This window comes from Equus caballus, chromosome 3 (genome assembly GCF_041296265.1).
Source record: "Equus caballus isolate H_3958 breed thoroughbred chromosome 3, TB-T2T, whole genome shotgun sequence".
In the NCBI taxonomy this organism is placed as follows: Eukaryota; Metazoa; Chordata; class Mammalia; order Perissodactyla; family Equidae; genus Equus; species Equus caballus.
In genome coordinates this window covers 41181273-41252052 of record NC_091686.1, presented here as the reverse complement: position 1 = coordinate 41252052, position 70780 = coordinate 41181273, and the positions used below count along the sequence as shown (strand labels likewise).

Here is a 70780-nt window from a genome sequence, read left to right as displayed (position 1 = left end):
AACCACTTGCCAGACATACCACAAACACCTGCCAGACACACCGGAACCACCTATTGGATATGCCAGAAGCAGTTGCTGGACATGGTGGAATCTGGTGCCCTAAGGCCAGAACCACCTGCTGGACACACCCGAAACACTTGCCAGACTTGCGTGTACCACCAGCCGGACATACCGGAATCACCTGCCAGATACGCTAGAAAAAGGTGTCGCACATGACGAAACCAGGTGCTGGACACGACTGAACCACCTGCCAGACACCATGGAGCCACCTACTGGATACGCCAGAAACAGGTGTCACACATGCTGGAACCAGGTCTTGGACACGACTGAACCAAGTGACAGAAAAGCCTGAACCACCTGATGAATTCATCGTAACCACTTTTAGGAAGCGCCAGAACCATCTGGTGGACATGCTGGAAGCATCTGCCAAACACACTGGAGCCAGGTGCCAGACACACTGGAACCGCCTGCTGGACACACCAGAACCCCAGGCCAGACATACTCCAAGGACATGCCGGCCATGCCAAACCACTTCCTGGATACACCCAGACCACCTGCTGGACAACCCCAAAGCACCTCCCGGAGAGGATTGAATCACATGCCAGACACTCCCAAACCATCATTCAGACACGTCAGAACCACGTTTCAGAAATGCCTGGACCATGGGACGGCCATGCCTGGACCATCTGCTGGATGCACCTTGACCAGCTGACAGACACGCCTGACCCACCGGCCGTACACGCCAGAACCACCTGCTTGACTCACCAGAACCACCTGCCCGACACGACAGAACCACCTTCTGGACACACTGCAACCACCCCGGGATATGCTGCAACCCACCACCCGACATGACTGATCCACCTGCTGGACAGCACTGATCCACCTGTGAAACACGGCAGAATCACCAGCCTGACACCCCAGAACCAACTGCCAGACATGCCGGAATCACCTCTCACATATGGCAGAATCTGGTACCGGATACCCTGAAACCACCTGCCGAATATGCCAGAACCAGTTGCCAGACATGGTGGAAACACTTGGTGGCCACGTCCAAATCACCTGCTGGAATACACCAAAACCATCTGCCGGACACAGCCGAGCCACCTCTTGGACTCGCCGGAACCATCTGCTGGTTACGCCAGAAACAGGTCCAGGGCAGGCCAGAACCAGGTGCTGGACAAGCTGAAGCAGCTGCCATACCAGCCTGGACAACCTGCTGGACCAGCGAGGACCACTTTATGGACATTCCAGAACCACATGCCAGACGTGCTGGAACCAGGTGCCCGACACACCGGAACCACCTGATGGACATGCCTGGACCACCAGCCAGGCTTGAGGGAAACACCTGCCAGACATGCCAGAACCACCTGCCGGATATGCCAGAAACAGGTGTTGCACACACAGAAACAAGGTGCCGGACACGACTGAACCAGCTGCTGGATATGCCAGAAACAGGTGTTGCACATACCAGAAGCAGGTGCTGGACATGACTGAAGCACCTCCCAAACAAGACTGAACCAGCTGCTGGACATGATTGAACCAACTGCCTGATGTTCCGTAACCACCTTCAGAATGCGCCAGAACCATCTGGTGGACATGCCGGAACCATCTGCCGAACATGCCGGAGCCAGGTGCCAGACACACCTGGACCACCTGCCGGGACCTGATTTTGGTGTCTCCAGCAGGCGTTTGCAGATTGTCCAGGTAGTGGTTCCGATTTTTACAGCGGTTGGTTCCAGAGTGTCTGGGAGGTGGTTCAGGCGTTTCTGGTGGATGCTGGGCGTATGTCCGGCGGGTAGTTCCAGAGTGTCCAGCAGCTTGTTCAGGCATGTTGGGCAACTGGTTCTGGATTGTCCGTAAAGTGGTTCAGGCTGGTTTAGCAGGTGGTTCATGCGTGTCCACCACTTGGTTCTGGCCTGTGCTGGACCTGTTACTGGTGTATCCCTCACATGGTTCCATCATGTCTGGCACATGGTTCTGGCATATTCGGCAGGTGGCTTCAGCGTACTGGGTGCCTGGTTCCAGCGTATCTGACAGTTGGTTCCATGGTGTCTGGCAGGTAGTTCCTGTGTGTCTGGCAGGTGGTTCTGGTACATTCTTAAGGTGGTACCGGCGTGTCCGGCAGGTTGCTGCTGTGTGTACGGGACCCGATGCCATTGTGTCGGGTTGGTGCTTTCAGAGTGTCCGGGTGTTGGTTCTGGTGTGTCTGGCAGTTGGTTCCCACATGTCCGGTGGGTGATTCCGTCGTGTCCGGCAGGTGTTTCCCACGTTTTATGGAAATTGGTTCTGGCATATCCAGGACGTGGTTCCCGTGTATCTGGCAGGTGATTTTGGTGTGTGCGGCAGATTGTTCCGACATGTTAGGCTGGTGGTTCCGGCTTGTGTGGCAGGTGTTTGTGGGGTGTCTGGCACCTGGTTCTGGCATCTTCGGCAGGAGGTTTCAGTGTATCTGGCACCTTTTTGCGTCATATCCAACAGGTGGTTCCGAAGTGTCTGGCAGGTGGTTCCTTGTGTCTGGCATGTGGTTCTGGTACGTTAGGAAGATGGTCCCAGCATGTCCGTTGGGTGCTTCTGGCATGTGCAAGAGTTGGTTCTGGAGTGTCAGAGTCATGGTTCCAGTGTGTCCAGCGGGTGGTTCCAGGTGGATCTGGCGTGTCCAGTGGGTGCTTCAGGTGTGTCTGGAGTGTCATTCAGGCATGTCTGTGTGGTGGTTCGAGAGTGTCCGGCGTGTAGTTCCCACGTGTCTGTCAGGTTTCTCCGGCGTCTAAGGGGCCTGGTTCCAGTGTATCCGGCAGGTGATTTTGTCATGTCCGGCAGGTGGTTCCAGCGAGTCAAGCACGTGGATTTGGCATGTTTGGCAGGTGGTTCAGGCATGTCCAGCAGGTGGTTCAGGTCTGTCCGGGAGGTGGTTCCGGCGTGTCCGGCACATGGTTCTGGCATATGTGAGAGGTGGTTCCGGCATGCCCTGCGTGTGATTCCAGAGTGTCCATCAAGTGGTTCTGGCATATCTGGCAGGTGATTTCGGCGTGAGTCAGGTGGTTCTGGCATGTCCTGCAGGTGCTTCTGGTGCGTTCTGGACCTGATTCTCACATCTGTGGTGGGTGGTTCCAGAGTGTCCAGATGATGGTTCCGATGTGTCCAAAAGTTGGTTCCAGCCTGTCAGTCAGGTGGTTCTGCTGTGTCTGGAATGCCATTCCCTGTTGTCCTGCATTTCGTTCTGATATGTATGATGATTTGTTCTGGAGTGTCCAGAATTTGGTTACATCGTGTCCGGCTTGTGGTTCCGGCATTTCAGTCACATGGTTCCGTCATGTCTGGAGCATGATTCTGTCTTGTCTGACCTGTGGTTCCAGCATGTCCGTTGACTGGATCAGGGTTGTCTGTCGGCTTCTTACTTCCTGTTCAACAGGTGTTTCTGGCATGCCCATGAACTGGTTCCTGTGTGTCTGGCAGGTGGTTGTAGTTTGTCCACCACATTGTTCCAGCACGTTTGGATGGTGGTTGTAGGGGGTCCGGCAGATGGCTCAGGTCTCTCCAGCAGGTGGTTCAGGTTGCCTGGCAGGTGGTTGAGTCGTGTCCAGTGTCCAGCACCTCGTTCTGGCTTATCTGGCAGATAGTGCTGGCGTGCCCGGCAGGTGGTTCTGGACTGTCCACCAAGTGATTCAGGCGTATCGGGCAAGTGCTTCATTCTTCTCTGACAGGTGGTTCAGGCCTGTCCAGAAGGTGGTTCTGGCGTGTCCAGCACCCAGTTCTGGCATATCTGACTGGTGGTTCCGGCGTGCCCAGCATGTAGTTCCAGAGTGTCTGTCAAATGTTTCAGGCATATCCGGCAGGTGGTTCTGTCTTGTCTGGGAGGTGGTTCAGTTTTGTCTGGCAGGTGGCTCCGGCATGTCTGGCCAATGGTACTGATGTGTCATTCATGGGGTTCCAGTGAGTCCAGTAGGGGGTTCCTGTGTGTCTGGCATGAGTTGCCGGTATGTCTGTAAGGTGGTTCTGACGTGTGCAGTGGGTGCTTCCGGGGTGTCTGGCAGTTAGTTCCTGCATGTCTGGTGGGTGATTTGGCGTGTCCAGGAGCTGATTCTGTCATGTCTGGTTGGTGGTATCAATGTTTCCGATGGTGATTCTGGTATGTCTGGCAGGTTTTTCTGGCCTGTCTGGAAGATGATTCTGGCGCATTCTAGACTTGATACCAGCATGACCAGCAGGTGATTCACACAAGTCTGGCAGGTTGTTCAGGCTTGTCCAGCACGTGATTCTGGTGTTTCCGGCACCTGGGCCTGGCATATCCAACGTGTGGTTCCAAGGTGTCCGGTGTTTGCTTCTGGGGTGTCTGGCAGTGGATTCCTACATTTCCAGTGGGTGATTCTGGCATGTCCGGCAAGTGGCTACAGCGTGTCTGAGACCTGATTGCATCGGGATGGGTTGGTAGTTTCGGCATGTCCAGGTGGTGGTTCCAGCATTTCTGGCAGGTATTTCCAGTCTGTCCGGAATTTGGTTATGGCATATCTGGGACCTGGTCTTGGCACATCTGGCCGGTGATTTCAGTGTGTCCAGCAGGCTGCTGCGGCATGTCTGGCAGGTGGTTCTCGCTTTTCTGGCAGGTGGATCTACTGTGTCCGGCACCTGGTTCTGGCATATCCAACAGGTGGTTCCAGAGATTCCGGCATGTGGATCCAGGGTGTCAGGCAGGTGATTCCGGTGTGTCCAGCTGCTGGTTCAGCCGTGTTTGGTGGGTGGATCAGTGCTATCCAGCAGGTGGATCAGTCGTGTCCGGCGGTTGGTTTCTGCATATCCGGGGGTTGTTCCAGCCTGTCAGTCAGTTGGTTCCGGTGTGTCCAGAAGATGGTTCCATTGTGTCCGGTGGGTGATTTTCCACTTCCTGTATGTAATTCCAGCGTGTCCAGAAGGTGCTTCCGGCCTGTCCGAGACCTGATTCTGGAGTCTCCAATGTCTGGTTCCAGAGTGTCTGGGTGGTGGTTCCAACATGTCTGGCATTTGGTTCTAGCGTGTCAGGCAGATGGTTCACTGCCGGGAGCCATCAGCCTACAAGTTAAGCCTCTGCCTTGTGACACGGTCCAGGAGAGAGATGAGGGGACTCACAGCGACCCTCAAGGGAATCTACCAGGCTGCCCTTGCAACAAGTCTCCCTGGTACTTTTGACTTTCCTGCTTCTGCTTACTCTGTTCTACACCTGGTGGTGTTTCAGGGGAATTCAGCCTGGCCCTGGGAATGAGAATGATACAATACAATATTCTAGGGAAAGTTCTGGGGAAAAACATCTTCTAGGGAAAGAACATTCTGACCCGTCCTTCGGTCAGGTGAAGCAATGGGAGTGGAGAGGGAACAAAGAAATCTGTGGCCCCCACAGATCTCTCTGGGAGGACGGTGGTTGCCATGGCCCATTGAGTCAGCAGGCCGCTGGGGGTAGCCTCCTTGAAGTACAGAATTACAGAAGCTTGACTCCCCCCGGGCCTGCACACAATCCATTGCTCTTAAGACTATTGTCTACCTTACAATCAATTACTCTTAGGACTATTGTCTACCTTGCAAAAACCCGCTTACGTGAGCCAAAGATATGTCCTGGGACTGTTTCATGAAATCATCCTTGCATACCCTGAGCCCTATATAAATCATACATACACAAACTAAAGTTAGACTTGGACACTAAACTCCTTGTCTCACTGCCTGCTCCCTCGCCGATGCCGTCCATCCCTCAGGAGACCCTGTTCGGCTGGGGCTGGACCCTGGCAGTTCACGTGTTTCTGTTGGATGGTTCCGGTGTGTCCAGTGGGTAGTTCTGGCATGTCCAGCAGGTTGTTCAGGCATGTCTGTCAGCTGGTCCAGGTGCATCAAGCACATGGTCAAGGAATGGCCCTTCTGAGGTCCACATATTTCTGAAACGTGGTTCTCATGTGTCCGAAAGGTGCGTTGGGCACGTCTGGCAGGTGATTCAGGCCTCTCTGGGCAGGGCATTCGGGTGTCAGGCAGGTGGTCCAGGTTGGTCTGGCATGTGGTTCCTGCATGTCTGGCATGTCGTTCCAGTATGTCTGGCCTGTGGTTCCAGTGTGTCCAGCAGGTGGTTCTGGAGTGTCCGGTACCTGGCTCTGGCGTGCTGTGCAGGTGATTCCGGCATGTCCAACTGATGGTTCCAGTGCATGCTGAATTAGATTATGGTACATCAGGCAGTTGGTCCTGTCGTGCCCACCAGGTGGTTCAGGCTGGTCAGGCAGGTGGTTCAGTCGTGCTCAACACCTGGTTCTGGCATGTCTGACACCTGTATTTGGCATATCAGACAGGTGGTCCCAGCGTGTCTGGCAGGTGGTTCATGCAAGGCTGTCAGGGGGTTCACGCTTTTCCAGCATGTGTTTCAGTAGTGTCCAGCACCTGGTTCTGGCATGCACGACACATGTTTCTGGTGTATAAGGCAGGTGGCTCCATCGTGTCTGGCAGGTCTTCAGTCATGTCCGGCACCTGGGTTCAGCATGTGCAAAAACTGTTTCAGGCATATCCAGCATGTGGCTCCAGCATATCCAGCAGGTGGTCACACTAGGATGTGAGGTGGTTCAGGTGTGTCCAGCAGGTGGTAGTTGTGTGTCAGGCATCTGGTTCCAGCATGCCTGGAATGTCGATCTGGAATGTCGGAATCACCACACACACATGCCAGAACCACCCATCACACTTGCCAGAAACAACTGCTGGGCACGCAAGAAGCACCCACTGGAAATGACGGAACCACCTTCTGAACGTACCAGAATCACATGCCAGACACACATTAGCCAACTGCCAGGCACGCCAGAACCACCTGTTGGATAAGCTTGAACCAGGTGCCGGATACACTGAAACCACCTGATGAATATGCCAGAACCAGGTGTTGGATACAGTGGAACCTGGTGTCCTAAGGCCAGACCACCTGCTGGACAGGCCGGAACCACCTGCCAGACTTGTGTGAACCACCTGCCGGACACACCAGAATCACCTGCCAGATAGGCTAGAAAATGTGTCTCACATGCAGAAACCAGGTGCTGGACATGAGTGAACCACCTGCCGGACATGCTGGAGCCATCTAACCGATATGCCAGAAACAGTTGTCGCACACACTGGAACAATGTGCTGCACATGACCGAACAAAGTGATGGACAAGCCTGAACCACCTGCTGGACATGACTGAACTACCTACCGGACATGCCAGAACCACCTGCTGGATATGCCAGAAACAGGTGTTGAACATGCCAGAAGCAGGTGCTGGACACGACTGAACCACCTGCTGAGCAAGACTGAACCAGCTGCTGGACATGATTGAACCACCTGCCAGATATTCCATAACCACCTTCAGGATGCACCAGAAACATCTGGTGAACATCACCCAACCACCTGCTGAACACGCCGGAGCCAGGTGCCACGCACACCTGGACCACCTGCCAGACACCCCAAAGCACCTCCTGGAAACGCCTGAACCACCTGCCTGACATGCTGGGACCAATTGCCAGACACATCAGAACCACCACAAGGACACTCTGGAACCACCCACTGGAGACAGTAGAATAAGGTCCTGGCACGCCGCAAGCACCTGCCAGACATGGTGGAACCAGATGCGGGACCGCCAATATTGGGTTGGTGGTTTCAGCGTGTCCGTCTGGTGGGTCCAGCGTGTCCGGCAGGTTTTTACAGGACCTGGTTCTGGCATATGCGGCAGGTCATTTGGGCACGTCCAGCAGATTGCTCCAGCGTGTCAGGCAGGTGGTTCTGGCTTGTCCGGCAGGTGGTTCTGGCATGTCTGAGAGGTGGTTCTGGCGTGTCCGGCATGTGATTCCAAAGTGTCCGTCAATTGGCTCTGGCATATCCAGCAGGTGATTTTGGCATGTGAGTCAGGTGGTTCTGGCGTGTCCTGCAGGTGCTTCTGGCACTTTCTAGACCTGATTCTCGCATCTGCGTTGGGTGGTCCAGAGTGTCCAGATGATGGTTACAACGTGTCCGCCAGTTGGTTCCAGCGTGTCAGGCAGGTGGGTCACACATGTCCGGCGGCTGGTTCCGGCGTGTGCCACAGACGGTTCCGGCGCATCCGGAAGGTGGTTTTGGCATGTCTGGCAGATGGTTCAGTCTTGTATCGCAGGTGGATCAGTCGTGTGGGGCATCTGGTTCCGGTGTGTGCTGCGCCTGTTTCTGGTGTATCTGCCAGGTGGCTCTGGTGCATCAGGCAGGTGGTTCCGTTATGTCTGGCACCTGGTTCCGGGGTATCATCCAGGTGATTTTGACGTTTCCTGTGGGTTGTCCAGGCATGTCAGGCAGGTAGTTTCAGGGAATCAGGCACCTGGTTCTGGCGTATCCATTAGGTGGTCCCGGTATGTCTGGTAGGTGATTCTGGCGTGTGCAGCACATGGTTCTGGCGTATCCAGCAGGGGATTTCAAAGTGTCCAGCAGGTGGTTCCAGTGTGTCCAGCACCTGGTTCTGGCATGTCTTGCAGGTGATTCAGTCGTGTCCAGCACCTGGTTTTGGTGTGTGCAATACTGTTTCTGGTGTATCCATCAGGTGCTTCTCACTAGAATGGCAGGGGGTTCAGGCATGTCCAGCAGTTGGTTCTGGCGTGTCGGGCACATGGTTCCAGTGTGCAGGGCATGTGGTTCCAGATTGTCCGTCAAGTGTTTCAAGCTGTTCTAGCAGGTGGTTCAAGTGTGTCCGGCAGCTGTTTCAGGTGTGTCCGGCACCTGGTTCTGGCCTGTGCTGGACCTGTTCCTGGTGTGTCCATCACACAGTTCTGGGGTGTCTGGCACATGGATCTGGCATATTCAGCATGTGGCTTAAGGGTACCGGGCACCTGGTTCTGGTGTTTCTGACAGTTGGTTCCTGTGTGTCTGGCATGTGGTTCCACTATGTTCTGAAGGTGATTCCTGCACGTTCTGAAGGTGGTTCCCGCGTGTCCGGCAGCTGGCTACCGTGTGTCCGGGACCTGATTCCGTCGTGTGCTGTTGGTACTTTCAGAGTGTCCAGGTGTTTGTTCCGGCGTGTCTGGTAGTTGGTTCCCACATATGTCCGGCAGGTTATGCCAGCCTTTTCCGGAAATTGGTTGTGGCATATCCAGGACCTGGTTCTGCTGTATCCGGCAGCTGATTTTGGAGTGTCCGGCAGGTTGTTCTAGTGTGTTAGGCTAGTGGTTCCGGCTTGTGTGGCAGGTGATTGTGGCTTGTCTGGCACCTGGTTCTGGTGTATTTGGCAGGTGGTTTCAGGGTATTTGGCACGTGGTTGTGGCATATCCAATAGGTGGTTCCGAAGTGTCTGGCATGTGGTTCTGGTATGTTTGGAAGATGGTTCTGGTGTGTGCTTTTGGTGCTTCTGGCATTTCCGGGAGTTGGTTCTGGTGTGTCAGAGTCATGGTTCCAGTGTCTCCAGCTGGTTGTTCCAGGTGGTTCTGGCGTGTCCAGTGGGTGTTTCCAGTGTGTCTGGCAGGTTGTTCTGGCGTGTCTGTGTGGTGGTTCCAGAGTGTCCAGCAAGTGGTTCTGGTATGTCTGTCACTTTTTTCTGGTGTATAATGGGCCTGGTTCCAGGGTATCTGGCAGGTGATTTTGGTGTGTCTGGCAGGTGATTCTGGCCAGTCAAGTAGGTGGTTCCAGTATGTTCAGCAGGTGGTTGAGGAGTGTCCAGCAGGTGGTTCATGTCTTTCGGGGAGGTGGTTCCAGCATGTCTGGCACGTGATGCTGTCATATCTGAGAGGTGGTTCTGTCATTCCCAGCATGTGATTCCGGAGTGTCCGTCAAGTGGTTCTGGCGTATCCGGCAGGTGATTTCGGCATGTGAAGCAGGTGGTTCTGGTGTGTCCTGCAGGTGCTTCCTGTGAGTTTTGGACCTGATTCTCACGTCTGAGGTGGGTGGTTCCTGAGTATTCAGATGATGGTTCCAACGTGTCTGACAGTTGGTTCCAGCATCTCAGGTGGGGGGGTCACACAAGTTCAGCAGGTGGTTCCGGCGTGTGCCACAGGTTCCTGCACACCCAAAAGGTGGTTTCGGCGTGTCTGGCAGATGGTTCAGTCTCGTCCGGCAGGTGGATCAGTCGTGTGGGGCACCTGGTTCAGGCGTGTGCTGTGCCTGTTTCTGGCATATATGGCAGGTGGTTCCCTTATGTCTGGCACATGGTTACAGGGTATCATGCTGATGACTTACCCGCGTCTTGTGGTTTTTCCAGGTTTTGGTATGTCTGGCAGGTACTTTCAGCGAATCAGGCAGCTGATTCCAGTATAGTAAAAAGGTGATCTCGGCGTGTCTGGTAGGTGATTCCGGCATGTGTAGCACATGGTTCCAGCATATCCGGCAGGTGATTTCGAATTGTCCGGCAGGTGGTTCCAGTGTGTGCGGCAGCTGGTTCTGGCGTGTCTTGCAGGTGGTTCAGTCATGTCCGGCACCTGGTTTTGGTGTGTGCGACACCTGTTTCTGGTGTATCTGGCAGGTGATTCTCACTAGACAGGCAGGTAGTTCAGGCATGTCCAGCAGGTGGTTCTGGCATGTTGGGCACCTGGTTCTGGTGTGCCTGGCATGTGGTTCAGGCTGGTCTAGCAGGTGGTTCTTGTGTGTCCAGCAGCTGTTTCAGGCATGTCCGGCACCTGGTTCTGACCTGTGCTGGACCTGTTTCTGGTGTATCCATGACATGGTTCCGGCGTGTCCGGCACATGGTTCTGGCATATTTGGCATGTGGCTCTAGGGTACCAGGCGCCTGGTTCCGGCATATCTGACAGTTGGTTCCCTGGTGTCTGGCAGGTGGTTCCTGTGTGTCTGGCATGTGGTTCTGGTAGGTTTGGAAGATGCTTATGGCATGTCTGTTGGGTGCTTCTGGCATGTCCAGGAGCTGGTTCTGGCATGTCAGAGTCATGGTTCCAGTGTGTCTGGTGGGTGGTTCCAGGTGGTTCTGGTGTGTCCGGTGGGTGGTTCCAGCATGTCTGTCAGGCTTTTCCAGCGTCTAAGGGGTCTGGTCCCAGCATATCTGGCAGGTGGTACAGGCATGTCCAGCAGGTGGTTCAGGTGTGTCTGGGAGGTGGTTTGGCATGTCCAGCACATGGCTCTGGCATATCTGAGAGGTGGTTCAGGCATGCCTGGCATGTGCTTCCGGAGTGTCCGTCAAGTGGTTCTGGCATATCTGGCAGGTGATTTTGGCATGTGAGTCAGGAGGTTCTGGCATGTCTTGAAGTTGCTTCTGGCGCATTCTGGACTTGATTCTCATGTCTGTGGTGGGTGGTTCTAGAGTGCCCAGATGATGGTCCTTATGTGTCTGACAGCTGGTTCCAGCTTGTCAGGCAGGTGCATCACACATGTCCGGTGGGTGGTTCCAGCGTGTGCCACAGATGGTTCAGGCACATCCAGAAGGTGGTTTCAGCATGTCCGGCAGATGGTTCAGACTTGTCTGGCAGGTGGATCAGTCATCTGGGGCACCTGGTTCCTGCATGTGCTGTGCCTGTTTCTGGCATATCCAGCAGGTGGCTCTGGTGTGTCCAGCTGGTGGTTCCATTATGTCTGGCACATGGTTCCGGGGTATCATGCAGGTGATTTTAACGTGTCATGTGGGTTGTCCAAGCATGTCTGACACCTGGTTCTGGCATGTCCGGCAGGTAGTTTCAACGAATCAGGCACCTGATTCTGGCATATCTAACAGGTGGTCCTGGCATGTCTGGTAGGTGATTCTGGCATGTGCGGCACATGGCTTCCCTGTATCCAGCAGGGGATTTTGACGTGTCCTGCAGGTGGTTTCAGCATGTCTGCCATCTGGTTCTCTTATGTCTTTCAGGTGGTTCAGTCATGTTCAGCACCTCGTTTTGGCATGTGCAACACCTGTTTCTGGTGTATCCAGCAGGTGGTTCTCACAAGACTGAGTGGTGGTTCAGGAGTGTCGAGCAGGTGGTTCTGGCATGTTGGACAACTTGTTCTGGTGTGCCCGGCATGTGGTTCTAGATTGTCCATCACGTGGTTCAGGCTGGTCTAGAAGGTGGTTCAGGTGTGTCCGGCACCTGGTTCTGGACTGTGCTGGCCCTGTTTCTGGTGTACCCATCACATGGATCCAACGTGTCTGGCACATAGTTCTGGTGTATTCAGCAGGTGGCTTCAGCGTACCGGGCCCCTGGTTCCGGCATATTTGACAGTTGTTTCCATGGTGTCTGGCAGGTAGTTCCTGTATGTCTCGCATGTGGTTCTGGTACATTCTTAAGGTGGTTCTGGTGTGTCCGGCTGTGCCTGTTTCTGGCATTTCCAGCAGGTGGCTCCACCTGCTAGACATGCCGGAAGCCCCTGCTGCGCTCGTAGGAGCCAGGTACCAGAGACACTGTAACCACCTGCTGGACACGCCAGAAACACAGGCAAGACATAATTGAAGGACATGCCAGACATGCCAAACCACTTCCTGGAAACACCCAGACCACCTGCCGGACACCCCCAAAACATCTCCTGAAGAGGAATGTATCAGATGCCAGACAGGCAAAACCACATTTCAGACACATCAAAACCACGTTTCAGAAATGCCTGGAACATGGGACGGCCATGCCAGGACCAAGTGCCAGATGCAACTGGACCAGCTGACAGACATGCTTGAACAACCTGCCAGACACACCTGAACTACCCGCTGGACATACTGAAACAATCCACTGGAAAAACCTGAACTACCTGCCTGACATGCTGGAACCAACAGCTGGGCACCTCGGAACCACCACCCAGACAGTCTGGAACCATGCACTGGAGATGCCAGAATCAGGTCCTGGAGACGCTGGAATCATGTGCAGGAACCGGCAGAATCACCCATTGCACACAGTGGACCCACTTTCTGGAAATGCCAGAACCACCTGCTGGACACAATGGAACCACCTTCTTGACATGCTGGAACCACCCCTGGATATGCTGCCACCAACCACCTGCTGGACAGCACTGATCCACCTGCCAAACATAGCTGAACCATGAGCCGGACACACCAGAACCACCTGCCTGACATCCCAGAAACACCTGCCTGACACACTGGAGCCACCTGTCGGACATGGCAGAACCAGGTGCCGGACACTGTAAAACCACATGCAGGATACGCCAAAAGCAGATGCCAAACACATCACAACCACCTGCCGGGCATGCCGGAACCACCCGCCAGACACGCCAGACAACAGGCAGGACAAGCTGAAATCACCTGCTGGATATGCCATAACCAGGTCCTGAATACACCAGAACCAACTTCAATGTCAAAATCAACTGATGGACATGCCAGAACCACCACCCAGACATGCTAAACCACCACCTGACATGACGAAATCAGGTCCCGGACACACCATAGCCACCTGCCAGACACGCTGGCATCACCTGCCAGACATGTGGGAATCAACTGCCAGACACCCCAGACGCACCAGCCAGGCACTTCAGAACCACCACACAGGCACGCCAGAAGCACCAGCCACACACGTCTGAACCAACTGCTGGACACCCTGGAGGCACCCACTGGAAATGCTGGGAACACCTTACCAATGTAACAGAACCACTTGCCAGACACACCGCAAACACCTACCAGACATGCCGGAAACACCTGTTGGATATGCCAGAACCAGTTGCCGGACACGGCGGAATCTGGTGCCCTAAGGCCAGAAAAACCTGCTGGACATGCCCAAAACACTTGCCAGACATGCAAGTACCACCTGCCAGACATGCCAGAATCACCTGCCAGATGTGCTAGAAAAAGGTGTCGCACACACCGAAATGAGGTGCCAGACAAAACTGAACCACCTGCAGGACACCCTGGAGCCACCTACTGGATACACCAGAAAGAGGTGTTGCACATCCTGGAACCAGGTCCTGGACACGACTGAACCAAGTGATGGACAAGCCTGAACCACCTGATGAACTCGTCGTAACCACCTTTAGGATGAGCTGGAACCATCTGGTGGACATGCTGGAAGCCGAACACGCTACATCCAGGTGCAAGACACGCTGGAGCCACCTGTGGGATATGCCAGAACCCCAGGCTAGACATTCTCAAAGGACACACCAGCTATGCCGAACCACTTCCTGGATACACCCGGACCACCTGCCGGACAACCCCAAAGCACCTCCCGGAGAGGACTGAATCACATGCAGGACATGCCCAAACATCATTCGGACACGTCAGAACCACGTTTCAGAAATGCCTGGGTCAGGGGACAGCCATGCCTGGACCATCTGGCAGAGGCACCTCGACCAGCTGACAGACATGCCTGACCCACCTGCCATACACGCTGGAACCACCTGCTTGACTCGCCAGAACCACATGCTGGACACGACGGAACGACCTTCTGGACACACTGCAACGACTCCTAGATATGCTGCAACCCACCACCAGACACAACTGATCCACGTGCTGGACAGCACTGATCCACCCGTGAAACACGGCGGAAGCACGAGCCTGACATCCCGGAACCAACTGTCAGACATGCCAGAATCACCTCTCACATATGGCAGAATCAGGTACCGGATACTGTAACCACATTCTGGGCACACTGGAACCAGGTTATGGATTTTCTGTCAAGTGGTTCAGGGTGGTCTAGAAGGTGATTCAAGGGTGTCTGGCAGCTGTTTCAGGCGTGTCCGGCACCTGGATCTGGCCTGTGCTGGACCTGTTCCTGGCGTATCCATAACATGGTTCCTGCGTGTGTGGCACATGGTTCTGGCGTATTCAGCAGGTGGCTTCAGCGTACCGGGCGCCTGGTTCCGTATCTGACAGTTGGTTCCATGGTGTCTGACAGGTGTTTCCTGTGTCTCTGGCACGTGGTTCCGGTATGTTCTGAAGGTGGTTCCAGCGTGTCTGGCAGGTGGCTACTGTGTGTCCAGGACCCGATTCAGTTGTGTGTGGTTGGTGCACTCACAATGTCCAGGTGTTGATTCCGGCATGTCTGGCATTCGGTTCCCGCATGTACGGTGGGGGATTCTAGTCTGTCTGGTAGGTTGTTCCAGCCTTTTCCAGAAATTGGTTCTGGTGTATCCAGGAGCTGGTTCTGGTGTATCTGGCAGGTGATTTTGTTGTGTCTGGCAGGTTTTCCCAGCATGTTAGGATGGTGGTTCTGGCTTGTCTGACAGGTTTTTGTGGCATGTCCGGCACCTGGTTCTGGCATATTCGCCATTGGTTTCAGTGTATCTGGCACGTGGTCTCAGCATATCCAACAGGTGTTTGCGAAGTGTCTGGCAGGTGGTTCCTGTGTGTCTGGCATGTGGTTCTGGTACGTTTGGAAGATGGTTCTGATGTGTCCGTTAGGTGCTTCTGGCATGTATGGGAGTTGGTTCTGGTGTGTCAGAGTCATGTTTCCGGTGTGTCCGGCAGGTGTTTCCAGGTGTGTCTGGTGGGTGCTTCTGGTGTGTCTGGCAGGTCATTCTGGCATGTCTGTGTGGTGGTTAAAGAGTGTGCAGAGGCTGGTTCCAGCGTGGCTGTCGGGTTTTTCCAGCGTCTAAGGGGCCTGGTTCTAGTGTATCCGGCAGGTGATTTTGGCATGTCTCGCAGGTGGTTCTGGTGAGTCAAGCAGGTGGTTCTGGTGTGTTCGGCAGGTGGTTCAGGTCTGTCCAGAAAGTGGTTCCATCATGTCTGGCACGTGTTTCTGGCATATCTGAGAGGTGGTTCTGGCATGCCCTGCATGTGACTCCCAAGTGTCCGTCAAGTGGTTCTGGCATATTCGGCAGGTGATTTCGGCGTGTGAGTCAGGTGGTTCTGGCCTCTCCTGCAGGTGCTTCCGGCGCGTTCTGGACCTGATTCTCACGACTGTGGTGTGTGGTTACAGAGTGTCCAGATGATGGTTCCAACATGTCCAACAGTTGGTTCCAGCATGTCAGGCACATGGGTCACACTTGTGAGGCAGGTGGTTCAGGCGTGTGCCACAGATTGTTCCAGTGCACCCAGAAGGTTGTTTCAGCATGTCCGGCAGGTGAATCAGTCGTGTGGGGCACCTGGTTCCGGCATGTACTGCGCCTGTTTCTGGTGTATCTGGCAGGTGGTTCCGTTATGTCTAGCACATGGTTCCAGGGTATCATGCAGGTGATTTTGACGTGTCCTGTGGGTTGTCCAGGCATGTCTGACACCTGGTTCTGGTGTGTCTGGCAGGTACTTTCAGTGAATCAGGCACCTGGTTCCAGCATATCCAACAGGTGGTCCCGGCATGTCTGGTAGATGATTCCGATGTTTGTGTCACAAGGTTCCGTCATATCCAGCAGGGGATTTTGAGTGTCTGGCAGGTGGTTCCAGTGTGTCTGGCACCTGGTTCTGGCATGTCTTGCAGGTGGTCAGTCATGTCCATCACCAGGTTTCGGTGTGTGTGACACCTGTATCTGCTGTATCCGGCAGGTGGTTCTCACAAGACTTGTAGGTGGTTCAGACGTGTCCAGAAGGTGGTTCTGGCGTGTGGGGCACCTGGTTCCGGTGTGCCTGGCATGTGGTTCAGGATTCTCCATCTAGTGGTTCAGGCTGGTCTAACAGCTGGTTCAGGTGTGTCCGGCAGCTGTTTCAGGTGTTTCTGGAACCTGGTTCTGGCCTGTGCTGGACCTGTTTCTGGTGTATCCATCATATGGATCTGGTATGTCCAGCACAGCTTTTGGGCGTGTTCAGCAGGTGGCTTCAGCGTACTGGGTGCCTGGTTCCATCGTATCTGACCATTGGTTCCGTGGTGTCTGGCAGGTAGTTCCTGTGTGTCTGGCATATGGTTCCAGTATGTTCTGAAGGTGGTTCTGGCATGTCCGGCTGGTGGCTACCGTGTGTCCGGACCCTGATTCCTTCGTGTGCGGTTGGTGCGTTCAGTGTGTCCAGGTGTTGATTCCGGCGTGTTTGACAGTTGGTTCCCGCATGCCTGGCAGGGGATTCCAGGCTGCCTGGCAGGTTGTTCTGGCCTTTTCTGGAAATTAGTTCTGGCGTATCCAGGACCTGGTTCCAGTTTATCTGGCAGGTGATTTTGGCATGTCCGGCAGGTTGTGCTGGCGTGTTAGGCTGGTGGTTCTGGCTTGTCTGGCAGGTGTTTGTGGCATGGCCAGCACCTGGTTCTGGTGTATTCGGGAGGTGGTTTCAGTGTATCTGGCACGTGGTCTCGGCATATCCAACAGGTGGTTGCAAAGTGTCTGGCAGGTGGTTCCTGTGTGTCTGGCATGTGGTTCTGGTATGTTCGGAAGATGGTTCCAGCATGTCCTTTGGGTGCTTCTGGCATGTCTGCAAGGTTGTTCTGGCGTGTCAGTGTCATGGTTCCAGTGTGTCCGGCGGGTGATTCCAGGTGGTTCTGGCATGTCTGGTGGGTGCTTCTGGTGTGTATGGCGGGTCATTCAGGCATGTCTGTATCGTGGTTTCAGAGCGTGCGGCAGGTGCTTCTGGCATGTCTGTTGGCTTTTTCCGGCTTCTAAGGGGCCTGGTTCCAGTGTATCCAGCAGGTGATTTTGGCTTGTCCAGAAGGTGGTTCTGGCGAGTGAAGCAGATGGTTCAGGCGTGTCCAGCAGGTGGTTCATGTCTGTCAGTGATGTGGTTCCGGCGTTTCCAGCACATGGTTCTGGCACTCTGAGAGATGGTTCTTTCATGCCCGTCATGTGATTCTGGAGTGTCCATCAAGTGGTTCTTGTGTATCCGGCAGGTGATTTTGGCGTTTGAGTCAGGTGGTTCTGGTGTGTCCTGCAGGTGCTCTGGCACATTTTGGACCTGATTCTCACATCTGTGGTGGGTGGTTCCACCATTTCCAGATGATGCTTCTGAAGTGTCCAGCAGTTGGTTCCAGCATTTAAGGCAGGTGGGCCACACAAGACCCGCCCAAATCATTCGGCTGAGGCATGAATGATTGTCCTTCCACATGCTTAGGAGGAGAGAGACAATAGGATTTTAACCAACCACTCTTTGGAAGTTAAGAAAAAATTCGCTTTCCACAGTGCTCTTACAGCATACCGGCAACCTCTCATGCCGCCCTTGTGCATGGGTGGAGAGAGTGTTCAGAAAGCAGCTATGGAAGAAAGGCCAAGTTTGCTCAGCAGAGTCCTACATTGCCCTAAAACTGCAAGGCACAAAACACTGCCTCCAACCCTCAAGGGGAGATGAGCAATAATCCATCTTGCTTCCAGCTCTTTAGGAAGCTGAGAAAGAACTCACTTTCCACACTGTTCTTATAGTGTATCTTGAACATCTCATACAAAGGCACCTGAAATGCTGTTTATTTGGAGCCCTTAACTCATTGCTTTAGAACTTCTGCTTTTGGGGCATTTCCATCTTGCCAACCCGGCTCAGACAAAATGCCTACATCTTCTCCTTAAGCAAGGAGGCTGAGGCTTCCACATGCTTCCATGCAAGGAGATTGTGCTTCCACATGCTTAGGAGGAGAGAGAGAATAGGCTTTTAACCAACCGCCCTTGTGCACTGGAGGAGAGAGTGTCAGAAAGCACCTATGGAAGAAAAACCCCTTTGCTCTCAGCCGTGCCCTACATTGCTCTAGAGGTGGAAGGCACAAAGCACTGCCTCCATCCCTCAAGGGGAGACAAGACACGAACCATCTTGCTTCCAGCTCTTTAGGAAGCTGAGAAAGAAGTCGCTTTCCACAGTGCTCTTACAGCATACTGGGAACCTCTCATACACAGGCAGTTGAACGCCATTTCCTCCCAGCCCTTAACTCGCTACTTTAGAACTTCTGCTTCTGCCACATTTCCCTCTTGCCAACCCGGCTCAGGGGTAATGGCTACATCTTCCCCTTAAGCAATGGGGCCAAGGCCCATATGATTGTGATTCCACAAGCTTAGGAGGATAGAGACAAGAGGCTTTTAACCAACCGCCCTTGTGCACTCGTGGAGAGAGTGTCAGAAAGACCCTATGTCAGAAAGGCCCATTTGCTCTCAACCATGCCCTATATTGCTCGAGAGGTGGATGGCACAAAGCACTGCCTCCATCCCTCAAGGGGAGACAAGCCACAAACTGTCTTGCTTCCAGCTCTTTAGGAAGCTGAGAAAGAACTCACCTGCTGGATATGCTCGAACCAGACACCTTAGATGCTGGAAAAACCCGACAGGCATGCCAAAAGCACCCGCCAAGCACTCTGGAACCACCACACAGACATCCCATAATGACCCACCAGACTCACCGTAAGCACCCACCGGACACACTGGAAACATGAGTCTGACACGCCAGAACCAACTTCCAGACATGCTGGAAGCACCTAACGGACAGGCCGGAACCATCTTCTGAACCTACCAGAACCACATGCCAGACACACAGGAACCACCTGCCACACACTTCGGAACCACCTGTTGGATATCCCAGAACCAAGTACCAGATACACTGAAACCACCTCCCAAATATGCCAGAACCAGGTGCCGGACATGCCACAAACACCTGCCACACAAGCTGGAACCACCATCCTAACAAGCCAGAACAACCTGCCGGACACACCAAAATCACCTGCCGGATACACCAGAACTAGGTCCTGGATACGCCGGTACCAATTTCTGGAAAAGGCTGGAAAATCTGCCAGACACGCCAGAATAACCCACCGGACATGCGGGAACTAATTGCAAGACATGCCGGAAACAAAGCCAGGACACTCTGAAAGCATCAACCGGACAGGATGGAATCAGGTCCCAGACACACTGTTGCAACCTGCTGGACATGCCAGAACCACCTTTCGAATGTACCAGAACCATATGCCAGACACACAGGAACCACCTGCCAGACACCATGGAACCAACTGTCAGATACACCGGAACCGGGCTCCAGTTTCCTGCATTTATCAGTTCTAATAGGTGTGTAGAAGTATCTCATTGAGGTTTTATATGAAATTCCCGAATGACCTGTGGTGGTGGTCATCTGTCCTCAGGCTCGTTTGCCATCTGTATGTCTTCTTTGGTGAGGGATATATTCAGGTCTTTTGCCCATTTTTCAATAAGGTTGTTTATTTTTTTGTTATGGTTGACTTTTAAGAATTCTTTACATATATCTTGGACATAGTTTCTTTATCATATATCTGTTTTGCGAATATCGTCTGCCAGTCTGTAATTTGTCTTTTGACTCATCGATTTTGCCTTCCACAAAGCAGGAGTTTTTAATTTAATAAAGTCTAACTTGGGGCCGGCCCGCTGGCACAGTGGTGAAGTTCACGCACTCCACTTCGGCAGCCTGGGGTTCACAGGTTCGGATCCTGGGTGTAGACCTACACACAGCTTGTCAAGCCATGCCGTGACAGCATCCCACAGGCCAAATAGAGGAAAATCGGCACAGATGTTAGCTCAGGGTCAACCTTCCTTACGAAAATAATAAATAAAGTCTAACATCAGGTTTTTTTTCCTAGATTATATTTTCAGTTTGTATCTTAATAACATAATTCCAGATTCGAGTCCACTTAGAGTTTGTTGCATAATCTTTTTAGAAGTTGCATTGTTTTGCATTACATTTAGGTCTCTGTTCCATTTACTAAAAGTTTGTGAAAGTGTAAATTCTATATCTAGGTTCATTTTTGTAAGAGCTTTAATGAGGTGCAATTGATAGAGAAAGAACCTGACATATCTAATATGTACTATCTGATGACTTTCCCCACATACCAACTGACATATATGTATAAATTTCTCCTTTAGCCTATGACAGGGTGGATCACATTGATTTAATTTTGGAATGCTGATACAACCTTGCATACCTGAAAAAATTTCCTCTTTGTCCTTGTGTATGATTGTTTTACATTGTTGGCTTCAGTTATCTAATATTTCGTAGAAAACGGTAACTGCTCATTTCTGAGACTTGTTGTTCTCAAGTTTTCCCTAGTTTTAAACTCTAGTTTTGCTTTTAGGGTACTGCTGGCCTCATAAGATGAGTTGGAAAGTGTTGTCTCTGGTGATATTTTCTGGAACAGATTGTTGGGAGCACTAGGTTTCTGGAGGGAGACCTGGCTGAGGCCCTAAAAGCTGCATCCCACAGCTTTCCCCTTGGATAGACAACAAGCAGGAAATGGTATTCAGAGTCAGGGACCAGAAGCCCAGGGGGATCCAGTCTAGGTCAGAGGTGAACAGGGAGCCCCTAGTGGGCCTGAGAAGGCAGAGTCCTGCCTGCCCAAGGTCCATGTCCACAGGACCTTCCTCTGGCCTCGTCCTCTCTATGTGCACATTTTGAGCTTTTGACGGTATTTTCCCCACTTAGAGCTGAAGCCATTCCGGAGACTGAATCAGAAAACAAGGTCCTAATCTGTGTGCAAGAGAAACCGGGAAAATGTTCCCTCTTCCGGCAGAGTGTCGAAAGGCAGCCACTGTCCTGGGCAGGACGTGTGCTAGGGACAGGCACGTGCTAGTTTGACAGACACGCCCAGCTTAGTGGTTGTGGCTCTGGCTGAGAAAACGCCTCCAACCGCTTAGTCCCAAGAGGTCGGATGGGCCATCTCTGCTCCTGGACAGGGTGAACCACACTGCAATTATCCTGTCCTCGGCGGGAGGGGGACTTGGGCATGTCCTTCAGTCGCCAGGGAGAGGACTGGCACTTCTCCCTTCTCCACATAAACTGAGATGCTCACTCTGGGAGATTTCTAAATTCGAGGAGGAATGTGAGTTTCTGGATCTGGTTTCCATGAGTGCTGCGAGCGAAAGACTCACACCTCCACTCCCAGGATTAGAAAGAAGCAACAATTTAATATAATACTCAAACGGAGCATTTACCATTGACAACAAAATATGGCCCCGCCAAATAGGGAAATAGGTTCTGGGCAAAAGGGGGGAGGGAGAAGAGGGGTTGGTGCCTTCCCTCGTGGCCAACAGGGGACCCCCAGAAACGGATCACAAAGTTCTCCTCATCAGAATCAGGGGAGGTGGCCCTGTGCACCCTGAGTGTCAATGCTGTGTCCCCGCTGTAGCTCAGCTGGTCTCAGGAGGGTCATCGACCACCACCACTGGGCCCTTGGTTGGGGGTCTGGTGTCTGGAGAAAGAGAGGCGTTTCCTGAGTGGCCTGCCCTGGAACCACAGTGCACACCCCATCCCGGCCCCCACTGCGCTCTGTGCTCCAGCCCTGTGCTCAGTGCTCAGTCAGCCAACAGCACCCCATCTGTCCCTGACACAGGGGCTGATATTTAGCGTCACCCATTTCACAGAGGAGGAAACCAATCCCAGGAACGTGAGTGCAACTGCCCAGGACAGGACTGCTCAGCAGTGGAGCTGGAACCCAGGGCCAGCTGTCTGCCTCCCCAGGCCCACACTCAGCCTGAATGTTTCCTGAGCCCGTGGATTCAGCCACTGCCGGTCTAGACACTCACTCTGCCCTGAGCGGTTCTTCTTGTGTTTGAAGAAGAGTTGAATCTTTCTGACCCAGTGGTATCGGGGCTCCAGCTGGCAGGACAGGCTGTAGCTACAGGACAGAGCAGAGCTGGGAGCTCTCAGGAGCCACACATCACATGTGCATCCTGGAGCCTGCCAGCAGCTGGAGTCGAAGGGCCCCAGGGGTCGCCATGCAACCAGATCTGAGGTTGACCATGGAGCCATGGCCATGGGCTCTGGAGCTGGTCAGCAGAGAGAGTCTGCCCTGCCCTCCCCCAACTCCTGACCCGACTCACCTCTCCTCCTCGCTCAGGGGCTCCACGGCCTGGAACCAGGCCCCAAAGTGCTTGTCGGGCTGCACGGTGTACAGATTTGCAGCCTCCTGGAGCAGCTCGATCTCCTCCATCAGTTTGAATTGCTAGGACAGAGCAAGCACAGGATGCCTACAGGGCCTGAGTGGGGGACCCTGCAGGGCTCGTGGAGGGGGTGAGGAAGGGGGCAAGGGGCCAGTCTGGGGCCTTTGCCCACTTGGGAACCCTCCCTCCCTGCGATTCCAGTCAGGACTTGCCTGCTCTCACACTTGGCTCAAAATAGCTCCTCCTCCAGGAAGGAGTCTTTGATGCCAGCCCTTCCCCCACCCACCAATGCCATAGGATCCCTAGCTCTGTATATCGAACTGTGCAAATAAATGTTCCACCCTGGGGATTGGGCCAGAGGGGGTCCTGCCCACTGCTGGGGGGTCTCTGATTTCCAACCCCCACCCTCCCCACCGGGAGGCCGCAGCTGCTTACTTCATTCCATTTCCGACAGTTGAGCACATTGCCCTGGAAAGCAGACAGACGCAGTCCATCAGAAACAGCCCCCTTGGCCAGCACTAGCCCCCGTCCACACCTCTTGAAATGCTGCACTACTGCCAGTGGGCAGGCCCATCCAGAGCCCAGACTTGGACCTGGGCCAGTCTCTGGGCTCCAGAGCAGGGGGCACAAAGCAACTGAGGCAAGAGACCTTGTAACCCAACCCTCTCTGATGACACGTGGGGAGACTCAGGCCTCAGGCAGGAAGGGACAGCTCAGCCACTGATGTGCTTCCTGACTGGGAGGGGCCCGACTTCTCTTCCCTCACTGGCAGGGCCAGAGGGAGAGGCTGAGTCCAGCTCAGACACCACCTCCTGCGGCCACACAGTCAGGCAGCTCTGAGCCTCAGCAGCCCAGGGAACCTGGACGGTGGCTTATGCAGAGCCTGCATCACCCACTGGGGAGATGGGCCTGACACCCCAACTCCCACACGAGGCTGGAGGCCCTGCTGAGAGGACCTTTGCCAAATGCAGAGAGCTCAGGGCTCGGGACAGGACTCTCTCCTCCCCACCCTTAGGAGCCTGAGCCCCTGGACCCACCTCCGGGCTCACTCACCTCCACATAATCCTCCATCGTACCGTCCAGCAGCTCCAGGGAACGGAAGAACGTCACCAGGGAGGGGACGACACCCTGTGCCGCCATCAGGATGGGCATGGTGATGAGCTCCCGCTCTCAGGTGCCCCCATGAACTTTCCCCTGAAACCCTTCAGCCCAGCCTCCTGCCCACCCCACGCCCCCACACAGAGCAGCCTAGGATCCTCGGTACACCCCAACACACACAATTCCCTCCCCCGCTCCCCTCCAGGAACACCAAACTCCATCAGTCAAGTCACAAGGATGGCTGTTGGCGCCTCCCAGGGGCAGTGGCCCCTGCCCTTCCCCACCCCAAATCTGCCCTGCTGCCAGCCCTTCCAGGCCTCCTCCTGCTCACTGCCACTGCAGGCCCGTCATGCTTGGCAGCCACAGCAGATTCGTCTGAGGAGGAAGGCCCCTCTCCTGAGGGAGGCCTCCAGCTGGGAGGAGGCGCCCCCTCTCCTCTGACTCCTACGCCCCTCCCCCACAGTCACCCTCACCTGCTGCCACTGCCTCTCCTGGGCTCCCTGGCGTGCCCTCTCTGCAGTCTTTAACACGGAGGTCGCCTCCTGTTGGGGCCGAAGACAGGGTCCGTGTGCCCATACTCCCCTCCACATGTCCCCCCAAGGCCCCTGATCTCAGACCCTGGCCATCGGCTCCAGTCCCCTGCTGCCTCTGCTGATCCAAACTGCAGGGTGCTCTGATTCTAGACCAGTCCCAGCTCCAGGACTCAGTCCTGTGTGACCTTGGGCCTGCCCAGGCCTCCCTGGCCCTCTTTCCTCAGCTGAAAAGTGTGAGGAGAATGTCACCTGCTTCCAGGAGTCTCCTGAGGACTCAGAGTCATCTGCGTGTCATCACTGCTCTCCCCTCACCTCTCGAGGAGGAGCCGGCACAAATCTCCTCCCGTTCCTGTCCTCCCTTGGATGGTAGCACCCCCCTGGGAGGCCTGCACCGCTGATCATTTCCCTCCACTTCCCAGAGGAGGAGATGGAGGCCCCCAGAGGGGCAGTGACTGGCTCAAGGACCCACTGGGAGAGGCTGCTCCCCATGCCAACTACAGGCCCTGTCCCCGCTACCTTCACCCCACCCCTGGCTCCAAATCTGACCAAGGCCCCGACCTCTGGACTCCAGGGGTGCGTCCAGACCCCAGCTGAACAGACAGGGAGGGGGAGGGCAGGGTGTCTTGGGGGACCTGGCCTAGTGGCCCCGGCCTGCCCCATCCTCACAGGGCTCTCTGACCCCCAGCCTGGGCTGAGCCTTGCCATAGCCTCACCTCCTAGGATCCCCTCAGGATGTTCCCCTCCCCTCTCCTTCTGGCCTCCTTCCAGATCTCCAGCCTCCAGTTTGCCTGCACTAGCAGCTCCCTGCTCATGCGTTTCTCTCTCCTGACCCACTTCTTCCAGGTTTAAGAACTCTCCCTGCGGGGTGGGGAAAGAAAGAAAGAAAGAAAAACTGTGGGATGCTTGAAGGCAAGTCCCATTTGTTTGAGAACCCAGTAGATCCAAACTGCCTGGGGCCTGGATGAGGGATTTCGCTGGGGTGCTCTGAGCTCTAAGGTCCCCATGGGACTGTGGAGGGGCCTCTCCTCTTGTTCCTTGGGGCCTCCATTCCCAGATGTCCCAAACAGATCTCCTTGGAACAGTGTTGGTTTCAGCTGCATAGAGGCTTCTGTTGCTGCAAAGGAAACACCTGACAATCTCCACCTGGGCTCAAGCCAGGATCTGGTCTGGAAGGAAATGAATCCCTGGGATGGAACTGCTGGCCTAAGGGCACTGAGAGACTTAGAGACCCAGCACCCAGGTCAGTCCCGGTGCCCGGTGTTTGCTGTCTCCCAGGTGGTCTCAGCTGACTTTGGGGGACATGCCGGCCCAAATGAGGTTGCCTGGGCCACCTCACCCTCATGGTTCTTGGCTGGAGAGCAGTCTACCCACTACCCACCTGGAAACTTGTCCCCAGGTGTCTTGGAGACAGGCAATGGCAGGGCTCTGCAGGGCAGAAAGGATTGTGTGGAGGGAACAGAAGTTCCCGAGTCCTCGGCACTCCTGGGGAAGCGAAGAGATGGAGCCGTGAGGTGGAGCTGAAGCTCTGCTGCCTCTGGTTTCTGTCACCTCACGGACTTCTCCTGTCCTGGAGGACACACATGCCCAGGGAAGCCAGGGAGGGCACACCTGCCACCCGATGAGTAACACTGCCAGGCACAAGGATTTGTAGCTCAACACAAGGGAGGAAGTGAGTTTGTCCCCACTGGGACCTCAAGTCAAGGTCAACGTGGCCCTGGCATGAGGGTCAAGGGACAGTCCAGGGACTAAGACCCCAGACTTCAATCCTGAGAGCTGAGAAACAAGAGGCAATTCCCATGCATCCAGACAGGGCGTGCCAAGGCTTACCTCAGCCACCCTGATCCACAGCTCAACCACCCTGGCCCTGTCCTGTGCTGTCATGCTCGCGTCCCCAAGGCAGGTGACGAGGATGCAATTGGCCATGGTGTTGTCGTGCATCACAGTGTCACGGACGGTGGGTGCCAGGGACTCGCGTTCCCTGTTGTCACGCTCAGACCAGATGGAGCCGAGGCAGTGGGCGGGCACCAACGTCTTGAACAGCTCCTGCAGAAGATGCGGAGTGTCACCCGGTCCTGCCACACCCCAGCTCAGCGTCCACAGTCCCCCATAGGCCCAGGCAGGGTGAGATCAGAACTGGAGCTCAGGAAGCAGAGCATCTGGCCTGAGGCTTATGGGAGTCCCTGGGTTTTGTGTGTGTCCACTGAATGCACCCAGTCCAGGATGACCCCGGACTCAGGACTGTGGAGAAGGGAGGGGACATTTGCTCCCAGCCCTGTCTCACTTCCTCCAAGCTCCAGAAGGCAGCCCACACATGCCCACCAGAAGGGCCATCATCCACCCATCCCAGTGCCCCTCGAGTCCCACTCCCCATTCCCATGCACATTCCCCCCGAGGCAGGGACAACCCCCAGCTTTGTTTGACTGTCTCCACTGGACTCAATACACATCACCTTCCTGATAAGTGCTGAGGCTGTCCGGGACACCTGCGCAGATGGGGGATCCACCCAAGGACCTGGCAGCACTTCAGTGAGTGCCCATCCCCCACCAAAGTGCCAGACTCTGCCCACCTTCCACTCTCTCCCACCTCATTCATCGGCACAGCCACCCTATACAGCAGGTGCTGAGTGTCTGTCTCTACTGTCCCCTGTTCGCTAGGGGACAGCGAAGGCTTGGGGAGAAAGAAATCTGCCCAGGTCACAGTGTTGATAAGGAAGGGAGCAGGGATTTGGACCCAGATCATCGGAATCCTGAGCAGGGAATGGCAGGTGTGGGGTGGCTCATGGCACCGGGAAGGCAGGGGCCACCCGCCCCGCGAGCTCCTCTGCTCACCGCAGCCATCCTCATCATCTGCTCTGCCACCAGCTGGGGTGGGAAGTCCAAGATGTTCGGCTTCTCCTCCCTCAGCTGGTCCTCGGTGGTCACGGCCCGGGGGCAGCTGGACTCTGGGGCTGCCTCTAATGGTGGCCCTTGCTCTGGTCCTGGAGTGGCCGACTCAGGGGCTGCTGGCTCCAGCTCTACCACACGTGGTGAGACTGGAGGTGCAGCTGGCTCCAGCCCGGGGGCTGGCACTGGCTCTGGCTCTGGAAGTGGCAGGAGCTTTGGAGCTGGCTCTGGAGCAGGATAAAGAGAAAGTTTCACACACACACCTGACAGTTTCTGTGCCTTTCCAAAGATAGAAAGGACTCCACTGCCTCTAAGGGAACGCAAGCCCATGAACCTCAACACAGACAGTCTTCCCAGACTCCAGTCCCCTCACCTTTCCATTCGGCCTCAATGGCCTTTAGATGCTCCAGGTGGCCTGGCAGAAGGTAGGCATGGCCCTCCACGTGGGAGCCACCAAAGCTGACGTGCAGAGTGGCCAGCTGCAGGGTCCAACAGGGAAACCGCAGGGGCTCCCTGCAATCCTGCCCTTGGCCCAGCCATGCTCCCAGCAGGAAATAGATAGCACTGCAGGGAGGCTGATGGGCCAGAGAGTCAGTGGCCTGGACTTTCCTTAAACACCGCCCTCCCAAGGCACTCTTGTTAGCATCTGCGCCCCTGTGCCAGACCCTCCCCCTCCAGAGGAGGGCCCCATCCCAGCCCTGAGCCCTGGCTGCCTGACCTGGCTGTGGCAGGCCTGCTCATCCAGCAGGCTGAACACAGAGTCTGTGAGAGTCTCTTGTTCCCACCGATACTCTCCTCCCCAAGGGTCTGGACACAGCCCACTCAAGCCCTCCATGTATGTGGGCCACTGGAATGAAGACTCCAGCAGATTTGGGAGCAGCTTGCTCACACACCTCCTACTATGGACCTGGCGGTGGTGCTCACAAGGTGTGGATGTGGAGAAAGGGAGGCAGGAGGAGCTGGGACTCTGCTGGGAGTGGGTCTCTAGGGGACAACGCAGCCCAGCCTCCCTTCCAATTCTCAAGGGGCCTGGGACCCATGCACAGCTCTCTTTGAGTCCAGTCCTGCTGGAGTGGAAGCCACCAGAACTGAGCCCTCCCATGGGAATCAGAAGATGGGTGAGATGCAGGGTTCTCCCAGGCCTGATGCGGCCACAGCCTCCATCCTCGCCCCGCACCCTGTTTGCTAGAGACAGGAGGCCCTTCTTCTCGACCCAAAGACCACTCACTTTGGGAGGTGGTCCTGTCCTCCAGCATCCCGCACACAATGGGCCAAACTGTGTCCATGTGTCCCAAAGGGGATGAGGGCATCACCCGGGATGGCGGGTAGATGGGACCTGTGAATGATGTCAAGTGTGACAGTCTGACTCTCAAAATAGAGGGGAGGACCAGGGAGGCTGTCTGCTTCATTCACTGAGTGACCCTTAGTGTGTCCAGAAGTCCTGCTCAGAGTAGGTCCTTCATAGACATTGTTGAATGACCTCCAACCAGAACCATCCCAGGTGTCTGAGTGGGCCTGTGGCCCCTCTGTGACCCTAGAGATCCCTAAGTGGCTACACCAAGGACAAGCACCAGGACCAGCTGGATGGCATCTCAAACTCTTTGACAGGGTGCTCTCCAGGTGCTTTTCCAAACTCAAAAAGCCACAAGCCAGTGAAGGGAGAGGTGAAGTCAAGACTACTTTCCATGGGGGACAGAGAAATAATCACCACCAGCAACCACAGCATGGCCCACCACCCTCTCTGCAGAGCCGGGCACCAGGGAAGCACCTGGATGGCTGATCCCATTCATCCCTGGGAGAAGCCTAGCAAGTTCATCCTCTCTCACCCCACATTTCAGAGGAGCCAACTCAGGCTCAGAGAGATGTGGTGACATTCCCAAGGCAAGACACACAGCTGGCAGTGGGCAGAGTCACCACTGTGCTGAGGAGGAGGCAGGCAGTCACCTGGGAAACAGCTGGTCCAGGACCTGGTGGGAAGTGCTGGAGCCTGAGTAGCTGTAGAGGGAGTTGATGACACTGCAGAGGACTCTGCTGGGGAAGGCTGGCAGCACAGACTCTGAGAACCTCTGCATCATGCCCGCCTGGAGGGCACGCATCCTGCAGGCCTCAGTTACAGAGTGGACTCATCTTCACTCTTGGTGGGATGAGGAGGACACAGGGTCAGGGCCACCACTGTGAACCACCAACATTATAGAGGTCTGCAGCTGACCCAGGAACTCCTAGCCCCTCCCAGACATGTGCGACAGGAGACTCAGGAGCTCCCACACTCAGCAAGGTTCTGGGCTCTCACAGTACAATCTGACTTTGGGCGTGCGAAGGATTCCACATTGATCTCCCTCGAGGCCATTTGCTCGCTGAGGGACAACAGACCTCCCTCTGTGAAGAGCACCAGCCCAGTGAGTCCTCAACAGACACCCCCTCTCTATAGAGGAGAACAGAGGCTTAGGTATGCCAGGTGGCTTCTCTAGGTCCTGTGGGTCAGAACTGAGAGCTGCCCAAAGTGAGGGCTGAGGGCCAGCCCCTCTAACTGCCTGAGGCTTCATTGGGCCCCAACCTGGAGGGAAATGTTATGTGGCCACCCCACACCGCCCCAGTCTGGAAACAGTGTACAAGGCAGTGACACACTCTGAGAATCCCTTTGACTTCCAAAACACGCTGATGGTTATTTCTCTTACATTAAAGGGAGTTTGGAGACCCTCGTTATCGAGGTTGCATGTTCCAAAAAAGGCAAAATTCAAAGATACTCAGGGCCTAGTGGGAAGTGACAACGTTTTCTCTAATCTTCCTAGGAAAATGCAAAGAGTGCCCTCCTATCCTCCTATGCAGCTGGTGGGGAGGAGCAGAAGTCCAGATTCCTTTGGGACTGTGGGACACTCAGGGTGGACAGCCCTGTTAGGCTCCCAGGAGATGGGCAGTTTGAGGCTGGATTCTGGGCCTACCCTGGTCATCTCAGGGGCCTGGGTGGGAAGACCCCTCCGTGCCCACTCTCACTTCAGAGCAGCCCTGGTTATTGATGATGGTGTGGTGCAGTTGGCCCCTGTCCAGGGAGATGGAGTACCCGAAGCCATTTGCCAGCTCTTTGACCACCTCCTGCGTGCAGCTCTGCAAAGACAGTGCCCGAGAGCCGGGCCGGGATGTCTCAGGCACCTGCCTCGACTTGGCCACAGGAGGAAACCCCAGCAGGGATCACGTACCCGGCAGTGTCTGTGTAGAACTCCAGCCAGGGAGGGAATGAGATGACACCCGGATGGCTCGGGACTAACCTATGGGTAGAGGAGCTTGGTCCCCAGCACCCACTCTCCCATCCTGCTAGCCAACACCTAGGCTGGGAACACGACGCACTGCCAGGCTTCCAACACCCAGCAAAGGGCTCCTGCCTAGGATGAGTGCCCCCTCAGCCCCGCCGTCCCTCACTCCACTCCCCCGGGACACACAAGGAGGCTCAGAGGGGTGTGGGGTTGGGATCCCATTGTGGCCTAAGGCGGTTGGCCTGCCCTGTGTTACCTGAGGGATCCTCCTGCCAAATGGCCAGAGGTGGTGCAGGTGAGGGCCAAGCCAATGTGTGTAGCAACTGAAAAGTCTCTGTTTCTTGGCTTTCCTGAAGCCACAGCCTCGACAAGTCGGGAGACAACAGCAGAGCATCCTGCTCTCTTCAGTGTCTCTACTCAAGTGAGCTCAATAGGAGGCTATGTCTAGAATGTGGGCGCCTGGAGACCAGTGTGCTAAGTTCTGTTAGGGTCTGTCACCAAGGAAGTGAGGTCACTTCCTCAAGCTTCCATTACCCGGGCCTCTTCTTTCAATCACACCAACCCAAAACCCCTCTGGGATCTTGGCTACTCACCCTCCTTGCCCATGTCATCACCAGAACTGTACACAAATAGCCAGCACAGAGCCCCACACAGGACCTTGAGATGGAACCAGGCTTCCAGCTTGAGGAAGCTGAGTTCAGCTGAGTTCACGCCTCTCTTTCCCTAGAAGCTCTGTGTCCTGGAAACACCATTGTGCCTCGCAAGGCCTCCTCAATCCTTCAACCTGCACGATAGGGACGAGGCCAGAAATAGCTCCCTCAGGATGTCCTCAGCTGCAGAAGAGACAGTAGTGACAACACCTGGTGTCTGGTTTCACTTGTGTCTGATGCACACACTTAGAGATGAAAGAATGACAAGAAGGGGTGGGCTATCGTGTGGAGTACCCCTTAAAACAGGCCTGTGTCACAGCTCTTGGGCCTTGAGCAAGTCCCTGCCCCTCTGGGCCTCATTTACACATCTGCAGCTTTAACGGGTTGAAATTAGAGGAAATTCAGAGATTGCCAGTCACTGGCATGAATGATTCCACGGTCTCCTGTTTCCCTTAGAGTCAGAACCAAGTGCCTCATGTTGGCCTATGTGGAGGGCAGCCTCCACCACTGCTCCCGGTGCTCACTGCCTGCTGCTGTGCACATCCTTGTGGAACCGCACAGTCATTAGGAAGTGACTTCTGAATAGAATGCAGCCAAGGTGTTGGGATGGTACACAACCCGGGGTTAAGAACAAAAAGCCTGGCCCTTCCTTCTTACTCATTGTCTTTAGCCCCCTCCCTCTTTCCCTCCTCCTGTTTCCATATCTCTCTCTCTCTCTGCCTCTTATATCTCTGGAACTGGGGGAGCAAGTGCACATGTGTTCAATTTCCCTATGTAGAGGCTCCATAGGAGAGAATGGAGGAAATGATCGGCCAACAGACAGGCAGGAACTCAGGCTTTCCGTCCAAACAAACCCTGTCAACATGCATGTGAGTGAACTTGGGAGCACATGCTCCCCGGGTCGAGCCGCAATAGAGATGCAGCCCAAGCTTCACAGAGACCTTGAGGCAGAGGCACCCAGCTAAGCCGTGCCCCATTCCTGGCACACACACTTTGTGAGAGCTTAAGGATTTGTACTTTCTAGGGGCACGGTCTTAGAGCAACGTCGCCAGAGAGTGACAGGAAAAAGCAGTCTGCCAGTCCTGCCACCCGTCCCTGCCGTACCCCCATCTCCCCTCCTCTCTCTTCTCAGGATCCTTCCAGCCACACCGCCACCTTTCTGACCTTCTCTGCTCAGACTCCTTTCTTCCTGTGAGTCTCTGCACCAGCAGTGGCTTCTCCCTGACACTCAAACTGTTCCCAGACACAGGCAGGCATGCCTCACATCTGTCACTCTGCTCACAGCAAATGTTACTCCTCTGAGGCCTTTCAGGGCCTCCCAGGCACAGTCTCCAACGTCACAGATCTCACATCTGCATGGTCATCTCATGATTTTCTCCTTCTTGGTCTCTTTTGGGTAAAGTGAGTCCATGAAGCAGGGCATTCTGCTTGGCAGACGCAGAGGCAGCTTCTCCCGGTGCCCTCAGGAACATGACTGTCTCCTCTGGGTTGAATGTTTCCCCTCACAAGTCCATTCTGAATGGAAACTGTCATTTCACCTCTTTCCTGGGTCTGGTTTCTTCTAAGAACACAGGGAGCCATCCCTTCTCCCTGGAATGCGGCACCAGCCCCTACACCCACAGCCAGAAAATTAGCGCCCAGCTTCAAACACCACCAATCCTGAAGTCAGTTCCTGCTGAGGCCTCCCATCCATTCTGTAATTCCATGGTAACGGCTGAGTTCACCTTTCCCCTGAGACTCAGCTCCCAGCCTTCCGTTGGCTTCTTAGAGGAACAGTGGGATTTCCCAGAAGCACTCCCAGCCTGGGCAAGAAATGTTTTGAAATGTTCTCTATGTATTTTCCAGGACATGGGACATGAGGAGAAGTCATTTTGGTGTGTATGTGCAACAGTTTTGATGCAAAAAGTATCTTTTTCAGACACAGATCAAAGAATGGGGCTACTGGGTGTAACAAGAAAATGGATATGCTGAGCCATCGTCTTCATGGTGTGAAGTCTTAGAGAGCAAAGAACATGCGTAAGAGCAGAGCATATGAAGACAATATCTTATGTTCAAATTCCAGCTCAATCACTTCCTAGATACGGTAGCGGGCAAGTTACTCACCTCATCAGTGCCTCAGTTTCCTCATCTGGTGTTGGCAAGAATGATAAGTGTACCTAATTTGTAAGGACATGGAGAGTATTAAAGGAGTTAATGTTTGAAAACTGCTTGCAACACCTAGCACCTTACAAGCACTGTACCTATCCATTATAAATGAAATGGCAACATTCTTCTGATGCTATCTTTTTACTCCAGAAGGGAGACTAGTGCCTGGATGGATGTAGACAGAACTCCCTGAGACAGGATGAATCGAAGAATGAACAACACTGTTGAAGGCATTTCCAATGGCACATCTGCCTCCTTATGGACATTCTCTAGCAGAATCACACCCAAGCATCCCTCCTCTCTCCTGCATCATATTCTGGGATTCTATCCAGAAATCATGGGGGCTTCTTGCACCCCGGCACCCACACCCACTACAGGTTCTCTTCTCTCTAGCAGCAAACCTTAGGGCTTGTCCTGATGGCTGCAGCCCACAGGCTCTGCACTCTGATCCTTTTCTTCACTTGAGGGAGAACTGCCATCCCCAGAACTGGGCACACACAGTGTGAGCCTTGGAGTGAATGTCTCCCTGGCCGGTTGTAGGTGGAAGAGCACCGTGACAGAATGGGACTTAGGGAGAGTCTTCCAGGTGTGTTCAGAAGGGGCCCAGCCAGGGCATTGGTCAGCAAGGTCTGGTCTGGTTGGTGGACCTTGGTGGCAAATGAGTGGCAGGGGCAGCATGTTTTAGAGGTCCTGGCAGGAGACAATTCATAGGATGGTCATGAAGTCAGAATCAGCCTAATAAGCTCCAACTTAATCCACTGTCATCTGTTCCCTGACTGGCTGACTAATCCAGGAGTGATTTAGAACAGTGATATTCGTGTTCTATCATCTTTTCATTGGTTGGCTACAGCTATTATTCTTTACATAACTTGTATATGTCTACAAAGGAAAGGAAAGGTTCGTTTTTTTACAACCCTTCTAGCAAAATTCTCCCTAACATATTGAATCACTAACAGAATCCACCGCTGGGAACCTCATATAAGATGCTGACATTTACTCTCTGGTTTCATATCTTCCTGTTTGGTAAATTCTCTTGACTTCTGGCTTCTTTCCTGAGGTTCGTCCACTCAGGACAATGTAGGAGTGCAATCTCTTGCTACTTCAGAAGTAGTGGGGCAACTCTATGATGATGTTGCTTTTGTTTTGTGACTGTGTGTGTGTGTGTGTGTGTGTGTGATGAGACTGTTTTCTGCATCTTGCCGCGTGGGTTGGATTGACTCCTTTCCTTGGAAAAATTGTCCCTTACCACTTTCTCTGGGCTTTATTTTCATGGCTTGAACAGTGCTGTGCAACAGTAGAATTGACACTCTATCTTATGGAATTTAAACTTCTTTTAGTAGCCACATTTCAGAAAGTAAAAATAAACATGTGAAACTAATTCTAATAGTATATTTAAACCCATTACAACCAACATATTATCATCTGGCCAGGCAATCTATATAAAAATTATGATAGAGATAGTTGAATTTTTTTATGATTGGGATCTAAAAATCCATTTACAGCACAGTCTTCATTTGCAAATTGAAATTTTCTACATATTCAGTTTCTGTGTGCCCCAAATCAGAACCTGGGCTGACTTGTTAGAGAGGAAATAAAGCAGAACAGGCATAAGTAACGATCACTGTCAATCCAGCTCAGCATGAACACTCACCACTGACAAAAAGGCTGTCCCTGAGCAGGGAGTAGAGGCCCCTCGGGGTGACACGGTGAGTCAGCTGGTTAAGCTCCCAGGAATGCTGCTGTCACCTGGTGTCTCTGTCATACTCTCCATCACGAGCCATGGGGTCAGGGTGGTAGGTGCAGACAGCTTCCACGCTGGTGGCTGCCCCATCGTCCGCAGGCCTGGGGAGAGAGGAATGTGGGGACTCTAGAGAGATGTCCTGAATCCTCTGATAATGGGGGCCAGAGGGAGGGAGGAGCAAATTGGGAGTCAGTGGGAAGAGTGAAAACTGGGGTGGTCTCTGAAAGCGTTTGTGACTCTCAATGCTCAGAAAAGGGACTTCCCTGAGGGAGATCACTCTGCAACCCAAGGACAAGGGGCCTAGGCTGCTCTTCTTGAACAAGGATCCAAGCAGGGGAGGAGGCAGGAGGAGGAGGAGCTGGAGAGACAGCAGGTGGGGTGCGGCTGGCTGGGACTCATCCTACCAGGAGCTGCGGGCACCAGGGTCTCATCCAGTGTTGCAGGACTCTCTCAGTGGAGTTAAATGTCGCTGAGCACTTGCTCACGTCTGTTGAATATTGGAGGTTGGAGATGCTGAACTTCAGTGTGAGGGCCTTCAGCTCGTGCACCATAGCTTGCAAGAAGAGATGGGGAGAGATGGCCATCACTGACAGCTGGCCTGAGACCAGATCAGAGTCCTGAATTCATTATCATCTGTTGCCTTTGCTCCCAGTGGAACCACCACCCACCGCTGTGCTCATCCAAGTTGAAGCCAGTATATCACTCATGTCTTCCTTCCTCCCCTGCCAGTAACACCCACTGCACTTGAGGATTGCTCCTCAAAACACACCCTATTTCCCTATATAATGCCTACTCCTTCTTAAAGACCCCACCTGGGCAAAACTTCCTCCACAAAGCTCTTCCCACCCAAATAATGCCAGTGCTTCTCCTCAAAACATCCCACCTTCGATTAGAATGTTCTGTGAATTTCATAAGACCAGGGGCTCTCTGAGAGCTGCATCAGAATCGATTATTGGTATAATCTTTGTGATAGGCATGATTGCCCGAAAACCAGAATTGCACACCTCGGCTTTCCAGCTCCCAAGTGATAATTTGGCAGTGTAGGTGTGGGGCTGCAGAGCTACTCTGGGGAAGGAAGAGGGGTCCCCTAGGTCTGTGGTGGCTTCTGGTTGCTCAAGTGATGAGGAAGTAGGCTGGAACTTGCTTCCTGGCTCAGGAGCTGTGGAAAGGGCTCTTGTTAGGGTGGGATAGAGCCCCCATATAGTGGGTGAAGCCCCACAGGCTCATCTGCACTCAGTAGTGGCTGTCCCAGGACAACCACTCACAGGTGAGCCATAAATGTGAGTGACAGAAGGAGGGATTGTGTGAGTAGAGGTAAGAGCAAGCTTATGAAGGAGATGAACCCAAAAGAGTGAGTGTGGTTGAAGAGAGAGACGGAACAAAGAGAGAGGTAGAGGCACAGACAGAGGGGATACCTGGATGGACAGAGGATGAGTGGACAAATGGAGGGTCAAAAGGAAAGCAGGAAGAATACACACAAGGAAGAGAAGTTGGAGAGATGGGAAGAAAGAGGATGGAAGGAGAGAAGAAGGAAAAACAGGCAAACAGGCAGGAGGACAGTTGGACAGATTGATATCTGGACAGATGCTTGGATGGATAGATGGAAGGAAGGAAGGAATAGAGGGAGGGAGTGTGGAAGGAAGGATAGAAGGAAAAAAGGAAGGAAGGAGGGAGCCTGAGAGGAGGGAGAACTGGGAAAATCACCTGCTCAAGTTCACAGGGTGTTTTAAAGGGAGGTTAAGGCTGAGAATACAGGACCCCTAACTCCCAGGCTTGTGTCCACCTGTCCCAATGCTGCCTGTTATTACTCGTAGAGATGAGCATGTGGACGTAAAAGAAACCTTGAGCTCTACCCTCACAATACACAAAACTCAATTCCTGGACACTTTGACCTAAAGGAGAAAGGTAAAATAATGAAACTTCTAGAAGACAACATAAGAAAACATCTTCAGGATGACAGGGTAGCAAAAACTTCTTAAAGAAGACACACAAATGCACACATACACACACTCTCCATAAAAGAAAAGATTGGTAAACTTGGATTCATTAAAATTTAGACTTTCAGTTCATCATGAGACATATTACAAGAGGGAATTGGCAAGTCACAGGATGCGAAGAGATTGTTCCAATTCGAATATTCAACAAAGGATTCTCATGCAGAATACAGAAAATCTTCAGCATCACAGTAAGAAAGGAGCCAAACAAACCAATTGCTTAAAACTGGTCAAAAGACTTCAACAGGCACTCCACAACACAGAGTGTCCCAGCGGCCAACAAGCACATGCAAATGTGCTAAAATCAGCAGGGACAAGGGAAATGACAATTCAACCACACTGAGATCTTCTATACAACCAGAAAATGGTTAAAAACAGTTTTGAAATGCTGAGCTGAGGGCAGCAAGTGGAGGGGAGGCTGCAGAGCAACTGGAAGGCTCACACACTGCAGGTAGGAGTAGGAATTCATGCAGCCACTTGGGAAAGCTTTTTGGCAGGATCTATCTGTTAAAGCTGGAGACACACATACAACATGACCATCAATTCTACTCTTAGATGTGTCCTCAACTGAAATCTAAACATTTCAACCAAGAGGAAGGAGCAAGAATGATTAGAGCATCATTCTCCTTATTCCTCCAAAGTAGAAAGTACTCAAATATCCATCTACAGTAGAATGGATAAATCAATTCCACTATCTAGTTCATGGTGGTTTTAAAAATTGGCCACAAATTCTTTGAGACACATCCCATGAATATGTGAGGTTCAGGTTCCCTCCCCTTGAATCTAGGCAGGCGTGAACCTACTTCAATCAACAGAGTAGAAGCGTTGCTCTGTGGAAGTGGTGTGATGTGACTTCCAAGGACATGCCACTCTCAGGAAGCTTGCTCAGTGAAGCCAGCCAACAAGCTGTGAAGAGCTAAGGCCTCATGGAGAATCTCCTCATGGAGAATCTGCAACCAGGGCACAGCCACCTTCATTGCAACTGCTATGCTGGCGATCAGGTGATAAAACTTCGTTCCTAAACAGAAGATGAACCATATGCACTGAAGAAAATAGACCACCAACACAAGCCCTGACGCACACCATGTCCATTTATACTTGGTATCTCAAGACCAGGGGCCAAGATGAGGAGGCAGGAGTTCATCCCCAAATTCTTGAGATTTTATCCAATACCAGACAGACTGTGCTCACCAAGCATTTCCTAAACCTCCTCCCTTCCTCAAAGGAATCTCTGCATCTGGATACCGACATTAAGTTTCCTCTGGTCATATATGATCACCAGCCCCAGTACAGCCTTTGTATCAGCAATAGGTGAACACTATCTGAACAGGTCACCTGGGTCCCAAAAGTGGAAAAGAAGTAGAGCAACTTTCAAGTAGAAGTTTCCATCTCCATTGAAATTGTATTTTAGATATACCATTGGAAAAATAAAACTGCCACTTTTCAAAACAGGAAATGTAGGTGCCCTTGTGAACGATCCCAGAGGATTTTGGTCTTCAAGACATCCCAGCCAAGGTACCATCCATGTGAGTGAAAGAGCCTCTAAATGGTTCTAGACCCCAACCATCAGAGAGCATGGCAATTTCTCCCTACCAAATTCCTAACCCACAGAATCTGACTAATACAATGGTTGTTGTTTCACTCCACTAAGTTTGGATAGGCATGTTACGCAGCTATCAATAACCAAAACTAATGCATTATGCAATAATAATCAGATCTAAAGAGCTTTATAAAAACCAAACAATTACCTGTAACAACATGAATGAATCTCAGACAGGATGTTTAATAAAAGGAGCCTGGTAGAAAGGAGTACATAGAGTATAATTCCATCTACCTGAGCTCAAAAACTGGCAAAACTAAGCTACAGCGATAGAAGTCAGAGTAGTGGTTACCTTGGGTGGGAGCAAATTCTGCAAAGGGTCACGATAGAGGCTTCTGGAGAGCCAGAATAGTGAATGTCTTGATTTGGGGGGTTGTTATGATAGTGTGTTTAGATTGTTAAAAAAAAAAATCATTGAGGTAGATACTCAAGACTCGTGTACTTTTCCCACTAAGTATGCTACAATTTAAAATGATATTTTGTCAGTAAAACGTGGCTCACCCAATAGATGTGAGAGTGTGAAGGACAAATAAAAGATGACTCCAAGTTTTCAGGCATGATAGACTAGGTAGTGCCATTAACTGAAGAGTTGAACCATGGAGCAAATTAAAACAGGAGCAGAGGCAGGGACCATGTCCTGCTCATTATGTATTCAGGTGTCTACCATAATCCTGAATACACAGTCAGTCCAGCTTCCAGGATACTCCTCTCCTTTTCACCATAAACTATGGCTCACCCCTTCTTGGTGTCTTCTATTGCCTCCTTTGTCCCAGCTGCTTTTTTTTTTAAAGTTTTTATTGAGTTTATGATAGTTTACAATCTTGTGAAATTTCAGTTGGACATTATTGTTTGTCAGTCATGTTGTAGGTGCACCCCTTTACCCTTTGTACCCCCAAGCCCCCTTTCCCCTGGTAGCCACTAATCTGTTCTCTTTGTCCACGTTTAAATTCCTCATATGAGTGGAGTCATACAGAGATTGTCCTTCTCTATCTGGCTTATTTCACTTAACATAATTCCCTCAAGGTCCATCCACGCTGTTTTGAATGGAACAACTTTATCCTTCCTTAAGGCTGAGTAGTACTCCACTATATATATACACATACATACATACACACACACACACACACACATATATATATACACACACACATAGAGTGTATACATACATATATATACACCATATCTTCTTTATCTAATCATCAGTTGATGGGCACTTAGGTTACTTCCATGTCTTGGCTATTGTAAATAATGCTGCAATGAACATAGGGGTGCATGGGACTTTTGGAATTGCTGACTTCAATCTCTTTGGATAGATACCCAGTAGTGGGATGGCTGGGTCATACTGTATTTCTATTTTTAATTTTTTGAGGAATCTCCATACTGTTTTCCATAGTGGCTGCACCAGTTTGCATTCCCTCCAGCAGTGTAGGAGGGGTCCTTTTTCTCCACAACCTCTCCAACATTTGGTACTTTTTGTTTTGGTTATGTTTGCCATTCTAATGGGTGTAACGTGATATCTTAGTGCAGTTTTGATTTGCATTTCCCTGATGATCAGTGATGATGAACATCTTTTCATGGTGCCTATTGGCCATCGGTATATCTCCTTGGAGAAATGTCTGTTCATGTCTCCAGTCCATTTTTTGATTGGGTTTTTTTGTTGTTGTTGAGTTGTGTGAGTTCTTTATATATTATGGAGATTAATCATTTGTTGGATATATGACTTGCAAATATTTTTTTCCCAATTAGTGGCTTGTTTTTTTGTTTCAATCCTGTTTTCTCTTGCCTTGAAGAAGCTCTTTAGTCTGATGAAGTCCCATTTCTTTATTCTTTCTATAGTTTCCCTTGTCGAGAAGACATGGTGTCCGAAAAGATCCTTTTAATACTGACGTCAAAGAGTATACTGCCTACATTTTGTTCTAGAAGTCTTATGGCTTCAGGTCTTACCTTTGGGTCTTTGATCCATTTACAGTTTATTTTTGTGAATGATGAAAAAGAATGGTCAATTTTTATTCTTTTACATGTGACTTGCCATTTTACCCAACACCATTTGTTGAAAAGACTTTCTTTTCTCCATTGTATGCCCTCAGATCCTGTGTCAAAGATTAGCTGTCCATAAATGTGTGGTTTTATTTCTGGGCTTTCAACACTGTTCCATTAATCTGTGCACCTGTTTTTCTACCACTACCATGCCGGTTTGATTCCTGTAGCTTTGTAGCATGTTTTGAAGTCAGGGATTGTGATGCCTCCCGTTTTGTTCTTTTTTCTCAGGATTGCTTTAGCAACTTGGGGTCTTTTGTTGCCTCATGTGTATTTTAGGATTCTTCATCCTATTTCTGTAAAGAATGTCATTGAGATTCTGATTGGGATGGTGTTGAATCTGTAGATTGCTTTAGGTAGAATAGACATTTTAACTATGTTTATTCTTCCAATCCATGTACATGGAATGTCTTTCCACCTCCTTATGTCGTCATCCAATTCTCTCAGAAAGGTCTTGTAATTTTCATTGTATAGGTCTTTCACTTCCTTGGTTAAATTCACTCTGAGCTATTTTATTCTTTTTGCAGCAATTGTGGATGGTACTGTGTTCTTGAGTTCCTTTTCTATTAATTGATTATTAGAATATAGAAATGCTATTGATTTATGCAAATTGATTTTATACGCAGCAACTTTGCTGTAGTTGTTCATTACTTCTAAGAGTTTTCCAATGGGTTCTTTGGGGTTTTCTATATATAAGATCATGTCGTCTGCAAACAGCGAGACTTTCACTTCTTCCCTCCCTATTTGGATTCCTTTTATTCCATTTTCTTGCCTGATTGCTCTGGCCAGGACCTCCAGTACTATGATAAATAAGAGTGGTGATAGAGGGCATCCTTGTCACATTCCTAATTTTAGGGGCTGGCGTTCAGTTTTTGCCCATTGAGTATGATGTTGGCTGTAGGTTTATCATAGATGGCCTTCATTATGTCGAGGTCATTCCCTTCTATGCCCATTTTGTTCAGAGTTTTTATCATAAGTGGCTGTTGGATCTTGTCAAATGCTTTCTCTGCATCTATTGAGATGATCATGTGGTTTTTATTCCTCAGTTTGTTGATGTGGTGTATGACGTTGATTGATTTGCAGATGTTGAACCATCCCTGTGTCCCTGGTATGAATCCCACTTGCTCATGATGTATGATCCTTTTGATGAATTGCTAAATTCTGCTTGCCAAAATTTTGTTGAGAATTTTTGCATCTTTGTTCATCAGCGATATTGGCCTGTAGTTCTCTTTTTTCGTGATGTCCTTGTCTGGCTTTGGTTTCAGTGTGAGGTTGGCCTTGTAGAATGCGTAAGGAAGTGTTCCATCCTCCCTAACTCTTTGAAATAGCTTGAAAAGGATAAGTATTAAATCCTCTCTGAAAGTTTGGTAGAATTCCCCAGGAAAGCCATCTGGTCCTGGGGTTTTATTCTTTGGGATGATTTTGATTGCTGTTTCAATCTCTTTCCTAGTGATTGGTGTGTTCAAATTGTCTGCTTCTTCTTGACTGAGCTTTGGGATATTGTAGGAGTCCAAGAATTTATCCATTTTCTCTAGGTTATCCATTTTGTTGGCATATACTTTTTTGTAGTATTCTCTTATAATCCATTGTACTTCTGCGGAGTCTGTTGTTATATCTCCTCTTTCATTTCTAATTTTGTTTATTGGAGCTTTCTCCCTTTTTTTCTTTGTAAGTCTGGCTATGGGTTTGCCAATTTTATTTATCTTCTCAAAGAACAAGCTCTTTGTTTCATTGATCCTTTCTACTGCCTTTTTCATTTCAATAGCATTTATTTCTGCTCTGATTTTTATTATTTCTGTCCTGCTGACTTTGGGCTTTGTTGGTTCTTCTTTCTCTAATTCGGTTAGGTGTAGTTTAAGATTGCTTATTTGGGATTTTTCTTGTTTGTTAAGATGTGCCTGTATGGTGATGAATTTTCCTCTTAATACAGCTTTTGGTGTATCCCATGTGAGCTGGTATGGCATGTTATCATTTTCATTTGTTTCCAGGTATTTTTTTAATTTCTTCTTTAATTTCTTCAATGATCCATTGCTTGTTCAGTAGCGTATTGTTTAGTCTCCACATTCTTGTGCCTTTCTCAGCTTTTTTCTTGTAATTAATTTCTAGCCTTATAGCATTATTATTGGAGAAGTTGCTTCTTAGTATTTCAATTTTTTAAAATTTATACAGGCTTGCCTTGTTTCACAGTATATAGTCTATCCTTCAAAATGTTCTGTGTGCACTTGAGAAGAATGTATATTCTGCTGTTTTTGGATGGAGTGTTCTATATAGGTCTATTAAGTCCAACTGTTTTAGCTTTTTGTTTAATTCCACCATTTCCTTGTTGATTTTCTGTCTGGATGATCTGTCCAGGGTTGTGAGTGGGGTGTTGAGGTCCCCTACTATTATGGTGTTATTTTTGATATCCTATTTTAGGTTTGTTAATAGTTGCTTTACGAACTTTGGTGCTCCTCTGTTGGGTGCATAGATATTTATAAGCGTTATTTCTTCTTGATGAAGTGTCCCTTTGATCATTATATATTGTCCCTCTGCGTCTCTCTTTTCCTGCATTATTTTGAAATCCATTTTGCCTGATATAAGTATTGCAACACCTGCTTTCTTTTGCTTGCTATTAGCTTGAAGTATTGTCTTCCACCCCTTCACTCTGAGCCTGTGTTTGTCTTTGGGGCTGAGGTGTGTTTCCTGGAGGCAACAAATTGTTGGAGGTTATTCTTTAATCCATCTTGCCACTCTGTATCTTTTTATTGGAGAGTTCAATCCGGTTACATTGAGGGTGATTATTGATGCATGCGGGCTTAATGCTCTCATTCTCTCACTCATTATCTGGCTTTCCTGCATTACCTTTGTTTCTCGTCCTGTTTGTTTTAGCCTACCAATTGACTTCTGCAATTTCCTATGCTGGGTTTCTTAGATTTTTCCTTATTTACGTTTTGTGGCTCTGTTCTGTTTGTTTTAGTGGCTACCCTGAAATTTGTATTTAGAAGCTCATGTATAATACAGTCTATTCTCTGGTGGTCCCTTACTTACTTGGCCTAGACTGATTTAGTCCATTTGCTCTTCCCCTCCTAAATTATTATTTTCACCTCTTATTCCAACTCGTGTTATGAATTTGTAATTAGAGTGATAAGATCGTCTTTGCTTTGGTTGTTTCCTTACCTTTATCCTAATGCTATAGTTGAATATTTGCTATCCTATTTTGGTTCTATCTATCTGTCTCCCTACTCTATGGTTTGTGACCCCTTTCCCCCTTTTTCTTTTTTCAGGTATGAGAGCCTTCTTGAGGATTTCTTGTAGTGGAGGACTTTTGGTTACAAATTCCCTTAACTTTGGTTTGTCTGGAAAAGATTTAATTTCTCCCTCATATCTGAAGGATATTCTTGCTGCATAGAGTATTCTTTGCTGAAGATTTTTATCTTTTAAAGCTTTGAATACATCTCTCCATTCTCTCCTAGCTTGTAAGGTCTCTGTAGAGAAATCTGCTGAAAGTCTGATAGGAGTTCCTTTGTAGGTTATTTTCTTCTGTCTTGGTGCCCTGAGTATTCTTTCTTTGTCTTTCATGTTTGCCATTTTTACTACTATATGCCGTGCACTAGGTCTCTTTACATTGGCAAATCTAGGAGATCTGAAAGCTTCCTCCACACACATTTCTCCCTCAATCCCTAGATTTGGGAAGTTCTATTCTATAATTTCATTAAGCACACTTTCTGCTCTATTTTCCTTTTCCACGTTCTCAGGAATTCCAATGATTCTTAAATTCGTTATCCTCATTGAATCTGCTATTTCTCTGATATTTTCCTGCTTCTTTTAAATCCTTAGTTCTTTCTCTGTCTGGAGCCATTCAGCCTGTCTATCTTTGAGCATGCTAATTTGCTCCTCTATGGTGTCTCCACAGGCATTCAGAGAATCCGTATACTGTTTTATCTGGTCCATTGTATTTTTCATGTCTAGTATTTCTGATTGATTCTTCTTTATAGTTTCAATATCTTTTGTGAAGTAACTCCAGAACTTGTTGACTTGTTTCTCTATGTTTCCCTCAACCTCATTGAGTTTTTTGGTGATAGCTACTCTGAACTCATTTTCACTTAGTTAATGTATTCCCAAGTCCTCAGGACTTAATTCTGTGTTTTTGTTGTTTTCCTTTTGGTCTGGAGCTTTTATAAATTGCTGGATGATAGAGGACTGGTTTTTTCTCATGATGGTAGTATTCAGTTGCACTTATAGCCTGTCACCACTAGACGGTGGTCGAAAGTCCTGCGTTCTAAGTTCTCCACCTTCAGGCAAGATGGCAGCACCCAGCATGGGTTCGGGGAGGAGGGGCACTTTCTTTCATGTGCCAATCTGTCTTCCCATCTGCTCTCATTCTCTGGTCTCCCGGGGCCCTGCCTTCATGGGGTCCCCATGCACAGAAGCTTTCCCCCATCAGTGGGTTTCCACTGAACCAGCGGCGGTAGTCCTGGTTCATCCCCTGGTCATGCAGCACCTCTCCCACTCCTTCCTTCACCCGCAGCAGAGATCCTAGTCTCTAGAGGAGGGAGCAAAGTTCTCTCCTACCCTGTTCCAGGTCCTCCGAGCGTGGTGCCAGCCTCTCCATCCTCCGTCATATTGTTGCTATAGGTTTCTGTTTGTCATTAGGATTATTGGTTGAAATTCAGTTTTTCCAATTCGTTGGTTGTAGTTTGGAGCAGAGAGAGAAATCTGCTGAAAGTCTGATAGGTGTTCCTTTGTAGGTTAGTTTATTCTGCCTTGCTGCACTGAGTGTTCTTTCTTTCTCACTCACTTTTGCCAGTTTTACTACTATATGCCTTGCACTAGGTCTTTTTACATTGACAAATCTAGGAGATCTGAAACTTCTTCCACACACATTTCTCTCTCATTTCCTAGATTTGGGAAGTTCTCTGCTATTGTTTCTTTGAGCATGCTTTCTGCTACATTCTCCTTTTCTTCGCCCTTGGGGATACCAATAATTCTTATATTCCATTTCCTCATTGAGTCGGTTATTTCTCGGAGGTTTTCTTCATTCCTTTTTAGACTTAGGTCTCTGTCTTCCTCTATCTGGAGCCCTTCAACCTATCTTCAGTTACGCTGATTTGCTCCTCTATGGCGTCCACACAGGCATTCAGGGAATCCATATTATGTTTTATTTCTTCCGTTGTATTTCTCATCTTTAGTACTTCTGAGTGATTCTTCTTTATAGTTTCAATCTCTTTTGTGAAGTAACTCCAGAACTCTTTGGCTTCTCTATATTTTCCTTTACCTAATTGGGTTTTTTCACGATAGCTATTCTGAATTCATTGTCATTTAGTTTACTTATTTCTGAGTCATCAGGACATAATTCTGGGTGCTTGTTTTCCCTCTGGTCTGGAGATTTGATGACTTGACAGATGCTGGAAGATGGACAGATGCTGGAAGATGGACAGGTCTTCCCCATTGTGATATAATTTGGTTGCAGTTACAGCCTGTCACCGCCAGATGGGGGTTGAGAGCCATGTATTCTGAGCCCTCAACCTTAAGCCAAGATGGCGTGTCATAGCACAAGTTGGGGGTCGGGGGGCACCTACTCTTGCATGCAGACCCAGCTTTCCCAATCAGATCTATCTGTTCTCCTGGGGTCTTGGCATAATGAGGTCACCGAACGAGAAATCTTTCACCCAGTTAGAGGGCTTCTGTCTGAGCTGCAAGGGCACTAGGGAGTCCTGAGCAATCCTGCTGATGCACAGCCCCTCCCCCAGTCCTTCCCTCATGGAGCCTCCCATGGCAGCGATCCCAGACATTAGGGGAGGGATCGAAGTTCTCTCTTACCCTGTTCCAGCTCCTCTGGGGACGGGTACAACACCACTGACCTCCCTCATTTGACTGCTCTCGGTCTCTGAGGATTCCTGTGCCATCAGGATGTTTTCCATTGGACTGTGGTTGCTCTTTTTTGTTGTATGTTGGAGGGGAGAGAGTCCTGGGCAAGCTCACTCCACCATGATGCTGACATCACTCCTTCTCCCAGCTGCCTCTTAATATTGGGATTCCTCAGGCTTCCATCCTCAGTCCTCCTTTCATGCACGCATGCATGCATGCATGTACACAAACTCCTTTCTCCTGTATTTTCAATCTCAGCTGATGGCATAATCACCTACTTGTTCTTTTAAGCTAGAAACCTTAGAGTCAACCAAAATCAGGATTGTACTTAAACCCAATCAAAAGAAATATAACAGGATAAACATAAATTCCCAGGCTTAGCCCCAAAACTAATGCATAAAAACTGGATGAATGTATAGTTAGATCTAGTGCTTTTCTTTTTTCTTTAACTCAGTGTATGATGTGGTCATCACTGTATGATGTGCCCATCAAAAGGATAGAGTTGTAATCATATACAGTATGCACAAGAAGAAAGGGAATACTCTTACCTAAACTAATAGAAGAAAATTGCTCTAATATGAGACATGAGTCTTTTGCTAATCAAGCCATGCCTAGAGTAGTGCATTTCCTTCCAAATTCTACAGCTTAAAAATGAATTAAAAACAAACAAACCACCAATGTGGTGACCTGACATGAAGTCATGTTTTGTAAGGGATGGCTGACGAACTGGAGGTGTTTCAACTCAAAAAGACTGAGAAGACTTGATGACCATCTTTGCATATTTCTAAGGATATTCCGTGGAACTGGGATTCAGCCTGTACTATATGTCTCCAAAACACAGGATGGGTAGGAGAAATAAGAAAGTACACTTCCACTCAATGCAAGAAAGAACTTACTAAGAAACAAAAGTGTATGAAAAACAGGACAGGGTGCAGGAAAGGGATGGAAACGGCTTAGGCTAATGGAGAAAAGAGGCTGTCAGAAAATGGACTATCTCACCTACGAGATGTTTTATACAAATGTAACAGTAACCACTAAACAAAAAATCAGAGCAGAGCCACAATTCATAAATAAAAAGAAAACTGACAAAGTCACCACAGAAAACTTCCCAAGTGAAGTAGCAGTCAGACATACAAGGGAAGGGAAACAGTGAACACACAGAACAACTGGAAAACAACAGATAAAATTGAAGTATTATGCCCTAAAATATCAATAATAACTCTAAATGTAAATGGATGGAATTCTCCAATCAAAAGACACAGAGTAGCTGGGTGGATTCAAAAAGAAGACCCAACAATATGCTGCCTCCAGGAAACACATCTCAGCTGAAAGACAAACACATGCTTAGTGTGAAGGGATGGAAGACGATACTCCAAGACAATGGCAAATAAAGTAAGCAATTGTTGCCATATTTATATCAGACAAAGCAGACTTCAAGATAAAAAAGACAAGGAGAGACAAAGAGGGGCAGGAGACAATGATAAAAGGGATTTTCTGCCAAGAGGAGATACTATTAGTGAATACATACACACCTAATGCAAGAGCTCCAATGTACATAAAGCTACTATGAACAGACCTTAAGGGAGAAATTCACAGCAACACAATCATAGTAGGGGACATCAATACCCCACTTACATCAAGAGATAGATCATCCACACAGAAACTCAACAAGGAAATAGTGAATTTAAGTGAACCACTTGAGCAGATGGACTTAATAGATATATCTAGAACATCCCATCTCCAAACAGCAGAATACACATTCTTCTCAAGTGCACATGGAACGTTCTCAAAGATAGAGTATATGCTGGGAGAAATGGCAAGCCTCCGTAAATTTAAGAAGACTGAAATAATAAAAAGCCACTTTTCTGACCACAATGCTATGAAACTAAAAATCAACTGCAAGACAAAAAGCTGGGAAAATCACAAATATGTGGAGACTAAACAACTTGCTAGTGAAGAACAATTGGATCTAAATAAACCAAAGGAAAGGATTTTTAAAACCTGGATAAATATGCACAGGAAAACACGTCATCCCAACTCTTACGGAAAGCAGCAAAAGTAGTTCTAACAGGGAAATTCATAGCAATACAGGCCCAACTCAAGAAAAACAAGAAAAATCTCAAGATGACACCCACCAGAACTTGAAAAAGAAGAATAAACAAAGCCCAAGGTCAGCAGAAAGAGAGAAGTAATGAAAATTTGTGCAGAAATAAATGAAAAACAGGCTAAAAACTCAGTAGAAAGGATCAATGAAACTAAGCGCAGTTCTTGAAGAAGAGAAACAAAATTGAACAAACCCTTAGCCAGACACACTAAGAGAAAGAGAAGGCTTAAATAAAGTTAGAAATGAAAGAGGAGAAATTTCAATGGATATCATAGACATACAAAGGACTATATGACAATTCTATGAAAAACTACATGCCAGCCACCAAATTGGATAACCTAATAGAAATAGCAAATTCTTGGAATCGTACAAAGTCCCAAAACACCCACAGACAACATTATATTTAATGGTGAAAAACTGAAAGCCATCCCTCCAAGAACAGGAACAAGATAAGGGTGCCTACTCTTGCCACTCGTATTCTACATAGATATGGATGCCCACTTTTGCCACTCCTATTCAACATAGGTGTGGAGGTTTTGACTACAGCAATTTTCCAAGAAAAAGAAGTAAAATGTATCCAAATTGGAAAGGAAGAAGTGAAACTCTCACTGTTTGCAGATGACATGATTCTACATATAGAAAACCCTAAGGAATTCATCTGAAAACTATTAGAAAGAATCCACAACTACAGAAAAGTTTCACAGTAAAAAAATCAACTTACAAAAATCAGTTGCATTTCTATACACTAAAAACAAACTGGCAGAAAGACAAGTCAAGAATAGAATCTCATTTACAATTGCAACAAAAGAATTAAATACCTAGGACTAAATCTTACCAAAGAGGTGAAAGACCTATACACTGAGAACTATAAGATATTACACAAAGAGACTGAAGAAGATATAAAGAAATGGAAAGATATTCCATGCGCATGGATTGGAACAATAAAAAGTTAAAATATTCATATTACCTACAGCAATCTACAGAGTCAATGGAATCTCAATCAGAATCCCAGGGACATTCTTCACAGAAATAGAACAAAGAATCCTAAGTATATATGGAGCAGCAAAAGACCCAGAATAGACGAAACAATCCTGAGAAAAAAGAACGAAGCTGGAGACTTCACAATCCCTGACTTCAAAATATACTACAAAGCTCTAGGAATCAGAACAGCATGGTACTGGCACAAAAACAGACACCCAAATCCATGGAACAGAACTGAAAGCCCAGGCATAAAACCACACATCTGTGGACAGCTACTCTTTGACAAAGGAGGCAAGAGCATACAATGGAGAAAGGAAAGTCTTTTCAAAAAACAGTGTTGGCAAAACTGGACACCCACAAGCAAAAGAATGAAAATAGACCCTTACCTTACACTGTACACAAAAATTACCTCAAAATGGATTAAACACTTGAAGGTAAGACCTGAAATCATAAAACTCCTAGAAGAAAACATTTCCAGTACACTGTTTGACATTGGTCTGGGAAACATCTTTTTGAATACCATGCCAGCACAGGCATGGGAAACGAAAGAACAAATAAACACGTGGGACTACATCAAACTAAAAATCTTCTGCAAGGCAAAGGAAACCATGAACAACACAAAAAAACAGCCCAACAACTGGGAGAAAATATCTGAAAATCATATATCTGACAAGGTGTTAATTTCCAAAATATAAAAAGAACTCAACGACAAAACAGAAACAACCAGATTGGAAAATGGGCAGAGGATATGAAAGGACGTTTTTCCAAGGAAGATATACAGAAGGCCAGCAGGCACATGAAAAGATGCACGACATTGCTAATTATGAGGGAAATGCAAGTCAAAAATACAATGAGCTATCTCTTGACACCTGTCAGAGTGGCTATAATGATGAAGACAAAAAATAACAAATGTAGGAGAGGATGTGGAGAAAAGGGAACCCTACTAGACTGCCAGTGGCAATGTAAACTGGTGCAGCCACAATAGAAAACAGGTGGAGATTTCTTGAAAAATTAAAATCTGAAATACTATATGATCCAGCTATCGCACTACTGGGTACGTATTCAAAGAAATGGAAAACAACAACTCAAAGAGATTTACACACCCCTGTGTTCATTGCAGCATTCTTCATAATAGTCAATATGTGGAAGCAACCCACTGTGCTTCAACTGAGGAATGGCTAAAGAAGATATGGTACATATATAAAACAGAATACTACTCGGCCATTAAAAAAGACAAACTTGTCCCATTTTAAACAATATGGATGGAGTGTGAGGGTGTGACGTTAAGTGAAAATAAGACAGACAGAGAAAGACAAATATCCCAAGGTTTCATCCATATGTGGAAGATAAACAGATGGGTAAAGTGAACAGATTAGTGGGTACCAGAAGGGAATGGGGTTAGGGGATGAGCAAAAGGTGTAAAGGGGCACATATATATGGTGATGGATAAAAATTAGACTGTTGTGGGCGAGCACGATGTAGTCTCCAGGGAAACTGAGAAGCAATCATGTACACTTGAAATTACACGATGTTATAACCCATGATGACCTCATTTTTAAAAAAAGAAAGAAAGAGGATATGCTGTCTCTAGAGCAGTGGTTCTCAATTGTGGATGATTTTGTCCCCCTAGCCAAGTTTGGTGCTAAACATCATTCAATTCAGAGAACAACCCTCCACCACAATGAACGACCTATCTCAAATGTCATTACTCCCATGGTTGAAAAACACTGTTCTAGAGTTGCTGAGTTTCCTGTCACTGGAGGCATGCATGGTAGACCAGACCAGACAGTGTGATGACATCTAATACCTGGCTTTTGAGATCAGTGGGAAATGAGTTGAAAAATGTTTTTTGTTTCAGATCACTCTCCAGAGAAAAACACCTTAAGGGATGCTCAAGTGGTGAGGATGACAAACATTTGTTGAACACGGACTGTGGGCCACACATTATAGCAAGTGATTCATGTACACATCTCAGAGTCAATTCTGACAACCCTACCATAAAACAGGTAGGACTGAACCTCGATTGGATGGTAAAATCAGGTTGCCCTAATGTCACAGAGCAGTCAATACTGCAACTCAGATCTACCTGACTCCACTGACATATGTCACTGTCGAAAGCACAAACAGGAAATTACTTTCAAACTTCTGTGCTCTAGAAAACAAATGAAGTGTCACATATTCCAGAAGTGTTGGCACAAAGTCTGAACAGGTTTTTGCTCACTGCAAACCTAGCTGGCCAGGAGAAAGGGGAAAGGATTCTTTGAAGCCATCCTGTGATGAAGGAGAGAACAGTATCTGGATTGTCCCCAAGTGCCTTCTTCTATAAGAGCCACACAAGATATTCATCTATTCATATATTCATGGAATCTCAGTCAGAAGCTAAGCCAGATAATGACATCCATTTAGCATGAAAGTTCAGTATGGCAGACTTTTGGACATCCCTGACTGGGAATCCTGCCCTTCACAAAGACAGTAAGTGCTGACCCATGCTTTCTAGGCTGCTTACACGGACGCCCATTGGTCAGGATGCCGTGGCCCCGCTTACACGTTGGTCAAGCAGTCACTAGGGCACAGTAGCCAAACGATGATAGTTTGAAATGAACACAGCAGGTTGCATAGCACTGTAAGAGCTTGCTCTTCTGCACATAAAAACCCCACAAATTCTGTGATGATACTGAATGGCAGCAAACACAAGTGAAGTATTCTTGATCAATCTCCACATTCAGTGGAAAATACTTCTAGACTGAAAGGGAAGAACTAGCCCAAAGAAGTCAAATCAAACGGAAAAGGCACTTTGAAGACAAAGAAGTGGTTGCACTAAAGGTTTCCACACCACCAGTCTTTCATTAACACGCGTCATGGGAATCTCTTAGGCAGTAAAATCCTTTGCTCAGCAAGTCATCATTGTTTTTTTTTTGGAAAAACAAGATGTTATGCTTTTCCATGTTCTAAATAAAGAAGCAGAAATGCTTTGATATGTAGTAGTTTGTCTGACATTAAATAAATTATATTTCGTAGTGGTCTTAAAAAAAGGACAGGAGCCTAAAATATATCTAAGATCAACTTCTAAATGCACAAAAAAAAGCAGAAGCCAAATCGGATTCCCACAGATGAATTGGAAAAAAGCATAATTTTCTCCAAGTAAGAAATCAAGAAATGAAGTGGGCTCTAAGAAAAGAGGAACTGAGTACGTTTAGTCACAAATTAAGAAGTTAGGGCTCGAGGGCTGTCACTTGTCACATCCCGCTGACTATAAGCGAAGTGTTCGTATACTATTGTAGGTTCCTATTCTATCCTTGAAGATCTTCTGGATCACTGGCAGGAAGTACACGATGTCCTCACTGACTGGAAATGCTTCCCTCAGAATAAAACCCCGAATGCTGCAATTAGAGCCATGTGTCCCTGTCGGCTCCTCAGTGATTTGGAAGGACCCTGTTCCTCACCATTCTCTGTATAGTTCTTCACATACAAGTATCAGCACATGCTGATTAAATCAAAATAAAGAAAAGCGATCTGTTAACTTTTCCTCGTTGGGCCAATTCATGAACTCTGTGTGTTCTTCTCATTTCAGTTGCTTACCTCTTAGACAGTTTAGAGAAGAAACATCATCCACATCAGCAATAAGCCAACAAAGGACTCTTCTGACATGTACAACTTACTAAAAGCAGTGTTCCTAGCTTCAAAGTCCAGCGGAGTCCTCAGTGTCCATCACCAAAGTCATGACAAAGATCTGAAATCTACCATTATCCCTCTAGGAAAGCCCAGGTACTTCGGATCCTGAAGGGACACCACTCTTTTAGCTTTTGGGAAGACAGCTGTAACACAAAGCGCTAAATCAACATAAGGGTCAAGTATAACCTTGTTCTTTCTACCAACCCATCGCTGCCATACGTGATCCTAAGACAACGTTCCTTCAAGACCATTTCTCCAATAGCTTTTTCCTGCTCAAGAACTTCCACTGAAACTCATTAGCAATTCCACAACCTAGCCAGCAGTTTTCTATCCTCATGAACCACTTATCCTTCCTTTCCTTCCCCCCTCCTCATCACACACGTGACTCCCTGAAACAGCCAGTTCGGACCTATCTTCTCTACCACCTGTCTTGTCTCATGTTATTCTCTGGAACGTTTTCCCCTTCTTCTCAAATGCACACATGCTCTCTTCAAGACTCGAGCCATGTCCTACCTTCCCAAGTCTGCATTCATTTTCATACCTAAATGCTCACTCGTTTCCTCCCATCTTCATTTTGGAATGCTGTTTGCAGTGTAAGCCAACTGGTTTTGAATGAAGACAAAAAAGATGATCCAATGAATCCATTTAACATTAATTTTTGCAGAAGACATGAGGTTTACACCTTGGTTTTCTTTTTTTTCTTTTCCTTTTGCCTACAGATGTCCAACTCTTCCAAAACCATGTAGAAAACAACAGTTGCACTCCTGGGCAATTACACCAAAAAAATGAAAACATAGATTCACGCAAAAGCTGTACATGAGTGTTCAGAGCAGCTTTATTTGTAATAGTCAAAAACTAGAAACAACCCACATGCCCTTCAATGGGTGAATGGTTCAATAAAATGTGGTAGAGCCATACAAAGGACAAGCACAACACAGTGATCTAAACCAGGAAATAGACACGGATACAGCATTAGTCATTCAACTACTTAGTAGAATTTCAGTTTGGACTGAAATTCCCTAGATGTGTGTAGAGTTCTATGATGTTTTCTCATGCATAAAAATCCTTGTGACCATGAGAACAATCAGGACACAGAACTGTTCTATTACCCCAGAGAAATTCCCTCAGGCAACCCCTTTAGAGCCACATCCCCTCCACCCCCAGTTGTGACCGTGGAAAAATGGATCTCTTCTCAATTTCTATAATGTTGCCATTTTGAGAATGCTGTGTACATCGAATCAATCACACAGCCTTTGCAGATTGGCTTTTTTCACTCAGTACAATGCCTTAAGCTCCATCCAAATCATTGCCTATGTCAACAGTTTGTTCCTTTTTCTTATGACATTTTATAACTAGATATAATCTGTATGTTGATAGCTCTGTGGCCACATTACATAGTACACTGCCAGGAGAAGTCAAAAACAGCAACACTGCCTGTTGAAACCATAAAAGTTTCTGTTTCTGGGTCTCCCAGACGTAGCCTATGAATACTAAAGGTTTAAGGGCACTTTCTAACACTTGGTATTGTGAAATGTGCTCACAACACATTCATATACAGAATCACCCAACGGTGGCAATTGTTCAGCTGTTCCTTGAGAAACAGCAATTAACCAGAAACAAAGCTGTAGTGACCTTAGCTACAAGACTTCTAACTTTATGACTTCGTGGAAAATTTCAGATACAGTTCACAGTTAGATAGAGAATGGAGTCTCTTTTGGTTCTGAAACAAGGAGCTAGGTCCGGAGCAGAATATCTGCCCTACAAGCCAATGGCAGATAGACAGACAGTTTGCAAAGAGAAAATGACATAAATGCATAGGAAAGTATGAGAAAGCCCCCAAAAGTGTGGGATGGTGCTGCCCTGGATCCTAATGACTTTCCAGTTGTCATTTAACTCCTTGCAGGACCAACTATCTTGTTCCAGATACTGAGCTCCATAAGACAAATGTGTCTTTCCAACAGTCTGCTATTTGCTTAAAAAGTATACAACAGAACATTCTGAAGTCTCAAACTAAGAACCTTGTCATTTAATTATATGATTCCACCTAGTACATCCTCCCACTTTATGTATATGGCTTTTTTGATAAACATTTTCCTGTGTGTACATGTTTAATATTCACCCTAAATATCTACCAGCACGAACAATGTCTAACTTAATTTTCAGACCCTGCCGTACTCGTTCCCATGCTATGGGCCAGGGGGCCAGGGAAGGACAGGAGTTCTGGCAAAGAATCATCAAAGCCCACGTACCTACATGAAGACGAAATCAAGAATATGATTCACAATAGATGTTTCCAAGATGACAAAGATGCTGTGGCTAAGAATATTCTTAACAAATTTACTGAAGAAGATTAATGTAAAGTAGAATAGTTTCCTGTCATTAGTATTTATTGAATATTAAACATCTAATTCCTATTGGGGGAAAGCACACACCTCCTACCTCTCTAGGCTCTCTAGAGAGCTTTTCTTTTTCAAAGGGCTGTCCTTATGTCATCCAGAACAACAACAGTAAGGAGAACGTGCTTGAGTTGGAGTGCAAAGATTTAACTCAATGTTGGGAGAGATGGAGCAGGAATCACTGGAAAAGTGCCTAAAATGAGGGCAAAACAGCAACCTTCAAATGTCAGGTCCTTAACTATCATTCAGGAGCCAAGGGGAAACAATCCAAGGACATGGACCTTTTTGCATCTTTATAATGGCAAGTGGGAACATCCTGCCAGGAACTGTGGTCAAAAGGGCCAGAGACATCCTAGGGCACAAACACATCATGTTACACCACCTAGCCACATGCTTTGCCAGGATTCTATCAGCTTTCTAATTAATCTTGCATCCTTACCAAAAATTCCATATTGTCTTCAAACATGCCCTACACATTTATTGACCTCTTGTGTGCTGGATGCTAGATAACTGCAGTCAAAAAAAATGATGTCTATTAGTTTAAAACCATGACAACTTGCTTCCAAAAAACACTACAGTAGCAAGAACAGACTCTGCTCCCAGCACAATCCCCGACATTGAGCAGGCCCCCGACATCTGGGGCACAAATCAGACCACTTCTGCTCACGTGGAATAATAACCTCACCCGGCATGTCTGAAACCTACTCTCCAGACCTATACAGGTACCAACCCATTCTCAAAACCCATCAACACCAATGTCATGAGAGCCTCCTCCACACACACACAGCGGCAGCATTTATTCTTGTTAGGTTTGCTGCCTCAGGTATCGAGACAGAAGAGCCGGCACTTTGGCAGGAATCCAGGACTCATTCTTCATTGTACAGAAGGTCCACTTAAAAGCTTTGTTTCATTTCCAGGAAGCTTTATTTTTCAAGTCAAAATTCTATTCAAAGTACATTATACTTTATTAAAGACGACTTTAAGGAAAAATATATAGTTGTCAACATAAAGATCTTATTTTTTCTTTTTCAGATATCGGGGACATTCATATAATAATAATAATTGTAATTATTTCACAGTAGTTCTCAAACACAAAAAAAGCTGCCCTATTTAAGAATTTAATTTTAGGGACTCCCAACATTTTGAAAGCATTACTGCGACTTTTAAAATACACACTGCATCTTGCTAGACAACTTAGCACAAGCTTTCTGTATGATCATCTCCTGGGCACTTTCTTACTTGCTATCTGCTAGGTTCTACGCTTGACACATCCCTGCATCATCTCATTGGTTTAACAACTTTTGCAGCACTGAACACAACAGGAGGTCGTTACACTATAAAAATTCGTGTAGATTATTAATATAGATATTAGCGCTAAAATGACAGCAACGCTTAACACAGTTTACTGTTATTGAGGTTGTGTTGCTGTGTTAACTCAGAATCTGAGCAGCACTGTCCCAAGGCACAGAGAACACCATCTGTGGCCCGTTCAGCAGAGAAATCCATTAAGCGACCTTCCCTTCTACAGCGAGCAGATGAACATCACCTTATCTACTCAGAAGTTTAATGCCAATCACTACACGCCAGTTGGGACAGCATAAACAGGCGCAGAACAAAATGATTCTATGAAACACTCTTGCTTCCCTCTGAAATTGCTTTACGATTGTAGATCAAATTCTTCCCCAAAGAATCCTGCTCTGCATGTCATAAAAAGTAAGGTGCCTATGTCCTGCTTTGAACTCTTAAAAATACATACTGTCCTGCATTTTCTTTGATGCTTGCAAATTTCAGACTCAACAGACAGGCAATCCCAGTAAGAAAGGGAAGAAGAACAAGAACTCAGGAGGCTTTTCCACAGTCCCCAAACCCAGTGCACTCCCACAGCAAAACGGTAGGTCCATGATGTTCCAGGAAAGGGAGATGGGGAGAGACAGGAGGTGTCCACACCAGGCGAGACAAAACCAGGTGAATCCAGAGGAGGCAGGTAGAGAACCAGGCGGACTCCCAGGAGCCAAGGGTGGCCTCCCCCTCCCTCCGGACCAGGACGAGGCCTGCTGTTCCTCCCCCTCCCTCCGGTTGTCCCTCTCCCGCATCCCTGAGAGCGGGGAGTGGAGACACACGCGGTGTGCACAGCAGGCAGCCTCTCTGAGCCTGAGACAGCTGCCTGGACTGTCTTCCATCGCTGGGGAACGGGGACGGAGGGGACGGAGGGACCGAGGAGCCCTGTGCAGCCCGCGAGCCCCGCGCCCCGGCCCTCGAGGACAGAGCCCCGCAGGCCTCAGCGGACACGGCGGGCCAGGGCCAAGCCTCCGCCCGGAAGGCTGTCCGGGACCCGTGCCCGTGCTCAGGGCGCGTCTCCCCTCGGAGCGGCCCTCCCGCCCCGCTGCGGCCCTGCCCGCCGTCCTCCGAGGGCCTCCTCGTCTCCGCGGAGCCCCGTCAAAGCGCTCCCGCCCGGGCTCCCCGCGGAAGCGACGCCCGGACGCCGGGGCCTCGCGGGCCGGGGCGTCACAAACCGTCCTCCGTCGGCCGAGCGCCCGATGCGGAGCGCGTTGGACCGGCCGCCCCCGCCCAGGAGGGACGAGGCCTAGCCGGGACAGCCCCGCGGGGCACTGGGCTCAGGGGGACCGCTTTGGAGGGGATGGCCGCGCCCTCTCTACCGCTTGCCTCAGGCGCATCGCTGTGCAACAGGCAGGAACTTCCCGCCACATTCGCCTACTCCACGCTGAGGCGGCATTGCCCCGCCTGACCCGGAAGTCTGCGGCCTCCCCATTGGCTCAGGAAGAGCAGGAGTTGGGGGGCAAGCGGATGGGCGAGTGAGTGAGGAGGCGGAGCCAGGGGAGGGCGGGGCAAGCTGGAGGGGAGGGGCGAGTGGAAGGGCGGGACGAGTGGTGAGGCTGGCGAGAGTGGAGGCGTTGGCAGCAGGGAGTTGGGGCGCCAGAGGAGCTGGGGCAGCCACGTGCCACTGCACTGCACGTGGGCAGGCAGGGCGAGCTGGGAGGCGTGGCAAACGGGATCAACCAGCAGGAGGTGGAGACTGTACTGGTCAACTGCCAGCCAAGGAAAATCAGGAGCCATGCTCCTCCCACCTGCTGCCTGATGGGAAATGGAGTCTCTTTACATGAAAAGTAAGAGGCCAGTCTCCCTGCCTCCTGCCCTTTGGGAAACGTAGTCCACAGCCTCTAAGTCCTACCTTCTGATCTGATGCTTCAGCTCTCAGTGCCATAAAAGCCAAAAAAACATGGCGAAATCCACATTGAGGTTGAATGTTACTCCACAAAATTGAGTTTCAGCACCAAAGGTAACATTAATATTTTCTTCTTCATATTTTTTTTTGAGGAAGATTAGCCCTGAGCTAACCTCTGCCACCAAACTTCCTCTTTTTGCTGAGGAAGAGTGGCCCTGAGCTAACATCTGTGTCCAACTTCCTCTACTTTATGTGTGGGACGCCTGCCACAGAATGGCTTGACAAGCAGTGCGTAGGTCTGCACCCGGGATTGAAACTGGCAAACCCTGGACAGCAGAAGCAGAACATGTGAGCTTCACTGCCAGCCCCACTGGGCTGGCCCCAATATTTTCTGTACTATTCCTACAGAAACCAAAAAACACTTGTTTGGGGGGGTTTTCCAGGTTTTGCTTGTAAATCAAGATGAGGCAGTAGGGATCTCATCAAGATGGCAGCATAGGCAGACTCTGAACTCACCTCCTCCCACAAACAGAATTGGGTTACAACTGTTCTTGGAAAAATTACCTTGGAGAGAAAACTGGAAACTGGATGAAAAGAACCCCCACAATAAGGGACAGTCCTGACTGAGGTGGAAGAGGCAGAAATTCCTTCTGGAGAGAAAAAGCCACCTTCACAAACCACAGACCTTCACAACCAGTAGGGCAGGAGCCACCCTAAGGTACACAGCCCTCCCTGGAGAAGTGGGGACCTGAGCAGGGGCCTGTTACTGCCATAAGCATGCTTCAGACTCAGCACAACTGAGATGAGTGCCCTACTATTTGGCTTGGCTGCCTATTAACTGCAATGGGGCAATACCCCCAGAAAAGCTATCAGATGAAAGCAGGAAAACACCGGGTCTTAAAGGGCCCAGGCACAAATTCAGCCATATCAGAGAGAAACCTAAAATCACCAAAAAGAAAGCTGCACAGTCCTTTGGTGAAAAGAGACTCACCTGGTAGGCTCTGGGTGTGTCTCTGTGAGAGGTGAGACGTCTCCAGAGACAGACATTGGTGGTGGCCATTCTTGTGACCTAGTACAGGCATGCTGACAGGTGCTGGCAGACAGCATTGAAGTTCTTCCCCTGCCCAACAGCCCGGGGGTTGGCCAAACCAACTAGAGCACAGAAATAATCCAGATCAGCCAGGGCAGGCAGCCTGCCCTAGGGAACTGCCCTACACAAGAGCAAGCCCTCAGGCTACTTGTCAGCCTGCATAGACTGGGTGCTTTGATCCTCTGCAGGTAGGAGAGTGTGTCCACCTCTATGGGGCAGGGACTGTGTGAGGAACAGGTGAACTGTGGGGGGTACTGTTGGAGAGGTGGGGACCTCTGCAGTGGGGTGACAGGTACATCCCAGGGAGTCAGGAAGTGTGCACGAAACAGGGCTTTGTGATGGGGGGCACAGAGGAGCTAACGCCAGCGACCTCGTGACCCAACCCTCTCTGATGACAGACAGGGAGACGGAGACCTCAGGCAGGAAGGAAAAGCTCAGAAAGTGATGTCCTTCCTGACTCAGAGGGGCCCAACTTCTCTCTCCACATCAGTAGGGCTAGAGGGAGGGACTGAGTCCAGCTCAGACACAACCTCCTGCAGCTCAGGGCCTCAACAGCCCAGGGAACATGGACGGTGACTTACGCGGAGCCTGCATCACTCATCACTGTGTTGGGCCTGATGCCTCGGCTGCCACAGGAGGCTGGAGGCACTGCTGAGAGGACCTTTGCCAAATGCAGACAGCTCAGGGCTCAGGGCAGGACTCTCTCCTCCCCACCCTCAGGAACCTGAGCCCCTGGACCCACCTCTGGGCTCACTCACTGCCACATAATCCTCCATCGTAGCGTCCAGCAGCTCAAGGGAACTGAAGAATGTCACCAGGGAGGGGACGACACCCTGTGCCGCCATTGGGATGGGCATGGTGATGAGCTCCCAATCTCAGGTACCCCCATGAACCCTCCTCTGAAACCCCTCACCTGAGCCACCTGCCCACCCAACACTCCCCTACACAGCAGCCTAGGATCCTCGGGACACCCCAACATCCACAATCCCCTCCTGCCCTCCCCTCCAGGAGCACCAAACCCCACCAGTCATGTCCCAGGGCTGGCTGTTGGACAACGCCAGGGGGTGTGGCCCCTGCCCCTCCCCACCCCAAATCTGTCCTGCTGCCAGCCCTTCCAGGCCTCCCCCTGCTCACTGCCAATGCAGGCACTTCAGGATCTGTGGCTATAGGAGATGCCCTGGAGGAGGAAGGCCCCTCTCCTGAGGGAGGCCTCCAGCTGGGAGGGGGAGCCACCTCTCCTCTGATTCCTGGGCACCTCCACCACAGGCACCTTCACCTGCTGCCGCCGCCTCTCCTGGGCTCCATGGCGGGCCCTCTGTGCAGTGGCCAACACGGAGGTCGCCTCCTGTCAGTGCTGAGGACAGGGTCAGAGAGGTCCTTCTCCCTTCCACATGTCCCCCAAGGCCCCTGACCTCAGACCCTGGCCATCAGGTTCCAGTCCCCTGCTGCCTATGCTGTTTCCACCTCCAGAGTGCTCTGATTCTAGACCAGTCCTGCTCCAGGACTCACTCTTGTGTGACCTTGGGCCTGCCCAGGCCTCCCTGAGCCTCTTTCTTCATCAGGAAAGAGTGAGGAGAACTCCACCTGCCTCCAGCGCTCTCCTAGGACTTCCTGTCATCTGACTGTCATCACTGCTCTCCCCTCAGCTCTCGAGGAGGAGCCAGCACAAATCTCCTCCCATTCCTGTCATCCCTTGGACGGTATCACCCCAACTTGAGGCCTGCACCACGTCATCTCCCTCCATTTCCCAGAGGAAGAGACCGAGGCCCACAGAGGGGTAGAGGCTTGCTCAAGGACCCACTGAGGAGAGGCCACTCTCCCTCCCAGCCAGAGTCCCTGTCCCCGCTGCCTTCACCCCTCGCCCTGCCCCACCACTGACCACGGTCCTGACCTCTGCACTCCCAGAGTGTGTCCCAACAATAGCCAAACTGAGACATGGAGGGAGAGGGCAGAGGGTGTTGGTGGTGGCCCTGCGGCATCTCCTTCCTGTCCCACCGACAGGGGTCTCTGAACCCCAGGATGGCCTTACCATAGCCTCACTTCCTAGGATGCCCTCAGGATGTTCCTGGGCCCTCGTGCACCCCTCCTCCCAGATCTCCAGCCCCAGGTTACCTTCAGGAACAGTCTCTTGCTCACGTGCTGCTGTCCCATGCACCACTTCTTAAAGGTGTAGGATCTCTCCCTGGGGGAGTTGGGAAAGAAAGAAAGAAAGACTATGGGATGGTTGAAGGGCAAATCCCATTTGTTTTAGATCCCAGAAGACCCAAACAGCCTGGGGCCTGGATGAGGGATTTCACTGGGTTGCTCTGAGCCCCGAGGTCTCCATGGGACTGGGGAGGGGCCTCTCCTGTTGTCACCTGGGGCCTCCATTCCCATATCTACCACACAGATCTGTTTTGAACACTCTTGGTTTCAGTTGGATGGAGATTTCTGTTGCTGCAAAGGAAACACTTGAGAATCTCCACTGGGCTCAAGTCAGGATCTGATATTGAAGGAAATGAGTTCCTGGGCAGAACCGCTGGCCTAAGGGCCCTGAGAGGCTCAGAGACCCAGGAACTGGATCAGTCCGTGTCCCAGGCATTCACTGTCTCCCAGGTGATCTCAGCTGACTGCGGGGGCCATGGCGACCCAATGCTGGCTGCCAGGTCCACCTCCGCCTCGTGGTGCTTGGATGGAAAGCAGCCTACCCACCTGGATACTTGTCCCCAGGTGTCTTTGAGATGCTTAATGGCAGGGCTCTGCAGAGCAGAAAGGATCATGTGGAACGATGAGAAATTTCTGAGGCCTAGGCACCCCTTGGGAAGGGAAGAGATTGAGCTGTGAGTGGGGGCTGGAGCTCTCCAGCTCTGGATTCTGTCCCCTCATGGACTTCTCCTCTCCTGGATGAGACAGATGCCCAGGAAACTCAGGGAGGGCACACCTGGGACCTGAGGAGTAACACTGCCTGGCACAAGGATTTTTAGCTGAACACAAGGAAGGAGCACAGGAAGGAAGTGAGCTTGCCACCACCAGGACCTCAAGTCAAGGTCAGTGTGGCCCTGGCAGGAGTGTCTAGGACCAGTGCAGGGATTCAGACCACAGACTTCAATATCGACAGCTGAGAAACAAGAGGCAATTCCCATGATTCCAGACAGGGCCTCCATGGGCTTCCCATGACTTACCTCGGCCACATGAATCCACAGCTCCACCACCCTGGCCCTGTCCTGCGCTGTCATGCCCAGGGCCCCGAGGCACGTAGCGATGACACTGTTGGCCAAGGTGTTCGTGTGTGCCACAGTGTCACAGATGGTGGGTGCCAGGTACTTGTGGTCCCTGCTGTCTCACTGGGACCAGATGGAGCCCAGGCAGTGGGCAGGCACCAAATTCTTGAACAGCTCCTGAGGAAGATTCAGAGAGTTGCCAGCACTGCCTCACCCCAGCTTGGCATCCATGGTCCCCCACAGTCCCAGGCGGGTTGAGGACAGAGCGGGAGCTCAGGAAGCAGAGGATGTGATCTCTGAGGTGTGTGGGATTCCCTGGGTTTTGTCTGTGTCCACTGAAGGTGTCAGCACACGATGACCCGGGACACAGTGCTGTGCAGAAGGGAGGGCATTTGCTCCCAGCCCCATCTCACTTCCTCCAAGCTCCGGAACACAGCCCTCACCGGCCCACTCCAAGGGACATCTTCCACCCATTGCAGTCCCCCTCGGGTCCCACTCCCCATTCCCATGCACATTCCCCCGAGGCAGGGAGAAGCATTGGCTTTATGTGATTGTCTCCGATGGAGTCAGTACACATCACATGCCTGATGTGTGCTGAGGATTTGAAGGCCCCCTGGGCACACGCGTGATCGGCCCAAGGACCTGGCAGCAGTTCACTGAGCTCCCTCCTGCACCAAAGGGCCAGACCCTGCCCAACTTCCTCTCTGTTCCACCTCGTTCATCGGCACAGCCACCCCGTGCAGCAGGTGCCCTTAGTGTCCGGCTCTGCTGTGCACGTGGGGACAGCGAACGCTTGGGGTTAAGAAAGTGCCCAAGTCGCAGTGTTGGTAAGGGGCAGGGGCAAGAATGTGGACCCAGATCATCATATTTTGAATCAGGGAATGGCAGGTGTGGAGCAGCTCATGGCACAGAAAGGCAGGGCCCCCCTTCCCTGCAAGCCCCGCTGCTCACGGCCTCCATGCTTGTCAGCTGCTCTGCCACCAGCCGGGGAGGGAAGTCCAAGATGTTTGACTTCTCCTCCCTCAGCTGGTTTTCGGTGGCCACAGCCCAGGGTCCAGTGGATTCTAGTTCAGGAGCTGGCACTGGGGCTGAAGTTAATGGTGTCCCTTACTCCAGCCCTGTAGAGTCCGATGCAGGTGATGCTGGCTCCAGCTCTGCCACGGGTGGTGGGGCTGGAGCTGGAGATGGCTCTAGCCCAGGGGCTGGTTCTGGCTCTGGCTCTGGCTCTGGATGTGGCAGGAGCTTTGGAGCTGGCTCTGCAGCAGGATAAGGAGAAAGTTTCACCCACACACCTGACAGTTTCTGTGCCTTTCCAAAGACAGGAAGGACTCCACTGCCTTTAAGGGCACTCTAGACCATGAACCTCAACACAGTCTTCCCAGACTCCAGTCCCCTCACCTTTCTGTTTAGCCTCAATGGCCTTGAGGTGCTCCAGGTGGCTTGGCAGAAGGTAGGCATGGCCCTCCACATGTGAGCCATCAAAGCTGAGGTGCAGAGTGGCCAGCTGCAGGGTCCAGCATGGAAACCGCAGGGGCTCCCTGCAATCCTTCCCTTGGCCCAGCCAGGTTCCCAGCAGGAAATAGCACTGCGGGGAGGCAGATGGGCCAGAGAGTCAGTGGTCCGGCCTTTCCTTAAACACTGCCCACCCAAGGCACTCTTGTTAGCATCTGGGCCCCTGTGCCATCCCTTCCCCCTCCAGAGGAGGGGCCCATCCCAGCCCTGAGCCCCGGCTGGCTGTCCTGGCAGTGGCAGGCCTGCTCACCCAGCAGGCTGAACACAGAGTCTGTGAGAGTCTCTTGTTCCCACCGATACTCTCCTCCCCAAGGGTCTGGACACAGCCCACCCAAGCCCTCTATGTATGTGGGCCACTGGAATGAAGACTCCAGCAGATCTGTGAGCAGCTTGCTCACGCACCTCCTACTATGGACCTGCTGGTGGTGCTCACAAGGGGTGGATGTGGAGAAAGGGAGGCACAAGGAGCTGGGACTCTGCTGGGATTGGGTCTCTAGGAGGCAACTCAGCCCAGCATCCCAACCGGCTCTCAGGGGGCCTGGGACACATAGATAGCTGTCTTTGAGTCCAGTCCTGCTGGAGTGGAAGCCACCAGAACTCAGCCTTCCCATGGGAATCACAAGATGGGTGAGATGCAGAGTTCTCCCAGGCCTGCGCCAGCCACAGCCTCCATCCTCTCCCCACCCTGTTTGCTAGAGACAGGAGGCCCTCCGTCTGCACTCAAAGACCGCTCACTTTGGGAGGTGGTGCTGTCCTCCAGCATCCCGCACACAATGGGCCAAGCTGCCTCCATGTGTCCCAAAGGGGATGAGGGCATCGCCCAGGATGGAGGGTAGATGGGACCTAGGAATGATGTCAAGTGTGACTGACTCAGATTAGAGGGGAGGCCCAGGGAGGCTGTCTGCTTCATTTATTGAGTGACAATTAGTGTATCCAGATGCCCTGCACACAGTATGTCCTTCATAGACATTGTTAAATGAACTCCAACCTGATCCACCCCAGGTGTCTGAGTAGGCCTGGGGCCCCTCTGGGGCCCCAGAGATCCCTAAATGGCTACACCAAGGACAAGCACCAGGACCAGCTGGATGGCATCTCAAACTCCTTGACAGGGTGCTCTCCAGGTGTTTTTCCAAACTCAAAAAGCCACAAGCCAGTGAAGGGAGAGGAAGACTACTTTTCATAGGGAGCAGAGAAATAATCAACACCAGCAACCACAGCATGACCCAGGGCCCTCTCTGCAGAGCCGGGCACCAGGGCAGCACCTGGATGGCTGAGCCCATTCGTCCCTGGGAGAAGCCTAGCAAGTTCATCCTCTCCCACCTCACGTTTCAGAGGAGCCAACTCAGGCTCAGAGAGATGCGGTGACATTCCCAAGACAAGACACACAGCTGGCAGTGGGCAGAGTCACTACTGTGCTGAGGAGGAGGCGGGCAGTCACCTGGGAAACAGCTGGTCCAGGACCTGGTGGGCTGTGCTGGAGCCTGAGTAGCTGCACAGGGAGGTGATGACACTGCAGAGGACTCTGCTGGGGAAGGCTGGCAGCACAGACTCTGAGAGCCTCTGCATCATGCCTGCCTGGAGGGCACGCATCCTGCAGGCCTCAGTTACAGACAGAGTGGACTCATCTTCACTCTTGGTGGGATGAGGAGGACAGAGGGTCAGGGCCACCACTGCAAACCACCAGGATTATCAAGGTCTGCAGCTGACCCAGGAACTCCTAGCCCCTCCCAGACATGTGCTACAGGAGAGACAGGGGCTCCCACACTCAGCAAGGCTCTGGGCTTTCAAAGTACAATCGGACTTTGGGCGGGTGAAGGATTCCACATTGACCTCCCTCGAGGCCATTTGCTCACTGAGGGACAACAGACCTCCTTCTGTGAAGAGCGCCAGCCCACTGAATCCTCAACAGACACGCCCTCTCTAGAGAGGAGAACAGAGGCTTAGGCATGCCAAGTGGCTTCTCTAGGTCCTGTGGGTCAGAACTGAGAACCGCCCAAACTGGGGGCTGAGGGACATCCCCTCTAACTTCCTGAGGCTTCATCGGACCCTGACCCGGAGGGAAATGTTATGTGGCCACCTCACCCATCCCAGGTCTGGAAACAGTGTACAGGGCAGTGACAAGTTCTGAGAATCCCTTTGACTTCCAAAACACGCTGATGGTTATCTCTCTTACATTAAAGGAAGTTTGGAGACCTTCATTATTGAGGTTCCATTTTCCAAAAAAGGCAAAATTCAAAGATACTCAGGCCTATTGGCAAGTGACAATGACATCAACGTTTTCTCTAATCTTCCTAGGAAAATGCAAAGAGTGCCTTCCTATCCTCCTATGCAGCTGGTGGGGAGAAGCGGAAGTCCAGATTCCTTTGGGAATGGGACTGTGGGACACTCATGGGGGACAGCCCTGTTAGGGTCCCAGGACAACGGCAGTTTGAGGTTGGATTCTGGGCCTGCCCTGGTCATCTCAGGGGCCTGGGTGGGAAGACCCCTCCGTGCCCACTCTCACCTCAGAGCAGCCCTGGTTATTGATGATGGTGCGGTGCAGCTGGTCCCTGTCCAGGGAGATGGAGTACCCGAAGCCATCTGCCAGCTCTTCGACCACCTCCTGCGTGCAGCTCTGCAAATACAGTGCCCAAGAGGCGGGCCGGCAGGTCTCAGGGACCTGCCTCGACTTGGCCACAGGAGGAAACCCCAGCACAGATCAGGTACCGAGCAGCATTTGCATAGACCTCCAGCCAGGGAGGGAATGAGATGACACCCAGATGGCTCGGGACTAACCTATGGGTAGAGGAGCTTGGTTCCCAGCACCCACTCTCCCATCCTGCTAGCCACCACCTAGGCTGGGAACATGACACACTGCCAGGCTTCCAACACCGAGCAAACAGCTCCTACCCAGGGTGCTCCCCACTCAGCCCCGCCGTCCCTCACTCACTCCCCTCCGACACACAAGTAGGCTCAAAGGGGTGTGGGGGTGGCATCCAGTTTTGACCTAACCGCGATGGCCGGCCCTGTGTTACCTCAGAGCTCATCCTGACAAATGACCAGACGCGGTGCAGGTGAGGGCCAAGCCAGTGTCTATAGTGACTGAAAAGGCTCTTTGTCTTGGCTTTCCTGAAGCCAGAGCCTCCACAACTCGGGAGACAACAGGAAAACATGCTGTTCTCTTGAACGTCTCCACTCAAGTGAGCTCGATAGGAGGCTATGTCTAGAATGTGGGCGCCTGGAGACCAGTGTGCTAAGTTCTGTTGGGGTCTGTCTCCAAGGAAGTGAGGTCACTTCCTCTGAGTTCCCATACCTTGGCCCCTTCTTCAATCACACCCACCCAAAACCCCTCTGGGATCTTGGCTGCTCACCCTCCTTGCCCATGTCATCTCCATGACTGCACACAAATACCCATCACAGTGCCCCACACAGGACCTTGAGATGGAACCAGGGTTCCAGCTTGAGGACATGCAGCTGAGTTCCAACCTCTTTTTTCCTACAAGCTCTGTGTCCTGGAAATGCCATTGTGCCTCCCAGGGCCTCCTCAATCACCCAACCTGCACGATGGGGACGATGCCGGAAATAGCTCCCTCAGGACGTCCTCAGGTGTAGAAGAGACAATAGCGACAACACCTGTGGTCTGGTTTGCGTGTGTCTGAGGCACACACTTAGAGATGAAAGAATGACAAGAAGGGATGGGATGTAGTGTGGAGTACCCCTCAAAACAGGCCTGGGTTCCAGCTGTGTGACCTTGAGAAAGTCACTGCCCCTCTGGGCCTCTTTTCCAGGTCTGCACAGAGGGAATGATCGGCCAACAGACAGGCAGGATCTCAGATTTTCAGCCCCTGCTTCAGAGAGACGTTGAGGCAGAAGCACCCAGCCAAGCTGTGCCCCCTTCCTGGCACACAGAATTTGTGAGATGTTAAGGATTTGTACTTTTTGGGCACAAGCTCTTGGAGCAATGTCATCAGAGAGCGATGGCAAAAAGCACAGCCTACCAGTTCCCACCACCCGTCCCTGCCGTGCCCCCATCTGCCCTCTGCTCCCTTCTCAGGCTCCTTCTCGCCACACCCCCACCTTTCTGCCCTTCTGTGGTCACACTCACTTCTTCCTGCGAGTCTCTGCACCAGTGATGCCTTCTCCCTGACACTCAAACTGTTCCCAGACACAGGCAGGCATGCCTCTCATCTGTCACTCTGCTCACAGCAAATGTCACCTCATTTCCAGCTCTGCACCTTTAAGAGGTGGAAATTAGGGGAAATTCAGATATTTCCATTCACTGGCATGAAACCTTGCATGGTCTCCTGTTTGACTTAGAATCAGACCCAAGTGCCTCGTGTCGGCCTATGTGGTGGGCAGCCTCCACCATGGCTCCTGGTGCTCACTGCCTTCTGCTGTGCACGTCCTTGTGGAACCACAAGTGGTCAGGAACTGCATTCTGAATAGAATGCAGCCAAGGTGATGGGATGGCCTGCAACCCAGGGTTAAGAACAAAAAGCCTGGCCCTTCCTTCTTACTCATTGGCTTTAGTCCCCTCCCTCTTTCTCTCCTTCTGTTTCCATCTCTCTCTCTCTCCAGTTCTTATATCTCTGGAACTGGGGGAGCAAGTGTGCATGTTTTCAGTTGTCCTATGAAGATGCTCCATAGGAGAGAATGGAGGGAATGATCGGCCAACAGACAGGCAGGAACTCAGACTTTCAGTCCAAACAAACCCCGTCAACATGCATGTGAGTGAACTTGGGAGCAAACCTTCCACGAGTCGAGCCGTAATAGAGCCGCAGCCCCTGCTTCACAGAGACATTGAGGCAGAGGCACCCAGCTAAGCTGTGCCCCATTCCTGGCACACAGAATTTGTGCGATGTTAAGGATTTGTATTTTCTAGGTGCAATGTCTTAGAGCAGTGTCATCAGAGAGCGACGGGAAAAGCACAGTCTGCCAGTTCCTGCCCTCTGGCCCTGCCTGTCCCCGTCTACCCTCCTCTCTCTTCTCAGGCTCCTTCCAGCCACACTGCCATCTTTCTGACATTGTCTGGTCAGACCCACTTCTTCCTGTGAGCCTCTGCACCAGTGGTGCCTTCTCCCTGACACTCAAACTGTTCCCAGACACAGGCAGGCGTGCCTCTCATCTGGCACCCTGCTGACAGCAAATGTCACCCCTATGATGCCTTTCAGAGCCTCCCAGGCACAGGCTCCACTGTCACAGGTCTCCCACCTGCAAGGGCATCTCATGATGTCCTCCTTCTTGGTCTCATCTGGATAAAGTGAGTCCATGAAGGAGGGCTTTCTGCTTGGCGGACGAGGAGGCAGCTTCTTCTGGTTTCCTCAGGATCATGACTGTCTCTTCTGGGCTGAATGTTTCCCCTCCCAAGTCCATTGTGAAAGGAAATTCTCATTCCCTTGCTTTCAAGGGTCTGGTTTCCCCAAGAACTCAGGGAGACTGGCCTCTCCCTGGAATGCGGCACCAGCCCCTACACCCAAAGCCAGAAAATTAGCACCCAGCTTGAAACACCACCAGATCCTGAAGTCAATTCCTGCTGAGGTCCCCCATCCATTTTGTAACCCCATAGTATCTCCTGATCTCACCTTTCCCCTAAGACACAGGTCCCAGCCTGCCCTTGGCTTCTTACAGGAACAGTGGGATTTCCCAGAAGCACTCCCAGCCTGGGCAAGAAATGTTTTGAAATGTTCTCTATGTATTTTCCAGGACATGGGATATGGGGAGAAGTCATTTTGGTTGTGTATGTGCAACAGTTTTGATGCGAATAGCATCTTTTTCAGACAGAGATCAAAGAGTGGGGCTACCGGGTGTAACAAGAAAATGGATACACTGAGCCAACGTCTTCATGGTGTGAAGTCATAGGGAGCAAAGAACATGGTTAAGAGCAGAGAATATGGAGCCACAACTTATGTTCAAATTCCACCTCAATCACTTCCTAGATATTGGTAGAGGGCAAAGTACTTACCTCATTGGTGCCTCAGTTTCTTCATCTGTTGTTGGCAAGGATAAGCGTACCTAATTTGTGAGGATATGGAGAGTGCTAAAGGAGTTAATGTTTCAAAACACTTGCAACATCCAGCACATTGCATGCCCTGTACGCATACATTATAAATGAAATGTAAATGTTCTTCTGACGCTGTCTGTTTGCTCCAGACGGGAGACTAGGGGCTGGAAGGATGTAGACAGCACTCCCTGAGACAGGATGAATCGATGAAGGAACAACACTGTTGAAGGCATTACCAATGGCAGATCCTCCTCCCTATGGACATTCCCAAGGACAATCACACCCAAGCATCCCTGCTCTGTCCTGCATCGTCTTCTGGGATTCTATCCAGG

At 50.3% G+C, this 70780-nt stretch overlaps 1 protein-coding gene and 1 long non-coding RNA gene across 4 annotated transcripts; both read right to left on the bottom strand.

The window, feature by feature from the left end:
* Window positions 1–21559: 21559 nt before the first annotated feature.
* On the bottom strand, window positions 21560–30738 carry LOC138923602 (ral guanine nucleotide dissociation stimulator-like). Of its 3 annotated transcripts, XM_070263301.1 has the most exons (9): window positions 30572–30738; window positions 30059–30169; window positions 29012–29201; window positions 28296–28403; window positions 27441–27642; window positions 27014–27294; window positions 26013–26228; window positions 25564–25667; window positions 24904–25043 (listed from the first exon to the last, which is right to left on the bottom strand). In XM_070263301.1, the coding sequence occupies exons 6-9, from the start codon at window positions 27029–27031 to the stop codon at window positions 25031–25033; spliced, it is 351 nt and encodes a 116-aa protein (XP_070119402.1). In that variant the 5' UTR covers window positions 27032–27294; window positions 27441–27642; window positions 28296–28403; window positions 29012–29201; window positions 30059–30169; window positions 30572–30738; the 3' UTR covers window positions 24904–25030. The 3 variants fall into 3 exon arrangements, with proteins under 3 accessions (XP_070119403.1, XP_070119401.1, XP_070119402.1); XM_070263302.1 differs by lacking the exons at window positions 25564–25667; window positions 26013–26228; window positions 27014–27294; ... (3 more) ...; window positions 30059–30169; window positions 30572–30738 and adding exons at window positions 21560–21863; window positions 22198–22289; window positions 22495–22616; ... (1 more) ...; window positions 23608–23682; window positions 24126–24194 and having other exon boundaries at window positions 24899–25043; XM_070263300.1 differs by lacking the exons at window positions 24904–25043; window positions 25564–25667; window positions 26013–26228; ... (4 more) ...; window positions 30059–30169; window positions 30572–30738 and adding exons at window positions 21560–21863; window positions 22198–22289; window positions 22495–22616; window positions 22990–23022; window positions 23608–23747.
* Window positions 30739–32825: 2087 nt separating this feature from the next.
* Window positions 32826–58203, bottom strand: LOC138923603 (uncharacterized). Its single transcript, XR_011437450.1, has 6 exons — window positions 58147–58203; window positions 37649–37863; window positions 35256–35404; window positions 34762–34952; window positions 33069–33121; window positions 32826–32960 (listed from the first exon to the last, which is right to left on the bottom strand). It is a non-coding gene; the product is annotated as an uncharacterized lncRNA (long non-coding RNA).
* Window positions 58204–70780: the final 12577 nt, after the last annotated feature.

What these genes read in the sequence shown, in the direction of transcription:
- LOC138923602 (XM_070263300.1), bottom strand. Translation starts at nt 23,706, where the DNA reads ATGCCCATCCTGATGGCGGCACAGGGTGTCGTCCCCTCCCTGGTGACG. An exon ending in CCCCTGAGCGAGGAGGAGAG is followed by an intron (nt 22,290 to 22,494) that starts GTGAGTCGGGTC and finishes TCTGTCCTGTAG; the next exon opens with CTACAGCCTGTCCTGCCAGC. An exon ending in GAAGAACCGCTCAGGGCAGA is followed by an intron (nt 21,864 to 22,197) that starts GTGAGTGTCTAG and finishes CTCTTTCTCCAG; the next exon opens with ACACCAGACCCCCAACCAAG.